This window comes from Sapajus apella, unplaced genomic scaffold (genome assembly GCF_009761245.1).
Source record: "Sapajus apella isolate SASKATOON/1434 unplaced genomic scaffold, GSC_monkey_1.0 scaffold15, whole genome shotgun sequence".
NCBI classification, from domain to species: domain Eukaryota; kingdom Metazoa; phylum Chordata; class Mammalia; order Primates; family Cebidae; genus Sapajus; species Sapajus apella.
Window position 1 is genome coordinate 15,810,887 of NW_022436955.1, and position 69,644 is coordinate 15,880,530.

The window sequence follows — 69,644 nt, forward strand, 5'->3', positions numbered from 1 at the left end:
ATGTCTGCCATTTGTCAAAAATAAGTGTAATTTTTTTTTCTTTAAATCGCTGGATGGAGAATTCAAGTAGGAAGAAGAAAATAGGTCTTTTGTGACCTCAAGTCATTTTCTTAGCTACTTGAGACCAAAGATGGTGGTTTTGATGTCTGTAAAGGGAGGAGGCAAATTAAGACCCCTTCTGATCATACCCAAGTCTAAGATCATCTGATCATACCCAAGTCCCTCACATCTCAGACCTGTCCCCCCACACCCCGACCCAGACCCATCTTGGAGAACAGGTAGAAAAGGCATCTCCCTTCTGTGTCTGGAAACCCTGTAAGAGCACCCCAGCTACCTACTCAGCCTGAGTCCATAGCCACCTTTCCTGCTACCCATAAACTCCATGTTATCCCAGAGGCAAGAAGTCACCCTGCAGCTGAGCTGTCTGGCCGTGCGGCCAGTCCTCAAGAAATCACCTCATTAATTTCTCCTCAAATCACAACTCTCATTTCCTCCCTGTTCCCTCAGGTTCCTCGTATTGCTAGAATCCACGTCGAGCCCTGAGTCACATTTCCATGCGTGTTTCTTCAGAGGATAGTGAGTTCCCAGCCCTCTCTCTTGACCTGGATCAGCTCTTACAGGAATATATCAAGGTCCCAGCCTATGTTGTAAGATGCTAACACTTTGTTGAGTTTAGCCTGCTTCCTGCAATGGAGTGAGCTTTAGAACCTTACTGCCATTTCCAGGCCCAAACTCTGAAATAAAGACATGAGCATGAGCACAGCAGTTGTGGTGAGCTTTTGGCATCTTGCAGACCTTTCTGCCCTGCAAGCCTCCAGCAACGTGTTCATCCTGTTTTCTCTGGATTCTAAGAGGTATTGGTCTCTTCCATATACAGGGAAGCCATAATCCCCAATGCAAACTTCTGGATTTGTTTTTAAACCAACAAAAGTGATAAGTAGCTCCTTTTCTTTGTTTATTTCCATCGCTATCTGAAACTTAAAAAGAGAAAGTCTAAAAAGTCCAAAAAGGAAGTAATCCTGAGACCCAAAAGAAAGGAAGAGCAGGCCAGGCACAGTGGCTCATGCCGGTAATCCTACTACTTTGGGAGGCCGAGGTGGGCAGATCACCTGAGGTTGGGAATTTGAAACCAGCCTGACCAACGTGGAGAAACGCCATCTCTACTGAAAGTACAAAAAAATTAGCCTGGTGTGGTGGTGCACACCTGTAATCCCAGCTACTCAGGAGGCTGAGGCGGCAGAATCACTTGAACCTGGGAGGCAGAGGTTGCGGTGAGCCAAGATCGTGCTATTGCACTCCAACCTGGGCAGCAAGAGCAAAATTCTGTCTCAAAAAAAAAAAAAAAGAAAAGAAAGGAAGAGCAATAACGGCTTGTATTTTCCAAATAGGGGAGCAAGAGCACACCACCTGCTCCGCCTGGTTTCCACATTCCCTTCCTCCTTCTAACAACTTTATTTGCGTCCCCAGCCACCTCAGTACAAGTGAAATTCCATTATGCCAAACTCCAAGGACAGCTAAACTATTTTATTCTGGTAGGATTTTGTTAAACTCGAGTACGTCTAGCATTTATATTTCTAGTCTGTAGGAAATGGAGAGAACTCACTACTAGGGTAATATTAATATAAGAGAAAGAAATGAAAGATCTTACACTTCTGAGGGGGCAGTAAAAGTGAAGGAAGAAACCCACTGGTTAGCAATCATTCTTAAATATTCTTCCTGGGCCTAATAAAGGCCTAGAAAATTCACTGCTAATAGCAACACTGACGTGTTACATAGAATGCCCCTGACAGAACTTGGGAAGGGCAGTTCTAGAAATACAGTGTGAGCTAGGAGTGACAGGCATCTCTGGTAGTTTCTGTTATGATCGTTGTTGTCTGTTTAAGCTCCTTGATCTATGTTCCCCCATGTGGTTTAGAATATGGGTTTATTTTCTAGAGAAAACAAAGACTAAAAATTCTAGTACAAATCTAGCCTGTGGCTTCTTTCATTCAAACAAAAGTTCAATGCCATTAAAATCTCCAGGCTAGTCTACTAAAAAGGCATCTTATCTCTATAATTTACAAAAATGTTTCATGTGTGTTGGCCAAAATGACAATCTCTGGTTTCTTTGAAGGTTGTACATTTTTCCAAAGTTATCTTTCACTTCCTGTGGAGGGATTATACCAGAGCAAAGCAGGTAGTCAGTTAAGGAGAGCTAATTGGTAGCAGAGCCAGAAAAACATCGACGTATTACCCAGCCATCTGACTTTGACAGCCCAGACAGACAAAAGACCTGGCTAACTACAGGAATGGACTTAGAGAAGGGCAGTTTCTCTAAAAACAGGAGGGAAGGCAGGAAAACTGATGTTGCTTGCCTATAATTTGTTAAGAAATAACCAAAGAATTGAGTTCCTAAAAAGTAGTTTGAACAGCTGATATTTTTTTAAAAAAATGGTTACAACAATACTTTTTATGAATTTTTTTAAAAAGCACTCAACAAATGAGGATTAGAAGGAAACTACCTCAACAAAATAAAACCACATATGAAAAACCCAGAACAAACATCATACTCAATGATGCAAGACTAAAAGCTTTTCCTCTGAGATCAGAAATAAGGCAAGAACATCTACTTTGCCGCTTCTATTCAGCATTGTACTGGAAGTTCTAGCCAGAGCAATTAGGCAAGAAAAAGAAATAAAAAGGATTCAAATTGGAAAGGAAGAGGTAAAATTATCTCTGTTCACAGATCTTATATGTAAAAAACCCTAAAGACTCCACAAGTCAAAACACAAAAATGAGTTGCAGTTTTATATTCCAACAATTAATAATCTGAAAGGAAATTATAAAAATAATTTCAGCCAGTCATAGTAGCTCATACCTGTAATCCCAGCAGTTTGGGAGACTGAGGTGGGTGGATCACGAGGTCAGGAGTTCAAGACCAGCCTGGGCAACATGGTGAAACCCCATCTCTACTAAAAATATAAACATTAGCCGGGCATGGTGGCATATGCCTGTAGTCCCAGCTACTGGGGAGACTGTGGCAGGAGAATCGCTTGAACCTGGGAGTTGGAGTTTGCAGTGAGTCAAGATCGTGCCACTGCACTCCAGCTTGGGCAACAGAGTAAGACTTTGTCTCAAAATAATAGTAATAATTTCATTTCATTTAAAATAGCATCAAAAATAATCAAATATCTGGGCATTAACCAAGGCAGTAAAAGGCTTGTACAATAAAAACTGTAAAACATTACTGAGAGAAATTAAAGGAGATATAAACAGAAACACATCCCATGTTCATGAATTGAAAGACTTAACATTAAGATGTCAGTACACACAAAGTGATCTACAGATTCAATGTAATCTCTGTCAAAATCCCAATTATGGTTTTTTTTTTTTTTTTTTTTTTTTTTTTTTTTGCAGAAATAAGAAAACGCAACCTAACCACATGGCATCTTAAGGCATCCCAATAACCAAAACAATCTGAAAAAAGAAGAACAAAGCTGAAGAACTTACTGATTTCAAAACTTGCTACAAACCTATAGTAATCAAAATAGTGTGGTGCTGCCATAGAAACCAAAAGACAGACATACAAACCAATGGAATAGAATAGAAAGAATTCCAGAAATAAACCCTCACATATATGGTCAAATAATTTTGACAAGGATGCCATCCTTGGGGAAAGAATAGTATTTGTTTTTCTTTTTGTTCTCCAACAAATGGTGTTGGGAAAACTTGGTATTTGCATGCAAAAGAATAAAGCTGTGCCCTTACCTAACACCATATATGAAATTTAACTCAAAATGGATCAAAGACCTAAATGTAACCACTAAAACTACAAAACTAATAGAAGAAGACCTAGAACAAACCCTTCATGACATTATATTTGGCAGTGATTTCCTGGGTATAACACCAAAGGCACAGGCACCAAAAGAAATAACAGACAAATTAGACCTCATGAAAATTTTAAAATTTTGTGCATCAAAAGCAGTATCATAAAAAGGCAACCCACAGGTGAAAATATTTCCATCATATCTGTGATGTTAATTATCCAGAATAGATACAGAACAACTCCTAAAACTCAAGAAAACAACTCGGTTCCAAAATTGGCAGAGCATATGCTGAAGAATGAAACTGGACCCCTATCTTTCACCATATACAAAAATTAACTCCAGATGGATTAAAGATTTAAATGCAAGACCTCATCCTATAGAAATCATTCTTGACACCAGCTCTGGCAAAGAATTTTTGGTTAAGTCATCAAAAACAATTGGAACAAAAACAAAAATTGTTAAGAGGGACTTAATAAACTAAAGAGATTCTATACAGCAAAAGTAACTGTCAGCGGAGTAAACATACAACCTACAGAATGGGAGGAAATAGTCACAAACTATGCAGCCGGCAAAGGCCTAATATCCAGAATCTATAAGGAACTTAAGCAAAAAACATACAAGCAGCCAACAAGCATATGAAAAAATGCTCATCATCGCTAACCATCAGAGAAATGCAAATCAAAACCGCAATAAAATACTATCTCGCACCAGTCAGAATGGCTATTACTAAAAAGTCAAAAAATAACAGATGCTGGCAAGGCTGGCGAGAAAAGGCAACAATTACTATTTGTGAGAATGTAAGTTAGTTCAGCCACTGTGAAAAAATGAAGTTTTCTCAATTAACTTAAAACACAGCTACCATTCAACCCAGCAGTCCCATGACTCGGTGTATACCCAAAGAAAAATAAATCATTCTACCAAAAAGATGCACGCACTCGCATGTTCACTGCTACACTGTTCACAATAGCAAAGACATGGAATCAACCTAGGTGCCTAGCAATGGTGGACTGGATAAAGGAAATGTGGTACATGCACACCATGGGATACTACGCAGCCATAGAAAACAATGAAATCATGTCCCTCGCAACAACATGGATGCAGCTGGAGGCCATAATCCTAAGCCAATTCGTGCAGGAACAGAAAATCAAATACCACCCCTTCTCACAAGTGGGAGCTAAACACTGAGTACACAGGAGCATAAATATAGGAACAGTAAATACTGTGGACTATTGGACAAGGGGAGTAGAGAAAAGGAAATGGGCTGAAAAAATACCTGTTGGGTATTGTGCTCCCCAGCTGGGTGATGGGCTCCATACCCTAAACCTCCAGATCACACAGTATAGCCATATAACCTGCAAATGTACCCTCTGTATCTAAAAGTTGAAACTTAAAATTAAAAAAAAGTTACCAATGCGCCATATATATATATATATATATATATGTATATATATGAAGAGGACTTGAGACATTTCTCCAAAGAAGATAAACAAATGGCCAATAATAAGCACATGAAAAGATACTCAACACCACTAATAATTAGGGAAATGCAAATCAAAACTGCATTGAGATACCAGCCATTAGGATGACCGCACTAAATAAAAAGTACAGGAAATAACAAGTGTCAGCCAGACTCAGGAGTCCACTACGGGGCCACGGGGCTAGAGACCATGGTGTTGTTATAGGTATGCTTTTGTACCTCTAGAAAAACCATCAGTTGCCATCTGAAGAAAAGACAGAATCAGAATATTAAAGCTGGAAGGAACTTTAAGGAAGATCCAAATGGAAAGGGTCTGTCATTTAAAAAAACACACTAGAAACACAGGAAGAGACAAAACCTTGAGCAGAAGCCACAGTACTGTGACAGATTCAGGAGAGCTGCTGCGGGTGGGGCTCTCCATTCCTCTTGCAGCACCCACATGCACCAAGTATCCTTCACCATGTGTTCCTTGGTTTTAAATTAGAAGGTTGGGTTGGACCCATTGTTTTAACAGCCTCTCTGACCTTATATTTTATCTAAGGGACTTAGTGAGTTTGTGACCAAGGTCACAGCTTATTAATAATAACTGTAGGCCAGACGCGGTGGCTCATGCCTATAATCCCAGCACTTTTGGACGTCGAGGTGGGCAGATCACAAGGTCAGGAGATCGAGATCATTCTGGCCAACATGGTGAAACCCTGTCTCTACTAAAAATACAAAAAATTAGCTGGGCATGGTGGCACGTGCCTGTAGTCCCAGCTACTTGGGAGGCTGAGGCAAGAGAATCACTTGAACCTGGAAGGCGGAGGTTGCAGTGAGCCAGATCTCACCACTGCACTCCAGCCTGGGTGACAGAGCAGAACTCCATCTTAAGAAAAAAAAGTAATAATAATAACTGTTAACCAGAACCTCAATCTGTTTCCTACTCTGTTGCCTGAGTGTAAATAGGTCACATATCAGCCATCTTCTCCTAGTTTTCCAACCTAGCACTAAGATTAGAATGCTTCCTAGGCAAAGTGCTGGCAGCCCTGTCTCCACTATGGAGCCCTGAACAGCCCATTTCAGCCTGCATTAAATTAGAAGTTTGGGTTGGACCCAAGGGGGCTAGAAGTAAGGAGAATGCAGGCAGAGGTGGTAGCTGGTGCTGGCTGGCAAAGCTAGGCCTCCAAGCCTACCCACAAGATTGACTTACATTTTAACATTTATTGAGTTATAACATGGAAATGCAAATCCCAGGAACAGAGGGAGAAAGGGATCAGAACTAACAGCCCATCAGGCACACACTACAGGGCTGACACTGGCACTGGCCTAGCACCAAGGTGCTTCTGAGCCCCAATCCTGCCTGTGACTCAACCCTAACACAGAATCTGCTAACCAGCACACCTGGCAGAAGCCCGGCCCAGAGGAATCGCAAGATACAGACAGATCATGGTTGGTGCAAAGGACCAAACACCCAAAAAGCCACCTCAGCAGACTTAAGAGACTGCTTAAAAAGAGAAAACACTGTGGATGCTGGTATAAGAGTCACCTTTTACATGAAAATCAATAAGCAACATTTTACAGTTTTTCAGTCAATGGACAGCTCTTACCCTCTGCCATCCTGAGCAATCACATGGACCTCTTTCAAGCAGCCAAACCCTCCCAGGGAAGGCTGGGGCGGACTCCTGCTTACCTCCCTCCCACAACCTGGCCATTGAGGCAGCTCTGCCATTGCCCCGCAACCTCAGGAGCAGCTGGGCACCCTCAGAGCTCAGCCTGCCCTGTACAGAAATAAGGGCAGAGTTCCAGGATGATTCGTGCAAGGAAGTCAGGGCAAGCTTCTGCGGCCCTCTTCTTTATTACGTGATTTAAGGGGGCGAAAAAAGAAGTCAGAAATGCAATCCTGTTTTACAAATAATAAATTTATTTCCAAATCCTGAATTATAACCAAATTACAATTCCCTTTACGTATTTTTTGCTGCTTTACACAAGGATTAAAAAAGACATAGCCACAGCCAAGTCACACATATGCCAAGTGTCCTGGGCTGGTTTATTTGGATGCGATGGGTCCAGCCACCTCCCGCTGCCCAGGCAGCATCTCATATGCTCTGCAGCCTGGCTCCCACCATGCCACGCTCCTGCACGGAAGAACCCCACCTCCTCTGCCACAGAGCCTGGTCCAACAGGAACTGCCTCAGGGCCATGAAGTGCACAGATAAAAGTCCTCAGATGAATGGCTTTGTCCGCAGCCTCAGGGCTTCTGCTAGAGGGCTCAGGGCCCAATACTTGCAGCCATCCTCTCCAGGGACAGCCTCAGCTCACAGACCAAAGCGGGCTGGCGTGCGGCGAGGGGTCATGGGCTCTCCTTGCTCTTTCCGGCCTGGAGTGTAGATCTTCGTAGACCTGGAGACACAACAGGAGGAATCAGGAAACACCGTGCCCTCTCCGCCGGGAGGGAGGGCAGGAGGATGCAGAGTCCCAGGCCTTACTGTCCTAACCTGTGGTGGGGAGCTCTGGGGCCAAGGGATCTCCTCCTTGGCACATTCCCACTCCCCTGCCATCCCCATGTTCGACTGATGATGTAATCAAGGAAGCTCACTCATTCCAATATGCTTCAGATTGGATTTTAACAACTCCTTCCAGAGTCTGTATGTGAACTACAAAGGCAGCTTTAGCACCACTCCAGCTGTGTCACAAAGAATTTCACCTGCCTTTGTCCCAGTGCCTGGGAGGCAACTCTAAACCCTTGGAATTTCCCAAGTGACTGAAGTGTCTGCTATTCATGGGGGCCCCTCAGCCCTCGTTTGAGAGATCACACTAATGAGGTGACTCTTGGTGAGCTCCTGAGTTTATCCAACAAGATGACTCAAGGCAGGCTGGCCTCTCAGCCACGGGGTTAGCGTTGGGGCTCTGAGCCACGTGCTGTCAGCCTCACCTCTGAAGAGGACGGGGGATGGAGATTGAGCTCTACCACGTGACAATGATTCAGTCATTCATGCCTAAGTAACAGAACCCTGATGATAAGAACTCTGGACATGGAAGTTCAAGTGAGCTTCCTGGCTGGCAATACCCTGTCATACTGTCATGCATCAATGTGCCACGGGGGCACATGGTCCTGAGGACAAACAAGGCTTTGCCTTTGAGACCCTCGCAGACCTGGCTCTATGCATCTCTCCCTTTGGCTGGTTCTACTTTGTACCTTTTTGCTATAATAAAGCTATAATGGTAAGTACAGCACTCTCTGGAGTTCTGGAAGTCATTCAAGCAAATATTGAAGCTGCAGGAGTCCATAGGGATCGCCAAATTTGTAGCGGGTTGGCTGGAAGTAAGGATGATGTCCACGCCTGCAGCTGGTATCTGAAGTGAGGGCAGTCTCACAGAGGACTGTGCCTGCAACCTTCAAGTGTGGCCTAACTCCAGGGACCAGCACAGACTCAGAAGCCCAAGGAGCTCTTCTCTCCACTGCACTGTGAGGAAAGATGTGAGACCCACCCTGCTACTCCAGTCAACCTCAGGCCCTGAATCTGAGCCGATAAGCAGAGGTTACAGGTGTACATTCACCCCTTTAAAGCTGTCTGGAACTCCTCCCACGCATCTATGTGACCACCCAACACACAAGCAACTTCTGTCACCAGTTCACCTTCACGCATGCACCTTCTCATAAATCCTGGCCCTGCATCAGGGCCTGGTCTCTGGCAGCCTCCTGGGATGGGTGCGCCCCCAGTCCTACGGCAGGAGCTCACCTGACACTGCCTAGGGGACTGCGCTTCTCCTGCTCCTGCCGCCGGGCTCGCAGCTGCTCCTCGGCCAGCGCCATCTCCTCCTCCATGGCAGTGGCTTCCTCCTTGGCCCGGCGACGGTTCTCCTAGAGAAGAAAGACAGGCTTGGCTCAGCCTACTGGGGACCACTGAGGAAGGCGGCCTTGTCGGCACTCATGTCCCTGCCACAAACCAGGTGCTGCGTCCACCAGGCCAGCACTCCACATGGCTACCTGCCCTGATACCAAGGCCGCCTTCTCTTCTGCAGCTGAGGCCTGCTTTTTTCATTGACTTGAGACACTGGACAAGTCAGTCCTAACCCAGTCACGCCTCAGTCCAGGGAGTACTTACATTTCTTTCTTATTTAAAAAATCAAGTTCACAGCTATGCCAGGAAGTACAGAAAAACACAGATGATGTTACCTGCTGGCTGGAATGAACAGGCAGAAGGTGCAGGCAGGCCCAGAGTAGAGAGAATTATGCTATGAAAGGGGAAAGCAAAAGCCCAGCACCATTTTGCAACCTTAAATAATGGATCTAGGTGATGGCCATCAACAGACACTAAAACCTCGAAGAGATGGAGAAGCAGTGGAAACCTATCAGGGAAGGGGCAGAATGCCACCACTGGGGCCTCTCATCCATCCTCCCATCAGCAAAGGTAGGGCCACCAGACCTCACATGCCTCCTGACAGCATCTAAGAGGAGGTTCACAGCGCCATATGCAGGTATTTCTGCCACACACAGCTGAGCTGGGATCTAATCAAGCAGTCAGACTCATCACCAGCTTACAACAAGTACATGAAACACAGGCATAGGTTAAACACCAAGCAATGAGGCAAATACATCATACGGACTATTCAACAGGACAAATGACCTGGCTGCTCCTATAAATCAATGTCATGAAAAAAAGCATGAGGCGGAGCCTGTTCTAGAATGAAACAGTTAACAGACATAAGCAGTTGCAATACCTGGATCCTTATTCATCATAAAGCATTATCTTTGAGATAAATGGGGAAATCCGAATGTAGACTAGAGACTTAGGTGACATTAAGTATTCATTTTTTTAAGAGTGATAATGGCACAGAGGTTATATTTAGAAATTTTTAAAGTCCTTTTACTCAGAGACACATACTCAAGTATTTATGGATGAATAATATGATATATGAGATAAGCTTTAAAATATTCCAGAAAAAAAAAAATGGATGTGTGTGGAGGGGGGGGTAGGAATAGTGAAACTGACCAAATGTTGACAATTACAGAGGCATGGCAATGAATTCGTGGTGGCCTGTTGTACTGTTTTTTTCCCACTGTTATGAATATTTGGACTTTTCAATAATGAGTTTTTTAGTTTTATTTCTAAAGGCTCAGCCTACCAAACAACTGGAATGGGTGGTGGGGAATCAGACAGACCAGCCTGCTGGATCACAGCCTTTATGTTTGGAGAGAGAAGTAAGTGGGCTGGATGATGATGAGCCTTCAATACAAGCTGAGGGAACATCAACCCCACAGGCAAACAGCACCTCTGGGTAGAGCACAGAAGCCTCACCTGCCGTGACTTGCCTGCCTGTTTCACGCTATAGAACATGGGGCCCAGCTCCGCCAGCCACTCCCCGTCCACGGCAGTCACACATTGCATATACTCCTGCGGGCAGAAGGACAAGGAGGCGAGGGTCACAGGAGGGCCAATGTCCCTCCCAGAGTGGTTCCACAATTAGAAGCCACGTGGGAAGGGCCCAATCCCTGGCCCTGCAAGGCTGAAAAAGGAAAGTAAAAACCCCAGATACTCCCATCCAAATTCCTCCACGCTTAAGAAAATATCCCCTAGTATCTAACAGAAAAGGCCTAACCCCTCCGAAAATCCTTCGAATGACACCAACAGGGGTTGCTCATCCCAAGCAGCAAGTGGGGAACGATCCTGCACGCATGGCTGAGGTCACTGCAGTCTACGACTCAACCCTGTGCAGAACTTCCCCGAGTACCCAAATGAAAACCAGCTTCATATGGCAACACACGTGGCCTCAAGGCTCCCAGGCTAAAAGCTCATGCCAGAAGGCAGTGAGGGGTTTCAAGGCCTGGCCCAGAGAGGCGGCCCTGCGTTATGCAAGCACCTTGGAAAAGACTCACCTTGGTGGTCATGACCAACTCATGATACACTATGTAATCTGGGGTGTAGCCCATTCCAAAAAGGGAGCTGGTGGGGTGCAAGTGGCAGGGCATCCCTGTGCGGATGTTCACGTACTCCCCAATTCCCTAGGAAGGAGACAGAACAGGCAGTCATGTCAGGAAAACACCACCCCTTTGGGCAGCCACCCCATTCCTTAATGCTGTATTGACACACCCTTTGGGGGAAGCCCAGATCTGCAGAACCACACCAGGAGAAAGGAAGAACTCTGCCCTCATACAGATAGGTATCAGGCCAGTAGGGGCCCAGGGGCTCCCGGGCTCACCTTGAGCTTGGCTGCTTGGTGGAAGTAGGCAGCACAGATGCACTTCCTGACGATGTCCCAGTCAGTGCCACATGAGGCCAGGCTCATCCGCTGCTGCACCATGATGTCCTTGAGTTGAGCTCGCACCTCCCGGACCTGGGGCAGGACATGGAGGCACCAGGAGGGATCCCTGTTTCCCTCCCCACCCTCCCCTCATCCGAATATCTTGCTCATCTGGGCCACCACCCCTACCTTCCGCATGGCCTTAGCATGGATGAAATGATCGTTACACCAAATGGTGGAGTAATTATTGTTCTTCCACTGCAGGTAGACATTCAGGTAGGTCAAATGATCGCTCTCAGGGACAGCAAACTTCTCCCGGATTTGATCGCTCTCCTCTTCTCTGCCCTAGGAAAGGAAAAAGAACACTCGCTCTAAGCACAGGGGAGTCCAGGTCCACTGAGCACATCCCAGAGGTTCTAACACTACCACCTACCCACACAGAGAACTTCAAACATGTCAACAGGTTACCCTGACAATTTAAGAAAAATAAAAATAATTTTTAAAAAGTCTATTCTAAAACATGAGGGCTCAAGAGCAATCATACTAGAAGATAAAAAATGCTCTTGCAAATTCCAAAGCATTCCCTGAGAACCACTGGCCCAACCCTTCCTTTCCCCTACCCCAAACCTGCTTAACCAAGAACAGCAAAATCATTCTTCAGAAACTTTGATTCTGCCTTCTGTTCCATTTCAGTGATACAGAGAGAAGCCATTCCCCTCTCCAACACTTCCTCAAGCCCTCTGGTGGGAGAGGAGAGCTGGCCGCTGCCCCACCTTGGGCCTGTAGAAGATGGCCGGGACCGAGAGCATGGAGACGATGAGCAGGATCTCAGAGCTACAGCCCATGTCACAGGACACGATGAGCATCTTGGACAGGGCAGGGTCCAGCGGGAACTCCACCATCAGCCGCCCGGTAGAGGTCAGACCACCTAGGAGAGATAAGCAAGCCCAGATATTTGACGGGACAGTGGAGGAAGGAGGCAAGTCAAGCACCAGCACCCGTAAGACTCCCAGGGCCACCTCACCTGTGTTGTCCAGGGCCCCGAGGATCCAGAGCTGATACATGGAGTTGAGCATGTTGTCCTCCGGGGGCGGGTCCATGAAGTGGAACTGCAGCAGGTCCTGCACCCCGAGGGACTTGAGCAGCAGCACCACATTGGCCAGGTTGGTCCTCTGGATCTCGGGCACCGTAGTGGTCAGGAGCTCGTTCTTATAGGCGCTCTGGGTGTAGAGCCTGGCAGGGAGAAGACACCATCTTCTCACAATAAGGAAACCCCACAGCAGCCAGTACAGATGAAATCCCACAGGCAGGGAGGAAATTTCTCATTTCTTCTCCCAACCCCCTACTTCAGTGAGTCACTGACTTCCACCTATTCAAAAGTCCAATGTGCCAGTTCAGCTCTTCTTCTGGAGCCTCTTACCTGTCTGTTTCATTTCTGGAACCAATGGGCCTGGGATTAGAATCATGGCTGGGTTTTATTTTCTTGATATATTTGTACATTCACTAACTCTCTAGAGTAAATACATTATTTTTAAAAATAGGAACAAAAAAAGGGGGAGGAAGACAGGCACAGTGGCTCACGCCTATAATGCCAACACTTTGGGAGGCCAAGACAGGAGGATTACTTGAGGCCAGAAGTTCACACTACCAGCCTGGGCAACATAGCAAGACCCCATCTCTACAAAATTTGAAAAAATTAGCCAGGTGTGGTGGGGTCTGCCTGCAATCTCAGCCACTTGGGAGGCTGAGGTGGGAGGCTCACTTGAATGCAGGAGGTCAAGGCTGCAGTGAGCTGTGATTGCATCATTGCACTCCAGCCCGGGTAACAGAGCAAAACTGTTTCTAATTGAAAAAAAAAAAAAGAAAACATGGAAAGAGAACAACAGAAGTGAAAAAGAATCAGTGGCATCCTTTGTCCAGACCTACCCTCTGAAGGGAGATAGGCTGTATTACCTGCATGTGGACCTACGTCCATGTAGGTCAACCTCAGACCTCAGAGCTCCTGGGAAAACCACTCCTTCCTTCCACTCAGTAGCACAGGATGAAAGGACTAATAAGTAGCAGCCCTACCAGCGGCCTCCAGCCTTAGGGACCAGCATCTTGCCCCCCCCAGCCTGGGTCCCACACTCAGCAACCCCAGCGCTACCCCGGAAAGCAGGCTAGCACAGGGCTCCTACCTGAAACACTGACCTGGGCCCGTCCTGCCGGCCCGCCCTGACCGCTGGTTGGCATTGGCCTGGCTAATGGGATAGATCTGCAGAGCGTCCATGCCGATCCTGGGGTTGAAGACCTAGGAGGGGACAGCGAAGTGCTGATGAAGGACAGAGGGAGGGGAAAACAGAGGCAGCCCTGAGACAAAGACAAGCCCTGGCTGCTGCACATGGCAGAGGAAGAGCCAGAAGCACCGGGAGCCGTCCTGTGGAGCCAAGAGCCTCGAGGAATGTTCTCATGAACACCTGAAGACGTCTTCCCCACAGACGCCAGCTCTGTGAGCTCCACTATGCTCCCACATCCTGGGGCCTGCAGCAAGGCCCTGACTTCCCACCCCGTAGCTCAGTTAGCTTCCGGTGAAGACCCAGGCCCTGCCTGCCATGTCTTCTCTTACCTTTAATTTGCAATAACCAGAATCGATAACAAACATGATGCCGTCAACTGTCAGGGACGTCTCGGCAATGTTGGTGGCAACAATGCACTTCCGAACGCCATCCGGAGCCTAGAGCCGGGCAAGACACACAGGGAGGGAAAGCTGAGTCCCTCGAGACAGGAAATGCTCCACGAGGGGAAAAAGCCCACCTGCCAGCTCACCCCCTGCCAGGACAGTCACATCCCTTCTCGCTTCCTTTAGAGAACTCCAGGAGCCATTCCTGGACATTTCTGCTGTCGCACCTTCTGAAAGATTTTGGCCTGGAGGTCAGAAGGCAGCTGGGAGTAGATAGGCAACACAGCCAGGGCAGGCGCATTCTCCAGTTCCTCCAGATGCTCCACAATCTGGTCTGAGGTCACCTGAGAGCCCAGGGAGCTGTGAGACACCGGAACCCTAACCTGTCACCCACTCACCACAGTGATCAAGGCACACACCTCAATGTCCTCTTGGCCAGGCATGAAGATAAGGATGTCCCCAGGGGCCCCTGACAGGTGCACCTGCAACGATTGTTTCACCGCAGCCTCCACGTAATCCTCCTGCGGGGTCTGCAACAGCAGCAGGGACATGGTCAGGTGGAGGTACTGGAAGCCTGTGGCCCAGGCCCTGCTCTGGGCTAGAGCCATAGACTTTGAGCGCCACCACACCTCTAGATAGGCCTGACTGCAAGGCCTCTAAAAGAAGCCACAGTGCCTCCCTAGGACCTATAGTTCAGCCCCAAAAAACCAATGAAACAAAATTTTGCCCAGAGCACAGTCCTCTGTCCCCCTGAGCCCCACAGCTGCAGGCTGCTCCATTTGCACCATGGTCCCCATGAAATCTTCTCCAACCCAGTCCCCTACCCACCCTCCACCGTCCAGCTGGCTTCTCATCAGAGAAAGGCATGGCATGGAAGGGTCAGTTCATAACATGGAGGCCTCAATACCTTGCTGAAGAGGATGTCAACAGGGAAGGTACGGCCAGGGATGTGGAAGATGGGGACATTCCCAAAAAAGGCAGCAAACTTCTCCGCATCCATCGTGGCTGATGTGACGATGAGCTTCAGGTCTGAGCGCCGAGCCACTACCTGAGAGAAGAGGCCGCTCAGAGGCCCCGTGGTGGGGACCCTTGGCTCCTGCCCTGCAATCCCATCAGCACAACTCCCAAGGAAACAGAAGCCAAAGCTGAGGGCCTATTCAATTCTTAACCAATCCTGAAGCAACGAAGCCACTGCGCAGAAAACCCCAAGTCACTCTCAGTGAAACAAGAACAGCCTAAACTACAACCTACATCTGAACTCTGCAACTGGAGGCCTCAGGGAAACTCTAGCCTGCCAGAGACCCCCTCAGCCCACCTGGAGCACCCCACTAGCTACTGGTGCTGCTCTGGTTAACACCCCATGTGCAGAGGCACCAAACCACATAACCCTCACCTCCCGGAGCAGCCCAAAGAGCACATCGGTGTTGAGGGAGCGCTCGTGGGCCTCATCCATGATGATGGCGCTGTAGTGATCCAGGTCAGCTTCCCGGAGGGACTCTCGGAGCAGGATCCCATCAGTCATGTATTTGATCAAGGTGTTTTCTGAAGTGCAGTCTTCGAAGCGGATGGCGTAGCCCACCTGGAGGTCAGAGATGGCTCGGATGTCCTGGCCACCAGCTCACCACCAGCACACCCCATGTTGGGGTCCAGGCCTTAGCAGATCACACCCTTTAGCAAAAATGGGTGGAAGCTACTGGGGAATAACGACATGGCTCGGCCCCTACGCCCACTCACCTCCTCGCCAAGGTTTCCCCCCATCTCTTCACTGACTCTCTTGGCCACTGACATGGCAGCTACACGCCGTGGCTGGGTGCACCCAATCATCCCATAGTCCGTGTAACCATCTTCATGCAGATACTGCGTCAGCTGAGTGGTCTTACCACTTCCCGTCTCCCCAACCACAATCACGATGCTGTTGTCTCTACGAGGACAAGCAGGCAAAGGGCTTATCAGCTCAAGTAGGAGGCCAACACCCAGCCTCCAAGAAGCCTCCACTACCTCCTATCTCCATGGAGCATGCCAGCTTAGAAGGGAGAATTCACTGGGAAAACAGCCTCTTACTGAGATACCACCTGAAACACCTGGAATACGGTGGGGTTTAAACAGGTGAGCTAAAACAAAATGGTGCCCTCTGTTACTTTGTGCGGTGTACCCCAGGCATGAGGTCAGAGAAAAAAATTATTTCCCTTCTCCACTGGGTGCAATGCACAAAAGGGAAAAGAGCTCCTGGGTAAACATGGGAGACCTGGGTCTGCTCCTGACTCCCTGATTTGACACTGGATTCTTGGACCCTGGGTGAAGTTACCTAATAATAGTGAGCAGTTCCTGCTGCACTGCGAAGATGGGCAAGTACTGCCTTTGCTCCAGGATGGACTTCTTCTTTGCAAATTCACTGCTGGCTTCGCTCTTTTTCTTCATGTGATCTGCAAACTTCTGCTCTGTCCTAGGAACACACAGCAGCCTAAACACCCTGCATGGTGCCCTATGCTGCCCTTGCAGATTGGGTTACTGCCCTTCCTCCTACACTCAGGAATGAGGACTTCCACAAGAATCTGAGACACCAAAGCAGCCAGGGAATCTGAGATGGTTCTCATCGACCTAAGGACTGAAATTGCCACGTTAAGAATCCATCATCCACAAAACATTCAACACTCCAGGGTCCAACAGAGCTGAACATGGATTGGAGGAGTTACAGATAACCAGGCTGGCAAACCCTCTAACCTAAACAAAGCAAGCAGAAAAGGAGCAGAAATCAATTCCCAGGCCACTAACTTGTAGAAAATACCCTCAGGCAATTTCAGCACAACACCTAAAGTGCTAAAATAGCCACACAGGCCTTGCAAGGAAGTAAGGGTGCAGAGCACGTGACATGGGTCAAACTTCCTCCCTCTTCTTCGCAGGACAGCAGGACAGCATAGTCTGTAGGGCTTTGTTTTCAAAGAATTGTGAGAACAGCCCCACTAAACCTGCAACCTCTACGGAAAGCTCTCAATGTCTGATACATATACACACCCAAGACTCAGAGCACTGTCACTTTCCCAAGGCTGCAGGGCAAAAAGACACCAGCTCAGTGCTCCACACTGTCCACACTCCCCTCCCCAACCCCTTCCCCAGGAGAGTTTTCCTGGCAGACTTGCCACCCTATGCTCTGTTATGCTTCCTATTTCTAATTTCACCCAGTTGCTCCTGGTCACCCAATAACTAATACCTAAGGAATTAAGTTAACTAGAGACAAGTAAGGACTGATCAATAGTACCAACTTGTCATTTGGACATTTCACATAGGAGTAGAGAGAATTATTAACTCGAATGACTGTTCAGTAGGATGTGATGGCATTCGATGGATGAGGATCTTGAGGGACAGGTGAGTCCAGCCACTGGCCCAACATAGGAATCCTAGCTCAGCATCTGCTTAGATGCCTCTATGAGCAGAGAAGTCACTGCCCAATAAGATAACCCTTTCTATTTCAGAACCCCTTTTAAAAATAGTTCTTCTTGCCAGACGCAGTGGCTCATGCCTGTAATCCCAGCATTTTGGGAGGCCAAGGAGGGCGGATCACCTGAGGTCAGAAGTTTGAGACCAGCCTGGCCAACCTGGTGAAACCCCATCTGTAATAAAAATACAAAATTTAGCCGGGTGTGGTAGAGGGTGCCTGTAATCTCTCAGCTATATGGGAGACTGAGGCAGGAGAATCACTTCAACCTGGGAGGCAGAGGTTGCAGTGAGCCAAGATCACACCACTGCACTCCAGCCTGGGAGACAAAGCAGGACTCTGTCTCAAAAAATTAAAATTAAAAAAAAATTTTTTTAAAGTTCCTATAGTGAACTGAAAACTAAGAGAGTAAAACCCAGCCGCCCACGCTGAACACCTGGGAGACACTTCAGCAGAGTGGCTGAGGGCGTGGGCTGTGACGTGAGACTGCCTGGGTCTGATCCTAACTCTCTCATTGGCGAGCTGGGTGACCTCAGACAAGTACTTAACCTCCCTGGGCCTCTTTCCTCTCACAACACCAGCACCAGAGGAAACAGTGGGGACAGCAGGAATCACATCTGGAAAAAGTAGAAGACAGTGAAGAGACCAGGAGGAAGGGACTGGAAGAGAGCAGAAGATGCCGAGAGGCATCTTAAGCATCTCCCACTCAGAAGCCACAAAGTCGATGGGTTCTGCCGCGACTGCCCGGAAGGGCCCCCCATCTTTGGAGCAAGGCCGCTCCACTGCTGGCAGAGGCTGCCCACCTGTAGTCTACCTTCCCGTCCTCCGTCACAGGTTTATCTGGCTCTTCCTCCTTCTTGACGCCCATTATATCTCCCAGTTTGGTCCCAGCCAGTTCCCAGTGTTTGTGCTGGGCCTGAAAAGGAAAAAGGTCAGTCTGCTCCCTCCTGCCACGTGACTGTGGGCAACGGAAAATCAATCCCAGTGGACAGCAGGCTTCACCCCACAGGTCGTAAACTCCCCCAGGGCGCTGGTGGCTCCGAGCCATGCATTCTAAGCCCCAAGTCTCCAGCTCTCCCAACACCAGGCTTCGTGGCTATCAAGACTAAGGACTTGATGGAGGGGAGTCCTACCTCCTATCTGTAGCCTAATAAGACTTTTGAAAAGAAGAAAAAAAAAAATGCATAGACTGCAACCCCGGTGACAAGAAACCAACCTTCTTGCGCTCCTTCTGCTCCCTGTGCTTCCGCACTGTTTGGCTGCCTTTCCGAGCAATGATGGCCAGGTCAGAAGTGGCATCCTTCACTGGAATCACTGGCTCCGGCTGCAGCAGGTGGAGGAAGAGGGCCAATTTCATAAGAGTCCTACCCGTGAAAGTGAGTGCTACCCTCACGCGCTCTCATGGTACAGGCTATTGGCTATTTTCTTCTTTCTCTTTTGTCTTTCTGTCTCCACATCAGGGCTCTTTTTTTTTTTTTTTTTTTTTTTTGAGACAGAGTCTCTGTCACCCAGGCTGGAGCACAGTGGTGGGATGCCTGCTCACCGCAGCTTCCGCCTCCCAGGTTCAAGCAATTCTCCTGCCTCAGCCTCCCAAATAGCTGGGACCACAGGTGCCCACCACCACGCCCAGCTAATTTCTGTACTTTTGAGATGGAGTTTCACTGTATTGCCCAGGCTGGTCTTGAATCCTGTACTCCAATGATCCACCCACCTCAGCCTCCCAAAGGCATGAACCACTGCAGCTGGCCCACTTCAGGTCTCTCTGAACGGTCTTGTTCCTGGCCACAGAGTAGGCTTACCTGCTTGGTGAAGACAATGCGCCCATCCAGAAAGGGAGGCACCAGATTGTGCACCATTAGGTGCACCTTGGCCGCATTGTCCTCTTCAAAGTCCTCGTCCACCTCCAGCCGATGGACCACCCCGCTGGTGAGCATGCGGTTCGTCTCCCAGCGCTCGTTATCCTGTGAGGACACATTGGAAGCCACATTCAAATTTCCACCCCAAAAGTCGTCCTGAAAGGTTACCAGGTATCAAGTCCCATATCAAGTTCACATATCAAGTCCCAACAGAAGGCCACTAGTAGCTGTAAAGATATCACTAGCCTCTACCCACAGCTCCACAGACAAAATCACCTGCAGGACTTTGTTCCAAGAAGCAGTACCTTTTAACTAAATCAGAACCTCTAGATGGACACACGAATGGTGAGCATCCCTAACCCACATCAGAAACACAAAGAACACAGCCCACAGAGGCAGCTCCCACCGCACCTGTTCCCATCAACGGTACTTCGCCGCAGGGAAGTACCGCAGAAGAGAGAAGTACGAGCGGGGGCTATCCTTAAGCTCCTAAAAGGCTCATCACCCACTCCTCCTCCACCGCCAGAGGACCTGGTCTTCTCAGCAATGGGGGACAAGCTGTGCTGACCTCACTTGGGTGTAACCTGCTGCTTCCCCACATGCTCCACCTCCAGCTCTGAATCCGCTCCAACTTCTGCAGGCAGCCTCACCTCGTTGATCTGTCTCCGCTGAGCCGAAATGCGCTTCTGCTTCTGTTTATGCAGGTGCTGCTCCCGTCTCCTCACGTAGTCCTCGGAGGAATAGGCCAACGGGTTGTGGAACTCATCATACCCCTCGTCCATCATGTACCAATCCCGATCGGCTTGCTGCAGGGCAGGAGGCGAAGCAAGGGAATAAGGAACAGATCAAGTTTATGCACGAGACATGGCCAACAGAGGAGGAGATGCTTGGTAAGAAGTCACTACTGCAATGGAGCTACCCTTGTGAAGGGTGTAAGAAAGGCCACCCTGCACCCACGTGCCATCTGGAGGAGAACCACAGTGGGAGACTACACACAGGACTGGAGGGCAGCCCATCACGACAGCACTTCTTAGATTTACCACATGGTGGCACCAACACATAACAGAAGAGTAAAGTCAGCCTACTGCAGTGAGTGACAGGGTTCACTGTGCCACCTATGCCTCTGCAGAGACTCCAGGGCTTTGGGGCTGAACAGGGATCAGTTGTACCCTCATCAAAGCCCAGTCCCACTGGAGGGTCTCCCATCTGAGGACGGACACCAGCCTCAATCAGCCCCTCAGAGGTATAAATCTTTACCCTCTGGTCATCCTCCCACTGCTGCCGCTCCTCCTCCGTGTCAAACGAAATGCCTTCTTCGCCCTCCTCACGTCTTCCTGGGGGAGCACAGGGAGCAGGTCAGTCCACGCCCTGGCCTATCCCCAGTGGCCCTGGACAGATCTGCAGGGCTGCACGGCTCAAGAAGCGCAGCCCCTGCTCATACTTGCTAGGGTGAGCAAGACTGCTCTTCTGCCTCCTGCCCCCAGGCCTCACCTCGGCCCCTGGACAGACGCGGGGTGGACCCCAAGTGTCTTCTGTCATCAGCCCACTCGTTGTATTTGTAGGAAGGAGTTGGCAGAGGTGTGTCATCCGAGTACTTGCCCCTCACAGACCTGGGAACAGCAGCACCAGTATCAGAAAACCGTCACTGAGCTAAGCCATGTCCCTCTGGCCGCCATCTGCTCTCTCTGCCAAGGCGCCTTACTGCCCACCTATCGAAACTAGGCTGCTCTGCCCAGAACATCACCTGTCTCGATCCCGAGTGGACGGCCGATGGCTCCGCTCAGAATCCCGATAGGAAGGTGTTGGCGAGGGCGATTCCCACTGCGAGCGCCTTGAGGAGCCATAGCCACTGTCCTCTTCCTCCCAGGTAGACCTTGAAGGGGTGGCTGCATCTGGGGCCACAAAAGACATATCCACAGGCAACATCTCACTTAACCACAACATGGCTCTAGAACCAGTTGCCAAAAGTCAATTACCCAAATTTACTCCTTTTACTATTTCTAAACCTTGCACGGATCTATAATGGATAAGATTGGTTTTGACAGTTTTTAAAGATACCTCAATTTTTAATGGTCCAGGGTTTTTCTTTTTTTTTTTTTTTTTTGAGAGGTCTTATTCTATCACCCAGGCTAGAGTACAGTAGTATGATCTTGGCTTACTGCAACCTCCACCTCTAGGGTTCAAGTGACTCTCCTGCCTCAGCCTCCCAAGTAGCTGAAATTATAGGTGCCCACCACCACACCAGGCTAATTTTTGTATTTTAGTAGAGACAGGGTTGCACCATGTTGGCCAGGCTGGTCTTGAACTCCTGACCTCAAGTGATCTGCCCACTTCAACCTCCCAAAGTGCTGGGATTACAGGTATGAGCCACTGCACCTGGCCAATGGTCCAGTTTTCATTCTGTGTTTATGACAACATTTTAAGGGATATTTACTTTATCTCTACAAATACACCCCTCTTGGATATAAATAGTTCTTTTTAATAAACCCTTCTTCTACCTCTAGCTCCCTATTCTTCCAGGCCATTTGGAAAACTGGCCATTCAGCAAACCAGCCTCACAGTAAGCATATTCCCCAATGGAGAAGTGCAGAGCTGTGCCCACCTGACTCAGAACCAACCATGCCAAGATGTTCATGGTAGAATCGGAATTCTGACTCAGTGCCTCGGCCATCTCACTAAAGACGAGAGTCACTCATTCTGCCTTTTATACACCTGAACCCTCACAAACCAACAAAACAGTCTACCTTTAGGTCGATGTCGTGGGCTCTCAGGTTCATTTCTTCTGCTGCTACGCTCTGACCCTCCATCTCGCTCCGATCTGCTACTGTGCCTACTTCTATCCCGCTCATCTATGAAGAGTCACACAAAGCTTAGAAACGTGTGTCCCACCCTAAGGTACACCCATCTTCACCCTAAAGAAAGGACAGGCTGCCCACTAACTCACAGGTACAAGGTGCACTGCTCAAATGTGAGCTGCAGGCTCCTGAAACTCACCTATGCCCATTCTCCCAAGGGGAAAAAAGTTACTGGCTAGAAAGTTTCAAACGCACAGTAACAGTTATTTTTCAGCAAGAATTCAAAAATAATAGTAAAAGTTTACAGTGAATCACTTTTTTAATAGTTACAATTCTATCAGCTATAAAACTTAATACTGAGCATGGACAGCACTGGATTTTATGTCTAGCTTTGTTCCATAGCACTGTCCTTTCTCTATAACCCATACTGTTATAAACTCCAGTCTCTTATATATATTCCTTTTTATCTCCTTTATCATCAATTTTCATAATAAAACAAAGGCCACACACTCAAGGAGAGCAGCTATGTTACAGGCAACAGCTCTTTTCTGAAACTAGTATTCCCAATCCCAACAGGGTCAAAACCACTCAGGCGTACATCATGCAAATAGGGCTCCCTAACTTAGGGGTGTTGTAAAAACTCCTGCAACAGGAAAAAGGGTGCCATGTTTATTCAAATGCTACTGGACAATAGGAACTCTGCTTAACAGTTTACCTCTGTCCCTCTTGCGGTCATAGTCTCGATCCCGCGATTTCTCCTTCTTCCAATCCTTTTCCTCTTTGGACGAGGCATAGACACCATGTTCCCGCCGCTCCCGCTCTCTCTGCCGACTGCGTTCCCAAAACTCTTCGCTCACACCACCAGGATGGGATGGAGTCTCTACCCGAGCAGATCGATAATGTCTGAAACAAGGAGGGCAAGAGATAGAGCCCCTCCATAGGAGAAAAACTCTGCCCGAAAAACAAGTGATCTGTCCTTTTCCACTTTCTCTCCCTGGTACAGCAGGCTCACATATGACAATAATCCAAGGCATCTCTAACCTCTACCGTCTACTCTTTAGCCACATTTGTTTTGCCCCACAAATTCCTACCTACCCTCAATATTACATAATCATCATAAAATCATAAAGCTCTAAATGTCCAACAGGAAAACTGAGAGATAATGAGATGTTATTTTCCGGCCTCCATTCGCTTCCCTCTGTGGACTAAACCATTGTAAGGCCTTTACCTGTCTTTCCGGATATTTCGGCCAGCCTGGGCACCACCCTCTTCCTCAGCATCCTTCTGGTCATCCTTGCTCTCTTCCCAGTCCTTGTAGGAAGAGATTTTGGACTTCTTCTTGTCCTCCCCATCGTCCTTCTCCTCTCGCTCCCTCCGTTTCAGGGAAGCCAGCAAGTCCAGTCCCAGTAATGAAGGGCGAGGAGCAGGGGCCTTGAAGACATGCTGCTCGCTGGCCGCACTTTTGGTCTTGCAAATTAGACCGCCAACCTGAGAGTCCAGATCAGTGCCTTCCAATCGATGGATAGAGGCATCCTCACTGGTGTCCCCCATCACAGGATATGGGATTTCTCTGGAAAGAAGGCAAACCATTTGCTACTGGAGAAGGCTCAGCTCTACTATATCCCAGAATAAATACAGTTACAGTTAAATTTAGGTGATTAACCGTCCTCATCTCCCCCTAAGACCAGGACTACTTTTGCTGCCTCTCTCCAAGACCTTTCCGTCAAGTCACTGACAATCTCCAAAGATCCTATTTCCACCCCCAACAGACACCCAAACAGATACACACACACCATATATTCCTCCCCACCCCCCACAAGGATCCAAGAGGCAATAAAAGGCCTCACTAAGGGATACTTTCTAGAGCCTGATGTCATTTGTCACAGGGGTGTAGGGGAAATACCACTAAGTTTGAGTCAGAAACCTCAATTAGAAACCAAGCTCTTGACACTTTCCACCTGTATGATAAGCAAATAACTTAATCTTTGGTTGGCCATAATTTCATATCTATTAAATAGAAATAATTTTTACTTTACCTAATCCATGAAGCTATTGTGAGAATCAAACAAAAACTGTATGTGAAACCATAAAGAGTAGTTCTTTATGTAACCATAAGAGTTACATAAATGTAACTGCTACATTACATTATTTGCTATCCTCCTATATAGTATTGGTCCCTCACCAATTTTTTACATGAGTTCTACCTCTCCCTCTCTTTAAACATCACGTACAGCAGCATAGAGATGGGCATAAGGCTACCATCCATGTTCTCCATACATTAGTGGCTTTTCTTGGCTTAGCTGCGTTTTACAGAAAACAATTTACTCACAGCAGCCAAAATCAGTTTAATAACGAACCATGTTCACCAAAAATATTTATGAGAAACACTAGATTAGGAAAAAGTGTTACTGAGAAGTATTTAAGTGGCTACAAGCCTTCTGGCACTCTGCTTGAAACAAATTCCTCTTTACCTCTCACTACACATCTCCCACACATCAACATATTCTAGTTCTGGGTGCTTGGATAATTCCTCTCATTCCAACAAGTTATCAAAGCAAAGGAGAAGGATGAATGGCAAAGAAACTACAAGGGATACGAGGAAGCCAGGGAAGAAGGAACCTGGATTCATTTATTCGACAATTATTCACTAAGGGCCTCCCTAAGCCAAACGTAGTTCTCGGCAGTAGCAACAGAGAACAGAACAACACAAAAATCCCCGCCCACCTGGAGCTGATATTCTAGTAGAACAGATCGCCCCCCAGATTGCCAGGTATAAACAGCACTGTGAGAGAGCATAGGAAGACACAAAGTGACAGTCTGGGGTGGGCTAAGGCGGAGGCCTGAGAGAGGGAGCAGGGCCGCTCCAGGCAGCATCTCTGGATCTCAGCGAGGCCGCTCCAGGCAGCAGGATCTGACCAGAACAAGGAGAAAGGACAAGGCGGGGAGGATGGAGGCAGCATCCCTGAGGTGAGTAAGGCAAGGTGGGTAACAGGGACGACAGAGGAACTCCCCAAACCGGGGCCCCGACGTGAGCAGGGAACCAATATCTGCCGCCCGGAGCCGCCATGATTGGCGAAGGGAATATCAATAACGAAGAAGGGACTCTCAACTCACCAAGCGTGACTCTTGGGACCCTTCAGTCCCAGAATCTGGGGCGCCGGCGCTGCCACACCTCGCTTAGACAGCCTCAAGGAGCCAAAATCCACACCTTGAATGCGGCCATTATTGTCCCTTAATACCTTGCGCGGCCCCCTCTATCCGCCCAAAGGTACCATAGAGAGCAGCCTATCACATGCCGATTCCTGGATCCAAGTGTGGAACGGAACGCGACCGAACTCTCCTGGCTTCCTCTGGGGCTCTGATCAGAGACACTTCCGAGTCTCCTTGTGACCAATCACTCTTAGTCTAAGAGACGACATCCCGCCTCTGGTCTGGCGGCAGGAAAAGGAGGGAAAAGTCGACCATTTTCGATACTGGCAGAAATGACGTAAGACTTCTGGTCAGAGCCGCGCAAAGTAGAGGCTCTTCTGGTTTTTGGACTATTGAGCGGGGCCGACCGAAGAACGAGTTTTCTTTCTGCGCTTGCGCGTTTTCCTATTAGGCTTCCTTCCCGCCAGCGAGGCCACGGAGGTTGCTAGGCAACAGCCCGAGGGTGGTTTGGCCTTAGGGTCCGGTTCCGCTTGGGGCAGTTGAAAGGAGTAACCCGCGTCCTGGCTCTTTCGAGAAGGAGTTGTTGACAGCCGCGAAGGGGAAGGGAGGGAGGCGGCGTGGACGAGTAAGGTAAGTGCCACGGTTCGTAGCGCTGTGGGCCAGGAGCAGCGCAATACAGGTGACTTTAAATGTATATATGGGATATTTTGGAAAATAAAGACGCGCGCCGCGCTGTATGTAAGAATCACCCATACGTTCACACGCAGAGATGACCACTGATGGTGTTTGGGGATGTTTATTTCCAGTTGTTTTTCTGGAATACATTGCAGTTAGGTTCTGTACAAAAGTGGGTTCAAAGTTTATGTTTCTTCCTCTTTTTTTGGTGTTTCTGCAGTAGTGGCGCTGCCTGAGGTTACAGCTACTCGGGAGGCTAAGGCGGGAGGATTGCTTGAGCCCAGGAGGTTGAGACCAGCCTGGGCAACATAGGGAGACCCCTTCTCAAAAAAAGAGAGGGAGAGAGGAAAGAAGTGGAATTATTGGTCAAAGAGTATGTCAGCTTTCTATCCATAAAGGTTTTTGTGTCTACATTCCAGCAAGGACTCCCTGTACCTGCCTCTACAGTCATACTCTTGCCGTTATTGTGTACCACTATCTTGTTTAATTTTTGCCAATTCAGTGAATTTTTAAACGTATCTTTTAATTTGCTTTTCTTTGCTTATTAGTAAAGCTTAACTATTCAAATTTATTTACTGTCCATTTGTACCTCTTCTTTTGGGAATTCTCTGTGGATATCGTTTGCTATGGACATTTTCTTAGATGTGATCTTAGTTTTCCTCTCCTCCTTCCAACATTTGTCCAGTTCCACCCATGGCCTCGCCACTGACAACTTTGTTCTCCCCTTACCTTCTCCTTTTGATCAGTAACGCAGAGGAGTTGCTGTTTGTTTGAATTCTAGTGGGATAGATCCATCTTCTCTTTGACCTTCCCTTTCATTGGTAATTTGTTCTACTGCTCACATTTGATGATGTCCCTTTGGGCCATTAGTGTCCATATTTAGAGTATGATATATAGCTGGAACAACATTATTTCCTGTGTGAATTTTTATTAATTATTTGTGTGTGTGTGTGGAGACGGAGTTTTGCTCTTATTGCCCAGGCTGGAGTACAATGGAGTGATCCCAACTTCCGACTCCAGGGTTCAAGGAGTTCTCCTGCCTCAGCCTCCTGACTAGCTTGGATTACAGGCGCCTGCCACCACGCTGGCTAATTTTTGGTATTTTTAGTAGAGATGGGGTTTCACCACATTGGCCAGATTGGTCTTGAACTCCTGGCCTCAGGTGATCCACCTGTTGTATTTGACCGGAGCGTAGAAAGTTACCACAAGACAAAAGTATGCCAGATTGCTGGGTCATTTATTATGCCGGCGACCACAGAGGACTCACGTCTCTCCAACCTGTGGTGGCAACAGGAGGGTGCCACCATTTTTTATACCCGAAAAACCACCGTGGGAGTGGGGGTGAGGGGCGGGGATGGGGATGAAAAGGCTTCAGACATTCCGAGGGCTAGTGGATTCTGTAAATTACCTCCTGGGCAGAGATGAGGGTGGGGGTCTCCGGACATTCCAAGGGCCAGGGGACTTTTGTCATTCCGTTTGTCACTTAAGTGGTTTACAGAAGTCAAGATAAACATTTGTTTACACATTATCTGGTTAAGGTGGAAATCACAGACCTTAGTTACTTATTATAAGTCACAGGAGCCAGGATGGAACTAGCTTGGGCTGCTTAGTCTGGCAATTGCCGGTAAGCAAAGGCTAGCAATTCTGGCAGTTACTGTTAAGAAAAGGTAAGCAACTTTACATAGTTTTGAAGAACAAACTAGAGGCCAAGGACAGTAGTTATTGTGAGGAGAATGGGGCAGCCATTTCAACTTATCTAAAAACAGTTTTGCATTTTATAAAATAGTTTTGCTCTGGTTCTGGCTCTAGGCCAGCACAATATCACACACCCACCTTGGCCTCCCAAAGTGCCGGAATTACAGACATGAGTCACCATGCCTGGCTTAATTCATATCTTAAAATGTGACTTGTGACAAAAAAATATAGAAAAATCCTCCCTTTCCGTATTTGGAACTGAATTCAAAATACCGAGTATCTCAACGGAGTCTCTTATTGATGTCCACAAAATTAAGCTTCGTGGTCAAAGAGTTTCTCAAAAATGAAATTTCTTCCAATCTTTTGAAAATAGCTCATTGTAGTAGAAGGACCCCTGGACTAGAATTTTGGTGGCCTGTACTCTGGTCCTTGATGTTGTAGCAGGAAGTGCAACTGTAAGCAAGCCAGTTTGTAAAATGACAGGGCTGGATTAGGCCCCTTCCACCTCAGTATTTTATGATTTGTTTATGGAATTGTGGTTTTCACATACACTCTTAATCGATCTATTTGTCATGTAATGAGGTGCACCTAGTAAGTTGTGTATCAAGAATCTTTAAGCCAGGACTTGTAATAATATAATGTCCACAATAAAGGACTGTTTAAAAAGTGTAACACATGAAAGAAATAATATGCTGCCATGGCAAAGAATATGGCTGCTCTCTATATAGAGTTATGGAGTAATCTTCATCGGTTAGATTCGAAATAATGAAAAGTGCAGAAGAGTAGACTAAGTTTGTGAGCCAGGAACACTGCCATTTGTCCTTCCACAGCCATTCTTCATCCTCCTCTAGAATGCTCTTGGACTGGGAAGCTTGCCTGCCTTAGCAGGCCCCTGCCTTCTGGTTCCAGTTGGAGTCAGCCTGTGGTAGCACGAGCAGGGGTAGGAGGGAGGGAGGAGAGTGGCTGTAACCCTTAACCGCAGGCCGCCCTCCTATACACCGTCCTCTCCACTCACCTCTCTTTACCACACAATGCTTATAACTGCTTCATTCCATGGCCCCTTCCTCCCATGGCCCCTTCCTCCCATGGCCTAGGGGTGGGTACAGCATCCCGCTGTTACTAGCCCCAAAGTACTGCACTTTACCTTGTGGCTTTTCTACACTTGCCTTAGTTAAACTGCCTTCAAATTACCAAATCTGTGAGTGTCATCACTTTCCTGCCGGAACACTAACTGATACAATAGGCTCTATCTTCGGGGGAGAGAGAGAAAAAAATATATAGAGAAACACATAATTGCATTTTTTTTGCGAATGCATAACAAAACTCTGAAAGATACATGAGAAACTAATGAGAGCAGTTATCTGGGCTGGGGGAGGGATCAATGAAAACTGGGCCCAGGGAGCAGGGACAAGGAGGGGGAAACTCCACAGTATTACCTTTCTATGATGTTTCTTTTTATGCCGTGTGAATACATTACCTACTCTGTGAATTAATTTTTTTTTTTTTTTTAACAAGGGCTCGTATACTTACTCTAAACTGTCTTTAAACATTGCGCCTTTATTTCAGGAGTGAGAGTGAGGAGTCACATTTGGGTTATTTCAAGATGAGCTTTCTACTGCCCAAGCTGACTAGCAAAAAGGAAGTAGACCAGGCGATAAAAAGTACTGCTGAGAAGGTGTTGGTTCTCAGGTTCGGGAGAGATGAAGATCCTGTCTGTCTGCAGCTAGATGATATTGTAAGTGAATGTCTAGCGTAAGTGGTTTCTATTAATAATCTGCATATTCTCACTTCAGCATCTGCATAGGGTATGAAAGGGAGTAGTCAGCTGTTCATTTGTTAGTTCACCAACAGCTGATTGTGTGCCTGCCCTGAGCCGAACCCCCACACCTGTGTGTGCTGTATCTGCCTTGGATGTCCTTACCCACTAGAAGCTGTCAGTGCTGTTTCACCAGCAAGGCGATGGAAGAGCAGAAAACTATTAACAAGCATCTGTGAACATTAGCTTTTCAGTGCTCGCAGCAGTAGGATACTAGTAGCCCCATTTCCCAGTGGGAGAAAAAAATGCCAGAACTGTCAAGTAGCTTTTCACAGGCACTGATCCATTAAATTTCAGAGCCAGGATTTGAACTCAGTTTTCTGTAGCTGCAAATACTCTTTTCTAGTGTGCTGCCTCCAGTATGTACCTGATGATAATCTCTGGTTCACAGCACGTCTTCACATTCTGAGTAGAAAGGAGGAGGAAGATGGGACAGCATGGGAGTGTTCTTGTCTGTTCATTGCGTAGAGACTAACCCAGAACTAAGACCTCTTCCTGCCGTTTCCACTGCTCCCCTCCCATGTAATAGCTGAGCATATGAATCCTCTTTTCTGTGGTTACAATGAGGGTCTGATGTGTTACCCTGGGGAGAAAAGGACCAGAGGATTCCATCGTCAGCTGTAGGGAGGAGGAAATACCACAGAGGTCAGTAGTGTAGACTCTGAAGCCAGGCTACTGAAGTTCAAATCCCAGCCCTACTGCTCAGGAGCTGTGTGACCTGAGCCAAGTTATTTTCCCTCCCTGTGCAGCCGTTTCCTTATTTATAAAATGAGGACTCTAGTAGCACATACTTCATAAGAATGTGGTAAGGATTAAATGAGTTAACAAATGTTAAGCACTTAGAACAGTTACCACATAGTAATGTCATCCAATTGTCTGCTACTAATGATCATGATTATCATTTCTGGGAGGATTGGGAGGAAGGAGAATATAGGGAGCTTCAGTATCCATATTACATATTTCTAAGTTGAATGAGCATGGGTTACTTTTATAAAACATTCAAATAAAACAAAGGAAGAAATAGATTCACACAGTTTTCCCCAAGGTCCCCTCCTAACCCAGTCTGCAATGACTGAGACTCTGGAGGATGAGGTTACGTGTCTAATAGGGGAGCAACGTGAGCTGCTTTGTTGGCCCGGGAGTTTTTTCTAATAGAATACTCGGTTGTAGTCACGAGTTTCACAGAAGAAACATTAGCTGCCTCTCATATTGTAACCTTTGTCTCTCTCATTATTTGCAGCTTTCTAAGACCTCTTCTGACTTAAGTAAAATGGCTACTATATACCTGGTAGATGTGGACCAAACTCCAGTTTATACACAGTATTTTGACATCAGTTATATTCCATCTACTGTCTTTTTCTTCAATGGGCAGCATATGAAAGTGGATTATGGGTAAGTGTCATTGATATGAAGGTATTGCAGCTTTGAAAGTTTCCTTTGGTAAGCAGTTTCAGTAGTTGCCTATTTGCATGTGATGTTGGCTCTGTGAGCCTTATATCAGTACTATTGCTTCAGTGGATGCATGCTCTAATTTTTTATGCAAAACCTTGCTACAAACTGTTTCAAGTATGATTGTCAAATTTTATGTTTTAATTTAAAAAATAATGCATACACACGGCTTGTCAAATTTTAATTTCCAACCTAAGTGTGAAGAAATAGTAGTTTGCAAAGCACTAACCATCCTTCAGTCTATTAAATATAAAATAGCTATATTAGCTAAAGAAAGAACTCTTAACATTTTCCTAGGAATTTCATTTGAAAAAAGTATGTAGTTGTTCTTAAGCTTTTGACTGGTAAGTGGCATTTACAAAAGACGCATTCCTTCCAGCAGACTAAAATGTGCTTCTCTCGTACAAAGTTTCCTGCTTTTCACCACTCAGAGAATTTTAAATCATTCTTCAGCAAAGCCTGTCAAGAATAAGTAACATGAAGTCTTCTTTAATGCCTTCCACTCTATCCAGTTACCGTCTAATACTTCATATTTGTGGTTGGATACATCCATGATTCTGACCATTTCTTACTGTAGTTGAGGAATTCACTTGTCTAGATCTGTGTACCCTATTTGTCTTTATGTGAAAGTGTGTGGAATATTATCTGTTTTAAAGTGTCTTATGCTGGGCACAGTGGATCACGTCTGTAATCCTAGCACTTTCGGAGGCTGAGGCAGGTGGATCATTTGAGGTCAGGAACTCAAAACCAACCTGGCCAACATGGTGAAACTTCATCTCTACTAAAAATACAAAAATTAGCCGGGTATGATGGTGGGAGCCTGTAATCCTAGCTACTCAAGAAGCTGAGGCAGGAGAATCACTTGAGCCTGGAAGGCAAAGGTTGAAGTAAGCAGAGATCACATCACTACACTCCAGCCTGGGTGATGGAGCAAGACTCCGTCTCAAAAATAAAAAAAACAAACAGTGTTTTAAAGCTGTTTATTCTACCAGAACACATTTGCTGTAAGTATTAATTTGGCACAACCTTTTAACAGGGCCAGTTCAACATTATGTATCAAACACTTAAAAATGTTTAAATTTTTTAAACCTGTAATTACACTTCCAGGATTTTAATATGATGTTGTAGATGCATATTTAATGACTGAAAGAAATATATGTTAGCTGGAAAAAAGCACATTACCAAATAATTTGTATGACGTAATTCCCAGTGTTGAGGAAAAAAGAAATGTATATAAGCGTGCGCGCGCGCGCGCACACACACACACACAAAAGATAGGATGGATATACACTGAAAAATGTCCTCTGGCCTCATTGGTGATTTTATTTCTTTCTTCAAAATTTTTACAGTAACATACCTGGTGTTTGAGATACTTTTCTAAAAAAACAATGTTTTTAATACCTACAACTCAAAAGTGTAAGTGACTAGATCTTAAAGACCGTGACTAGTGAATGGGCTTTGCACAGTGCCCAGGCAAAAACAACAACAGCGAACCAAGAAACAGTGCGCACTCCAGCACTTGGTGAATTCTGCTTATGATTTGAGAAGTAATAAAAGCAGATTTTGGGATTAAAATAGATTTGAAGCTGAATCTTTTCGCATGACAGAGCTTTCATTCAAGTGGCCCACTGCACTGGGTTTAGTCATTTACCAAATGGAAAAAAAAGATTAAAAAATTAATGTTGGGCTTTCTGTCTGAAGTCTCATTGACAAGAAGAAAATAAAGCTATGGTTCATTTTGTTTATCCTGAAAGTCTTCAACAAGTGATTTTTCAGAGTTCTTAGAGCAGTTGTTTCTCTTCTGTGCTGTCTAGCTCTCCAGATCACACTAAGTTTGTGGGAAGTTTCAAAACCAAACAAGACTTCATAGATTTGGTTGAAGTAATCTATCGAGGAGCAATGAGGGGGAAGCTTATTGTCCAAAGTCCTATTGATCCCAAGAATATTCCCAAATATGACCTTCTCTATCAAGACATTTAGCACAGTAACTGCTGTCGGAGATGAAGAAAAAGGCCCATCTTGACATGATACCTGAATCCAGCCATGCTGTTTTTCTGGAGTCCTTTGGAAAAATGCCCAGTGTCCCAGAGGAGAAGAGGTTTGACTTGCCTATAGAAAACTCGGCCCCTGAGCAAAGACCCCGCTGGTTCTCTGATGACCTGGGATGCCCGTCTACACCCTGCGAGCCTCAGAGCAGCCAAGTCAGTGGTGTTCATTTTCTCCCACGGTGATTTTTTCACTTCTCTTTATAATGTTTTTCTTTATCCCTTTAATACAGAATCCTTCCAGACATTGGCTAGTACAATTTGATTGAACCATCTTCATTTGATACACAGTGAACTGGAAAGTCAATTTCCGTAGAAGCAAAAATACTTATTTTCTACCCTAGATAGGTGCATGCGTACACACTACACACACGCGCGTGTGTGCGCTCACACACACTCACACAGACACACACCCCTTCACCCGTTCCTCCGCTCGTACACCTCTCATGCTTTCCCATCTCCAGTTCCTATTACCGTAGTTTCTCTTCAGATAATTAACGGAGCAGACAAGTTTGTTTTATTTTGGAGCCTTTTTGGCTCTGGCTTTTAAATATTGTCCTGGTTGGCTCCTTTAATTATGTTTTTGTTATAAAATTGAATATGAAAACAGAATTGGAACCTTCACCCTCCTCCACTCTCCTGAGGTAAAACAATGAATTAGCCACCCTTAGCAGGAGCAGATTTTACCCAAAAACTGCTGCCTCTTCCTGAGGCAGAAAATTTTATTACTAGGGCTCTAAACTAAAAGAGATGTCAGAAGTGTTAGAATGAAATGTCACCTGTGTGGTATTTGCCTGTTTAAATAACTTTGTGGAGAATTCTTGCTCTTCCAGGGGCACCTGGCACAACCATGGGCAAGTTACCACTCCTCTCAAAACCTCATGGTACTTATTGAAACTGACTCATTAGAAGGAGTGGGTGGGCGCAGAGCTGGAGGGCCGCAGGTGAGGCAGCTTGTGATCTGCTTAGCAGCTGCTGACCTCCTCACCAACAGAAGCCCAGTCCCGTTCAGGGAAGCACTGTCACTGCAAGTCCAGCCACGTTTACCAGGGGCTCCATTCCACGCCTTTCTGCAGGGAGGAGTGCCATGAGCTTGTTTCTAGCTCCTGAGGCAGAGGGGGAAGGCTGCTGGGCACTGCTTGTGACCCTGCTGATGAAAGGAGGGAGTCCCTCCAGGAATAAGACACAACAAAAAGAGAGAAGGAGCCCACCACCTCTGTCCTCTCCCATCCTACACTTCCTGCCACTGGTTTAATCCTGATGCATGGAGCTGCAACAGCCATCCTAGGCCCACAAGGTGCCCAGCGTCAGGTAAACATCGATATGCTAAGAACAAAAAGAGCCCCGATCCCTTATATTATTGAGCTACTGCGTGAACTCTGGACCTGCCTCCCTCCAGACTTCTGTGAAAGAATAAAATTTCTTTTTGCCTAAGCCACTATTAGTCGGGTTTTCTGTTCTTCAGCCCAGATCACACAGTATTTGAGGTACAGTAAGTGCTCAGCCTGCCAGCCAAAACTCAGAACCGGCATGGGCAAAATTCGGGGGTCTTCTCCCGAGGGCTTTCAGTCATCTTTCTCTCAAGTCCTGATTTGTATTTTTGATCCTATCTTAGTTGCTTTCCATTCCACAAGTAATAAGTGCCTGTTGTATGCCCCATCCTATGCTGAAAGCTACGTTAAGTACAGATGGCTCCTGGAGGGCAGAAAAGGTCCTGAGAGGAGACAGTGCCTGCATCTATCTGGAAGGAGAGTAGGAGGTGCTCATACAGGAAGGGGAAGGGAATTTCAGCAGAGGGCCCCCGAGGAAATAAAGCCCGGGGGCTGGAGATGGCCTGGCCTCAGAGAGCAACAAGGAGCTTGGTGTGGCTGAAGCCCATAGGCTGAGGACACGTGGTGCTGGGGAGGGAGGCAGAGAAGAACACCCGAGCTTTTCTCTTACTGTTGTTCTACCAGAAGCCACTTAATACAATCAGACAGTTCTTTAGCAAGGGAGTGCTTCTTGTTACAGGGAACTTGGTGCTGAAGAAAACTACCAGAGGAAAAGGTGTCAGTTACCGTATTCTGAGAGGCATTGTTTTCTAAGAGTTTGACTGTTATTTTCCAGTTTCTGGCTACTATCTCTCACAGGTTCTAGAATATAGGTGTGTGTCATGTTGGCCTACTAGTGCTAACCTGTTGAAGTTTACTGATGAATCTGCAGGGTGCCTGTGAGGAGAGCTTTACAGAGATGGCCAGACCCTGCTGAAAGAGAGTGACATCAGTGTCTTTTTATACCCTGAAAAGAAGGGCCCATATTTTGGCATGAAAAGAAGGTGCATTGGTGATTGGTCAGGTTGTTGAAAGCTTGTAGCAAGAGAAAGTTCTCTTAGAACAGTTTCTGTTTATCAGAGTTCAGAACCTTTTTTCTGGGAGACCCTTCATAGCATGACCTGCTATCGGGAGAGGAGGCTCAGACAGCTTGCATTTGATTCCTGGTGAAGGGTGGGTTTGTTCCAAGTAGGAAAAGCAGCTTTTACTGAGGCAGGGACTCTACGTCCCCACTCTTTACCGAGTCCCCAAAGGTTATTGCTGATAGGGACAATAGCCATCGCCTGGCTCAAGTCCTTCATGGAAGAGACCAGGAACTCATGGCCTGGAAGCCTAAATTACTTAGCAAATTTGTGGGCCAAGCTGTGATTTGGACCAGCAAGTCCAGAAATCCTGCCTTTCCATTCATCATCTTTTGTTTTCTGGAGTGCTGGTAGATTAGATCACAAACTCTGAAGTACTGTCTGTGTCAAAGCTCTTTCCCATCCTATTTCCCATCCTATTTTGAGCTAGCCTCTTCCTCACCAGGCCCACGCCCTTTCTCCTTATTACCTTTGAAGAGGCAACAGGATGCAGTGAAAAGAGCTCTGAGTTTGTAGCAAACAGACATGGGTTCAAAGTTCAGCTTCACTGTTTCATAGCTATGTAACCTTGAGCAAATCACTTACCTTCTCTGAGTCTTTGTTTCCTTGTCTGTAAAACAAGGACAACAATTGTCTTTCTGGGACTTGGCATCCAACAGGCACTGAATTAGTGAGCATGATTCCCTAAGATGGAACACTTTGTATCACCTCAGGGATTCGCAGTGGGTTTGGGGTATTTTCTGCCATACTCCCTGTAGACTCTATACCTTTTTGCTACCCTGGACCATCAAAGAATAAAAAATTCTCAAGACTGAACACAACACAGAAATGAGTCAAAAGAAAGCTCTTTATTGACTGACTCAGCAGCGCAGAGCTGGCACCCATCAGCTTCAAACCACGTCTTATCCCGTCCACTCCCATCCACTTTGCCCTCCTCCAGGCTGAAATCATGCTTTCAGGCAAAGGCATCCAGCCAGGCTTGCGTTAGTTTTCAGCTGTGGTTTTCTGAACCCAGTCCTGGATGGAAGTCGCCTTTACATACACACTGTACTCAGCCACGCCACAGCTCTTATCAAAGCTTAGGATCCCAGCCGCGTACCATGTGTCCTCCTCCAGGTCGTGAACAACAAAGGCACTGCCTGCATCACCATAGCAGGTGTCTTCCTGGTACTTGGACATGCCAGCACAGAAGGTGTGTTCGTTCAGTATGGGCTGCACCCCGACGGGGCTCTTTGGTGTCTTCTTTTCGGGGACTGTGCTGCCTTCATAGTGCTTTATGCATTGGTCTTGGTTAGCCACAGGCAGCATGACATACTTCAGATGATCAGTAAATTTAAAGTTGGCATTTCGCCCCCAGCCAGACACGTAACCCACACGCCCTACTTCTGCATAATCCTTTGAAGGTAGGCAGATGGGCATCACCCTCTCATTAACAGGCACCTTCTGTTTGAGTTTGATGAGCCCAATGTCTACCTGGGAGTAGTTAGGGTGTAGAACCACCTTCTCAATCTCTACAAGCTGATTTTTCCCCACATAGAGTGTTAAAGTGGGGGCAATGTCTTTTGCTGTTGCATTTTCTGAATGGTTCAGGAAGAGATTTTTAGCTGTGGTCAGCAGCCATTGCTCACTGATCAGCGTGGCCCCTGTGGTGAGATTATGGCGGGAGACCATCTTAGCCTGCCAGGGAAAGCTGCCTTTGGCATCCAGGTGTCCACCCAGGATCCGCTGCACCGGGTTTGCTGGATTCTTGGGCTTCCCACATACTGTCAAGAAGAGCAAGACACTCTTGAGTGGAATGTGCAAGAGCTTCCCCATATGAGAAAGAGGGGTGAAACCATTGGTGGCTGTCACTGCTGCATAAACTAGAAAGTTTAAATGTTTTGCCCTTACCACCTGCTCATCTCATTTCCAATAGTTGTAGTTTTAAAATAATTCTATTGTTTTTTTTTAATTGTTTGCATTACACAAAGCTCTATTTCCAGCCTTTCTAAGAAAGGAAATGAGAAATACAGAGATTTTTGAGCCCTGGTTGATGAACTGTATTATATTTAAACAATTATCCCAACAAAGGAATTTCTCCCATTCCCTGAAGTTCATTGAAAGGGCTAGGAGCTACAATAATTCGTTCTCTCTGAAGAAAGAGGAATCCGGAGCAGCGCTGCCTGAAGTTCAGATTTTGTAGATGGAGCAGTTCTGCACCACTAAGAGCAGGAGAGGCTGGGCCGATGCCTCCAGTTCTGAGAGGGAAAGGAGAGAGCAACAGCTCTTCCTAATAACCAGAAGCAGGAGTCCCAGCCCACGTCCAGCCTCCTGCTAGGCTTCCAGGGATTAAGATTTAATGTCATCCCTTGACTTGTTCTCTCTGGAGCTTGCTTCTCCTTAGACCCAGGGCTCTCTAGCAGGCTCTCTGTATGCACAGGCTCACCTGATCTGTGGGCAATGTAGATAGTGGATTCAGCCAATGCCCTTCAGGCCCTGATGAACAAGACCCTTAGACCCTTGGTGATCCTTAGGGAGTCATCACCTAACTGCCTGAGTCTCTCTCCCTGGCCAGTTACGGTTCTCCCACATCCCTCCTCTGGGCTCTTGTGTACTCAAGGGAAGCCGCATCAGAAGCCTGTGCCTCTAGGACATGCCCGCCTGGGCTCTTAAGTGCTCAGCACCCACCTGCTTCACATTCAGGAAGTTTATCTCCAACAGCCTTATTTGTCCACTGCTTCTCACTGTTTAAGGTGTACACTCCTGAAACAAAAGGCAAGAAATGAGCCAAAAGAGAAGTCAAGCCTGGACCCAGTGCAGAGTGAGAAGGCATTTAAGCAGAAGAATTAAAAAGAAGAGTTGGGGAGGGGAGGAGTTAGAAAGGGGAAAAGGAGGGAGAATATGAGGAGGAGGAAGGGAGGGAGTGCTGTGCTGGAAGCCAAGTGCCTCGACGCCAGTTATGCCCAGAAGAACAGACTGTGGTCATTGTGGACACAGCCGGGCAGTACAGGCAGGGCTCAGGGTTCATATCCTGACTCTGTCTCTTACAGACTGCCTGAATTTGGGCAAGACACTCAACCTGTCTGTGCCTCAGTTTCCTTATTGGCAAAGTTGGGATAATAATCTCCATTCAGAGGGATATTATGAGGACTAAGTGAGCAAATAAGTGTAAAGCACTTAGAGCATTGCCAGGAATGCAAGACTCACTAGGTGAGGGTGACTTGTCACCATCAGTGTTCCTTCTTTTCCCACATCTCCTGCTGGAGATGTGAATCTGACTCTGAGATAGGTAGGCTGCATGGTATTGCCTCCCCTTAACAAAAGAGAAAACTTGAGGCTGACAAAGGTTAGTCTGCCCAAAGGGCCACAGCTGCTGGCGACAAAATGCTTCTTAGAATCTAAATCTCCTGGCTCCAAGGAGAGTACATCAACTCTCTGGCCACTCACCCCAGCACCACCCCTCATGGAAATGTCGGAGCAGGGGTTGTGTATAGGGTACTGAGGCAGTTGTCCAGGTCTTACCATCTCCCTCTGTGCGCAGTCTATAGTATTTCTTACAGTGGTAGTGAACCAAGTGCTCCACATAGCCATTTGCAATCTCAGGGGGCTTTGGACAGCCGTCATCTGCAAAGAAAGACAAGCTAGAGAGTTTACTCTTTGGAAATTATTCCCAGAGACCCGTGAAAAGGCAGATGAGAGGACGCTGCTCTGCACATCAGTCTCCTTCTACCCCAAATAGAAGCCAGTGGAAGGGAAAGCTCCCTTATTTCTGGCAGGATCCCCAATGTTCTTCAAGGTCCTGAAAGCCCAGAGGTTGAGATAAGAAGGGGGAACTGGGTGTTCTCGGAAAGCAAGAGTGCAGACCCAAGAGGGGTCAGAGTGGGATGCCGCACCAGGGATGACGCTCCTACCCAGCTCAAAGACTGACCTGCAATATCCGTGACATCGTTGCCTGAGTCCACTGCGAAAAGCTGTCCCCACAGCAGGAGGGCAATGACAGCTCCCAGGGCACTGCAGAGAGAAGACAAGAAGGAGTGGAAAGCTGGTCTCCCTGCTTCACAGCACCTGTGTGCATCCACACACATACACACGCACACATGCATGCACACACATTCCTCCCACTAAGCAGCCAGAAAAGAAAATCGATATATGGAAGTGCTAGGACCAAGAAGTTGCCCTCCCCTGCACATACACAATGTAGCAGCTTCTGAGCTACTAAGCTTCCAGCAAGCTTAGAAGTCCTGCTGGAAGTTCTGCGTAGAGAAATAGGAAGAAGCGTAGGTTGGGGTGGGGTGGCCCAGTTTCTGGCCACATTCAGGGAAGTACATTGGCAGTAATACAGGAGCCCTCCAGGAAAGAGAAATCTCCCTCAGCACCTGAAAGATACTGCTAATAAAATGTAGATAACTCAAAGACGGGAACACAGGGCTTATTGTGCCATTCCCTATACTTCCTGAAATTTTCCGTAATAAAAGGCTGCTTAAATATATAATTTAAAATACTTATGTGGTTATTTCTAGTATTTTATGACAATTCACCTTTAGGAAATGTATCTCGAGCCCCAAAATGTCAGCAGGTCACCTGGAAGAGAACTGGTATCTGAAAGCAGGACTGTGGCCATGAGCATTGACGCACGACTGTGGCCATGAGCATTGACGCACAGGCGCCACCTGCCAGTTCACCGTCCACTAACAGACACTGGCCATTCAGGCACTACTTGCTACTATTAAAATAGTTTCTAGGCCAGGCGCGGTGGCTCACGCCTGTAATCCCAGCACTTTGGGAGGCCGAATCGGGCAGATTACAAGGTCCAGAGACCAAAACTATCCTGGTCAACATGGTGAAACCCCGTTTCTACTAAAAACACAAAAATTATCTGGGCATGGTGGCACACACCTGTAGTCCTGGCTACTTGGGAGGCTGAGACAGGAGAATCACTTGAACCCAGGAGGCAGAGGTTGCAGTGACTGAGATCACACCACTGCACTGCAGCCTGGCCACAAAGTGAGACTTTGTCTCAAAACAAAAAGTTTCTAATGTTTTTATTTCAACATTGTCTTTTTGTTTTTATAAGATCTGAGTGCCTTAATGAGATGTATCCCAGGTACTCATGTGTATCCCAGGTACTAGTCAGTTAATTGTGTCATTCAAATATGTTGCTATTAGTCTTCTTATACATTTTTAAAGAGGAAAATATCTGCTAGTAAATATATTCAAAATGCCAGAAAGCCTACTACGGGAGCTGATGACATCTCTTACAAAGACAAAAATGCAACCTCAAGGAAAAAGACACTCCTGAGAGTAAATCACATCTCCTGGGAAAGACAGCACTGTCTATGGAAACAGAAAAGGAGAAGATTGAACCCACGAAGCCCTTTAGTTCACTATAATTTGGCCCATTTGCCCTGCTTTTTATTCTATTTCTGCATCTCCACCAATGTATGCAAAGAATGAAATGAAGAACCAGAGGAAAGGCAGGAGAGAAAGCTGTGACCCACCTCATCTTGGTTGATCTTGCCTCTGGAAGAGCAGTGCTGTGGGGCATCTGCTGGTCTTTTTATGCCGCCACTAGCTCACCTCTCCCCCTCTCTATTTCGTAATTCCTGTGTCTACATGACATTGGCCTTGGTAAGGTCACTCTCTATTCCAGTAACCACAAACAATACCCATGTGAAGAGTTGAGCTCCTGCTTCACCCTTGATTTTCCTGTGGTGTTCTCTTACAAACTCCAGAGAAACCTGGCAACTTCATGACCCACGAACCTGCCAAAGTATTTCCCGAAATCAGCGACTGGGCAGGACAGGGCATGGCAGGAACCGTCAATCTGTCTCTATCTGGGAGGATTTTCACACTGCAGAAGGCCTCACTTGGAGTTGTTTCAAACCCATTGTAGACGATTCTGCAGGCTAGCTTAGATGGGGCTCTAAAGAAAGCACTTCCTTGTCACAGTAATTTTCTTCACCTTGTGTGTGGACATCTCCATGTTGCTTAAAAGCTCTCCAGCCTGAAATCAGTAAATGTGTTTATTGTGTCTTCTCTGATTGCTCTTTGCAAGAAATCACACAGCCAATAAAAGCTATAGTGTAGACTGATACAGACCATGCTCAATGGCAGTGGTTCTCATGTTTTTATAGTCTGGTGATTAGCCTAAATAGGCAGATGAGAAAAAGCCATATGTCTCAGCCAAATGTCTTCACCTGTGTGCATCCCAGGTACTAGTCAATTGAAATTTAGTAGCAACTCAATACAAGATTGATTTATTAATTAAAAAGGGTTAGGCCAGGCGCAGTGGCTCACACCTGTAATCCTAGCACTTTGGAAGGCCGAGGTGGGTGGATCACGAGGTCGGGAGATTGAGACCATGCTGGCTAACATGTGAAACCCCATCTCTACTAAAAATACAAAAAATTAGCTGGGTGTGGTGGCATGCACCTCTAATCCCAGCTACTCAGGAGGCTGTGAGAGGAGAATCACTTGAACCTAGGAGGCAGAGGTTGCAGCGAGCCAAGATCGTGTCACTGCATGCCAGGCTGGGCGACAGAGTGAGACTCTGTCTCAAAAAAATAATAAATTTTTTAAAAGGGGTTAGTGGTTCTTAGAGTGTACAAAAGAATTACTTTCGGATAATCATGGTGACACTGATATAATAGGAAAGTAGCTAGAGATGAGACAAATGCCCATAAACAGGAGGATGGGTCAACCATGCGTGGTATGTTGATATGATGGAATATTACACAGCCTGAAAATGAATAAACTCTGCAAGAACATGGATAGTCTTACAAACATAATTTTTGAAAGAAAACGGCAAGTTTCAGAAGATTACCTTCAGTATGATAGTAGTCTTCTAGAGATCAAAATGAAGTAAAACTTGGCCATGGATTTTTAGATATGACCCCAGAATCACCAGGAATCAAATCAAAATTAGATATATTGAGCATTATCAGACTGAATGTTTGTGCATCAAAGGCAGTATTAAAAAAGTAAAGACAATTGCAGAACGGGAGAAAATCTTTGCAAATTATGTATCTGATAAAGGGTTAATATGAGAACATATCAAGGACTCCTACAACAACAAAAGGACAGACAACCCAATTGAAGCATGAGCAGAGGATCTGAATAGACATTTTCTCCAGAAAATATGCATAAAATGCCAAAAAGCACATAAAAAGATACTCAAGGCCTGACAGTGGCTCACACCTGTAATTCCAGCACTTTGGGTCCAGGAGTTCAAGACCAGCCTAATAAAAATACAAAAATTAGCTGGGCATGGTGGCATGCACCTGTGGTATCAGCTACTACTCAGGAGGCTGAGACAGGACAATTGCTTGAACCTGGGAGGCGGAGGTTGCCGTGAGCTGAGATCGCATCACTGCACTCCAGCCTGGGTAGCAGAGCCAGACTCTGTCTCAAAAAAAAAAAAAAAAAAAGACACTGAACAGTAATTGGAAAATGTCAATAGGGAAATGCAAATCAAAACCACAGTGAAACAGCACACCTACTAGGATGGCCATAAGTAGAGTGTGTGTGTGTGTGTGTGTGTGTGTGTGTGTGTGTGTGTAACAAATGTTGGCAAGAATGTGGAAAAGTTAGAACCCTGGTACATTACTTTGCTAGTAAGAATGTAAAATGGTGCAGCTGCTATAGAAAACAGTTTTATGGCTCCTCAAAAAGCTGAGCATTGAATTGCCATGTGACCCAGCAATTCCACTTCAAGGTATACACCCAAAAGAATTAAAATCAGAGACTCAGAGACATGTACACCAATGTTCATAGCAGCATTTTCACAATGACCAACAGGTGGAAGCAATCCAAGCTTCCATCCACAGATGAATGGACAAATGCATACAATGGAATACTATTCACTATAAAAAGGAATAAAATTGGTACATGCTACAACATGAATAAACCTTGAAAACATACTAAGTGAAAGAAGCCAGACACAAAAGGGACAAAATATTATATGATTCCACTTATAATAAAGTATCTAGAATAGGCAAATACATAGAAACAAAAAGTAGATTGGACTTTACCAGGGGCTGCGAGAAGCAAGAAATGGGAAGTGCTTGCTTAATAGGTACAGAGTTCCTGTTTGGGGCGATGATAAAATTTTGGAAACTCGCAATGGTGATGGTTGCACAACACTGCTGATGTAATAAATGCTGCCGAATTGTATACTTCAGAATGATTACCATCAGAAATTTTATGTTATCAATATTTTAGCACAATAAAAAATTCAAGAAGTAAGTAAAGAAACTTCTTTTTATTGGGGCAAAAAAAAAAAAAAAGAGGAAAGAAACAAGCAAGACTCAGCAGTATGTTGCTCAGGCATAGATACCAAAGAGACAAAACTGTATTTTTAAGTCTTTTAATGGAATGGAAATCCCAAAATGTGAAATGTTACATCCCGTGGGGAGGTAGGAGGAAGGCATAAGAGAAGGACACTTAGGGAAATAAAAATAAGTTGTTAATGACCCAGGTTTTGGGCTGGGTAGTAAGTTCATTAATGTACATTATATTATTGTGTTTTATTTAAATATATATATATGTCCACATATATATGTCACATATAATGTTTTATAAGTATCAAATATTTAAAAATATGAAGGAGGAGGGAATCACCCAGAGGACATAGTGGCCCCTTTTCCATGAATTTGATCCAATAGGTCTGCTTGGGGATGTGAGAATCTACATTTCAAATGTCCATAACTTCCCCTCACCCCTGCAGGTACAAGACGGTAGACTGCAGCTCTTCACTCATAAGCAGTAGCCGATTTCTCTACCCCTGGAATCTGGGTTTGGCTCTGTGGCTATGTTGAAATAGTAGCAAATATAAAAAGGATAGCCTTGAAATGTGCTTGTGAATTGGGGTTTGCCTGTTTTTCCAGCACCTGGAATCTGGGGGCTGCCCTATGAATGAGCCCAAGTTATTCCTCCATTGCTGGAGAATGAAAGATCCCCATAGAGTAGAACCCAGAAATCCCAGCTGACAGGCAGCCCCGAATTCCCAGAAGCCCTCCACAGAGGCATGAGCAAGCCCCTGCCAACATCAGCTGAAACCGGTCCTGACCAAAACCACCTCCAGCTAAGGCCAGCCTGCATTGCTGACCCACAGAATCATAAGCTCAATAAAAGATGGATGTTCTAAGCCACTAAGCTTGAGAAAGACTCGTTAGGTAGCAAATGTTAAACCGTAGAACTGGCATATGGAATGATGGAAACGGAGCTGCTCTGGCTGAATCTGAGGTGAAGGTGTTAGAATTCTGCTCCTCAGGTCCCTGGGTTCCTGCCATGCTCTGTCACAGCTTGTCTTTATCTGCGCTTTGCCACCCAGTTTCCTTCAGTGGCCAGAAGGAGGGAGCTACACCCTACATTTTCCAAAGAGAACATGTGCTGTAGACTGTGAAGGATTCCACTACACCTGGAACCCTTCCCTCCTTTTGACATCCTCATGCCCTCCTCCCCCGCCACCTCATCCAGTCCGTCACCCCTCCCCACAGAAACTGTCAAGCCTTAGCCTCTCATAGCCCTCTGTCTAGAGTCTTGGAAATGTCACAGCCCCAGGCTTCTTGTTTATTCTCTGTCCAGTTGCTGCTACTTTTCCAGAGGAAAAAGATGGCTTCTATTTCTGCAGCTCTGTGGATCCTCAGGGAAGCGGGGATAGCACTGGTCCTGTGAAAGGGAGGGAGAGACTTCCTCCTCAGACTGCAGCTGGTGCCCTCCTAGGGTGTCTAAAAGTGAAACATTCCTCACCACCGCTGTAGAACAATTGTTTATTCACCAGGTGCATGAAAATTCATTCTTCCTCTGAACATACCCTTAACTCTATTACTCTGACCCCTTGTCTTGGTCAAAAGGGGAGCATTCACACACAGCCTTCCTGCCCTGGGCGTCTTTCATTAACTTGAGTAGAAACAGGATCCAGCCCAAAAGGCTTCTCTCTTTCAATGGAAAAGTCAAGGTGTGAGACAGCAAGTCAGGAGACTCCGCCAAGGGAAATAGGAATATATTTTGTTGGGAGAATAGAAAGCAGGAAAGCCTAAAACATTAACAGGCAGGACAGCAGTTGACAGAGGAACTTGAAGGGGAGAGTTTTGATTTTAGAAGCAAAAAATGATTTTTAAAATTCACTCTGCCAGTCAGGCATAGTGGCTCACGCCTGTAATCCCAGTGCTTTGGGAGGCCAAGGCAGGCCAATTGCTTGAGCCCAGGAGTTGGAGACCATATGGAATAAAATGGGCAACACGATGAAATTCAGTCTCTACAGAAAAATACAAGAAGTTATCCAAACATGGTGGCACATGCCTGTAGTCCTAGCTACTCTGGAGGCTGAGGTGGGAGGATCGCTTGCAGCTGGGAGTTGAGGCTGTAGGGAGCTAAGACCATGCCACTGCACTTCAGCCTGGGTGACAGAGTGAGACCCTGTCTCACAAAAACAAAAAGCTCACTCTGCCATTACAAAAGTCTTGAAATTTTGTAAGCTACCAAGAAATAAAAATAAGAAACAAGTCCTCCGATAATTTCACCACCTCAAGACAACTAGTAACCACTATTAACACTTTAGTGTTACTTCCTTCCATCTCTCTGTACATACTTTTACACAGTTTTGATCACTCTTTGTATAGAATTGTTTGGTCTACTCTTTTCACCCAATTTTGTAGGCATTTTCTATGTTGCAGCAAACTCTTTAAAACATTTTAAATGCCATATTATATTAATTTAAGGAGGAGGCATCACATGTACTTTAATTTTGGTGTTATGAATAGCCTCCATACACAGGGAAGTGAGGCAGGGAGACCACTCTCATTTTACTCCATATGGATGTACAAATGATCCAGCATCATTTACTAAAAATGCCTAATCTTAAGTGTTGATCTCTATGAATCTTTATAGTATGAAATATTTCTAGCACCCCAGAAAACTTTTTTGGGTTCCTTTCAGTCCACACCCCACCCCTACCAAAGTAACCACTGCCCTGACTTCTGTCATGATCGAATAGTTTTGCCTGGTCCTGAACTTCATATAAATAGAATCAAATAATAGGCATCCTTTGTTTCTGGCTTGTTTTTTACAACATAATGTCTGTGAGAATCATCCATGTTGTCACATTAGTTTCTTTTTTATTGCTGAGAAGTATTCCATTGTGTGACTAAAACACAATTGATTTATCCAGTCTCCTGATGGAGATTTAAATTGATTACATTTGGGGGCTATTGTAAATCAAGCTGCTGTGAACATTCTTCCATATATCTTTTGGTGGTTACCTGCACTCAATTCTTTTGGATACGTACCTGGTTGTATCATAGGATAGCGTATGTCTAGCTGTAATAGATGGCCAGTTTTCCAGTAAACACTCCTATCAGCAGTATGTCAAAGTTCCGGTTGCTCTGCATCCTTGCCAATACTTTCAAGTTTTGTCATTCTGCATATATGTAGTAAAATATAATAATGGAGGCCAGGTGCGGCGGCTCATGCCTGTCATCCTGGCACTTTGGGAGGCCAAGGCGGGTGGATCACCTGAGGTCAGAAATTGGAGACCAGCCTGGCCAACATAGTGAAACCCTGTTTCTACTAAAAATACAAAAATTAGCCAGGTGTGGTGGCACGGGCCTGTAGTCCTAGCTACTCTGGATGCTGAGGCAGGAGAATTGCTTGAATTCAGCGGATGGAGGTTGCAGTGAGCCAAGATCACATAACTGCACTCCAGCCCGGGCAAAAGAGCAAGACTCTGTCTCAAAAACTAATAATAATAATGGCTTTAATTTTGCATTTCCCCAATATCAAATGATGTAGAGCACTTTTTAGATTTGTGTTGGACCATTTAGATATCCTCTTTACAGAATGTCTTCTCCTTGTAGATTTGTTGTCTTTTTCTGAAGTATTCTGCATACTAGTCTTTCTTGGGGTAAATGTATTGTAAACATGTCTCCATTTTGTGGCTTGTCTTTTAATTCTCTTAATCTGTTGATGAACAAAAGTACAGAAGTTCTTAATCTTAAATAAGTCCTAATTTAACAGTTTTTTAAATTTCATAGTTAGTGGTTTCTATCTTCTGATTACGAAATCTCTGCCTACAGGGTTGTGACAATATTCTCCAATTTTTTTTCTAAAAATGTATTGTTTTACCTTTCAAATCTAGGTCTGTGATCCATTTGGAATTAATGTTGGTATATGATATGAGAAAAAAGTTCATTTTTTTTCATATAGACATGCAATCAATCCAGTATTATTTGCTAAAATGACCATCCTTTGCCCCTGAATTGCAGTGCTATCTTTATTATAAATCAGGTAACTGTATAGGTGTTGGCCTCCTCCTGTATCCTCTGTTCTCTTCCATTAGTGTATTTGTCTAATCTGGAGTCATTGTCCTATTGTCTTAATAATATGTGAAAGGAAACTGTCTTAAACCCCCAGAATTACTCAACTAAAGCAAAAGTGAAGCAGGGAATTGCCTAGGACAAACCTGCCCCCCATTCTATTCAAAGTCACCCCTCTGCTCACTGAGATAAATTCATATCCGATTGCCTCCTCTAGAGCCTAATCAGAACCTCAAAAGAATGCAGCCATTTGTCTCTTATCTACCTATGATTGGAAGCCCCTCCCTGCTTCAAGTTCTACCGCCTTTCCAGACAAAACCAGTGTTCATCTGACATATGTTGATTTCTCATATCTCCCTAAAATGTATAAAACCAAACTGTGCTCTGACTGCCTTGGTCAGACCTCATGAGGTTGGGCACATGTCAGGACCCCCTGAGGTTTTGTTGGGCATGCATCCTCAACCTTGGCAAAATAAGCTTTCTACATTAGCTGAGACCTGTCTCAAATTTGGGGGGTTCACAAATGGGAATTTTTTTTGAGACAGGGTCTCACTGTGCCCCAGTCTGGAGTGCAAGGGCAAGATCTGCAGCTGCAACCTCCTGGGCTCCAACAGTCCTCCCACCTCAGCCTGACAGGTAACTGAGACTACAGATATGTGCCAACACACACAGCCAATATGTTGTCGATTTGTGGTTTTGCCATGTTGCCCAGGCTGGACTTAAACTCTTGGGCTCAAGTGATCCATCCACCTCAGCTTCCTAACCTGCTGGCATTACAGGCATGAGCCTCCACACCTGGCCAGTAATGGGAACTTTGCAGTAAATCTTGCTATCTTGTATTATAAGTGTTCCAACTTTATTCATTTTCTTTCACAGTTTGTCTTGACTATTCTGGGTCTTTTCCATTTCATGTAAATTTTAAAATCAGCTTTCCAATTCTCATAAAATGTCCTGCTGGGATTTTTATTGGGATTACATTGAATCTCCAGATCACTCTGAGGAGAGTTGACATCTTAACTGAGTTGAGTCTTTCAAGCAATCAGCATAGCATCTCTCTTCATTTATTTAGGCTGCCTTTAATTTTAATCCTTGTTCATATTGATACAGACCCCTGGCACCTCTTTCATTAGATTTATTCTTAAGCACTTGATTTTTACATTACTGTAAATGATATTTAATGTATTTAAGTAGTGTGGGAACAAATACCTGCATAGCCATGAAGTGAGAACCCTGAGGTTTCCCGGGAGTATACATGACCTTTGAACAGAATGGAAAGTGGAGTGTTGAATTCAGAACAGCACATGTTGTTCAAAATCACAGTTTATCTTGATAAGAAAGTTAAACAAAGACATTGACATGATTACACCTATTTCTAGACTGTCTCCCTTTTTCACAGTCACCAGGACCAGGGGCTACAAGGTCCTACTGTGCCTGGAACATAGGCATGGCTTCCTAGTTGTATTTCCTTACTGTCAGCAAATCTCTTCTCCAAAACTGAGCCACTGGCACATAAAAATATGGATATTTTGTACCGTACACATTGATATTTTAAGCTTTTTTAAAGTTTTTCAAAAGTAGCATCAACACTGATAGTTTGTAAATGAGGAACGTCCAAGATCCAGGTGCCTAAATCAAATACTATCCTCAGACTGGTTTCCTGTCAGAAAGACAGCCAACCAAGGTGGGCAACCCACACAACCTGTCAAAACTTCCAAAGAAATACTGCCTTTCCCAGCGTGAAACTGGGCAGGTATCAAAGGCATGAGGACATTAGTATGAGTGTAAAAACTGACTCTCTATTCAAAAGAATTCAGATCAACCTTCCTCAGTTTCTTCAACCTACATTTGTGGGACAGATTTGGGGAACCAGGTAGGACGATGTCGGTGTTTTTCATTCACCTTTATCTCTATATCCAGCAATGCCTGGCATACAGCAGAGGCCTAGTCCAGTTGATTCAATCAATGGATGATAAACATAGCCTCTGCCTTCAAAGAGTTCAGAGTGGGGGCAGAAATCAAAACTGTAACATAAGTAAGTGCTACCTGTCTCGTTAGCTTCTGTCTGCAGAAGATCCAGCTCTCAGAAGCATAAAAGCTGTCTACAGAACCAGCCCTGCAGGAACTTTAGGAGAAAATTCAGTCAACTCCTAGGAACAACAGGTAACACTGGGAGAGTCCTATGTCCCAGGCACTGTACTGTGTGCTTTCTGTGTATTCACTCATTTAATTCTAAAACAGCTCATAAGCAGTAGGTCTTTCTATTATCTAACAACCCCATTTTTACAGTTGGGGCATAGAGAGAATATAGAACTTGCTCAAGGTAAAACAGCTAGTAAAGAGAGCAGGCAGGATTCAAACCCAGGCCAAGTCCTTAACCACCCTGGGTGCTACTTCTCCCACGTGATGAACTACACAGAGTTTTCAAGACTCCCTCACACGGGTTGGGCACAGTGGCTCATGCTTATAATCCCAGCACTTGGGAGTCCAAACTGGAGGATTACTTGAGGCCAGGAGTTCAAGACGAGCCTGGGCAATATGGGGAGACCCATCTCTACAAATAAAAAATAAAAAAAGAGCCAGGCACGGTGACTCACACCTGCAATCCCAGCACTTTGGGAGGCTGAGGTGGGCAGATCACCTGAGGTTGGGCGGTCGAGACCAGTCTAACCAACATGGAGAAACCCCGTCTCTACTAAACACACAAAAAATTAGCCAGGCATGGTGGTACATGTCTGTAATCGCAGCTACTTGGGAGGCTGAGGCAGGAGAATCGCTTGAACCTGGAAAGTGGAGTTTGCGGTGAGGCAACATCACGCCATTGCATGCCAGCCTGGGCAACAAGAGTGAAACTCCATCTCAAAAATAAAAAAATAAATAAGAAATTAGCCAGGCATGGTGGTATGCACCTGTAGCTCCAGCTGCTCAGGGGACTGAGTGGAGAGGATCACTTGAGCCGGGGAGGTCAAGGCTGCAGTGAGCTCTGATTGTGCCACTACACTCCAGCCTGGGCAACAGAGCAAGACCCTGTCTCAAAAAGCAACATAAAAAAGATCCCCTCACATAATCAGCATTAAGGGCTCACCATTAGAGCCACTTTTAAGGGTCATTTGGGCACAGATCTTTCACTGGGTTAAGGCATTTCAGACTTGGAAGGGATAATAAACTTGCTAGCTTAACCACATTAGCCAGGCTAAGAGTGTCAATTGTGCGTGGCTGTGGAAGCCCATTAAGAACCCTGTGTATCAGATTTCAATCGTGACTGAGGCAGTGATACCCAGCAAAGAGGATAAGGAGAACCCGAAAGCACTGGCACCCAAGTCTGGAGAAGCTGCAAAGAGTTGGAGGCTTTCTCCAAGCATGACCCCTGTGTTGGCCTTGGTGGCACTGGAGCAGGCAGAAACCACGTGGGCCATGGCTAGGAAGCACATTAGGAAATAGATCAAGGAAACTACCTGCTATCTTCAAAGCATTTGGGCAGCAGAGTGCCCTGGGTGCCAGCCAGATGCAGGGAGGAGTGAACCATTCACCCTGGTCTCAGGACAGATCTCTCCAGAAGGAATGGAATTTAAATGGAGCTCTGCTTTTGAGCAGTCAGTGCAAGAAATCAGGGATTCCCGTAAACTTGCCAAGCCCAGAGTGAATCCCCTCTCCACTACGGAAGCACTGGGCTTGTTGTAGCCCACAGCTTTGTTCCTGAACCAACCAACTTGAGTGATTAATGGGGTGACAGGTGGTACAGCAGCCAGGTGACCTCCACACGCTGTAACTTTTTTGTTTCCTATGGGACACTTTCTGGATGGAGATTTCGGCATGCAGGAAACCTTTGTGGCTGGCAGGAATGCAAGGAGTGCAATGTTCATCTGTTTCCTCTCCTGAAACACTGCCCTTTGGAGCCTTGTCCTTGTATTGCTGCCCAGGTATTTCACAAATTCCAGATCGTTCCTACACTGCTCCTGCACACACACCACTATGCCCTGTCCACTGCTGTCCTCTTACATGTGGCAAGCCACAGTGACTTTATTTCTTACGTGTCTAACCACAAGGTTGTTAGAGAAATTTTCCCTGGCTGCCAAGACTCATTCAACATCACAGGTGGCCAGACTAGAGGGTAGATAACATCGTCTGAGAGCTTTCCCGTTGTGTGCTGGGACCAGAGGTCTGCACCTGCAGGAAAGAGAAATCCTAAAACATGTTTTAGCCAAGTAGGAAGCACATAACATCTCTTCTAAGCAAATATAAAACTATAATAGGCCTCAGTCTGGCTTGTCTATTAGCTAGGATTAAATTTGACTAAGTGACTTAACAGGGATTTAAGCACACAAGGTCCCACCCTGGGTAACATAGTGGAACCCCATCTCTACAAAAACTACAAAAATTAGCCAAGTGTGGTGGCACACACCTGTAGTCCCAGCTACCCTGGAGGATGAGGTAGATCTAAAAAAAATTTTTAATTAATTTTAAAAAATGCACACACATACACAAACAAGGTTCTGTTTTCTTAAGTAAAGAGGTGGGGAAGTAGGCAGACAGAGCTGGTATTGGTGGCTACATTAAGCTCTTTCCAGCTTTTGCTTCCATCATCCTGCAGGGTGACCCTGATCCTCAGGTCTAAAATGAATACCAGAGCTCCAGCCATCATACCCATATTCCAGGCAGCAGCAGACTTCCCAGAAACGTCACACAATACTTTGACATATATGTCATCGAATAGAATTTGGTCACAGGGGGCCGGGCGCGGTGGCTCAAGCCTATAATCCCAGCACTGTGGGAGGCCGATGTGGGTGGATCACGAGGTCAAGAGATCAAGACCATCCTGGTCAACATGGTGAAACCCCGTCTCTACTAAAAATACAAAAAATTAGCTGGGCATGGTGGCGCGTGCCTGTAATCCCAGCGACTCAGGAGGCTGAGGCAGGAGAATTGCCTGAACCCAGGAGGCGGAGGTTGCGGTGAGCCGAGATCACGCCATTGCACTCCAGCCTGGGTAACAAGAGCGAAACTCCGTCTCAAAAAAAAAAAAGAATTTGGTCACAGGACCACATCCAACTATACTGGAAATCAGGAAATGTGTTTATACTGGGCATCCAGAACATGGAACCATTGATATGGTTTGGTTGTGTCCCCACTCAAATCTCATCTTGAATTGTAGTTCTCATAATCCCCACATGTCATGGAAGGGACCCTGTGGAAGGTAATTGAATCAGGGGGAAGTTGCTCTCATGCTGCGCTCATGATAGTGAGTTCTCATGAGGTCTGATGGTTTTATAAGGAGTTTTCCCCAAACCTTCATTCTGCATTTCTCCTTCTGCCACCATGTGAAGAAGAACGTGTTTGCTTTCTCTTCCACCATGACAGTAAGTTTCCTGAGACCTCCCCAGCCATGCTGAACTTGAGTCAGTTAAACCTCTTTGATTTATAAATTACCCAGTCTCAGGTATGTCTTTATTAGCAGCATGAGAACAAACTAAAACAGCCATCTACAAGATAACTGGCCTGATCTCATGAGAGGTTACTGTTCTAGATTAAAAGAAACTAAAGGGCATATGGATGAGCCTTGATTGGATAAGGAAGATATTTTGGGTACAATAGGAGAAATTTGAATATGACTCAGTGTTAAATGATACTAGCAAATCGTGGTTAATTCTCTTATGTGTGATTATAGACTAATGGTTACATAGGAGCACGTACTTAGATAATGCAGGTTACAAAGTAGTTAGGAGTGAACCAAAACACACAATAAAAATAGGTTAAAAGATTGACAGAGCCGACAGGGAAAATGTAGTAAGGATTACTGAGCGTACATGGAAGGAGTATGGATATCTATTATACGATTATTTCAGATTTTCTGTATATCTAAATTTTCTTTTCTTTCTTTTCTTCTTTTTCTTCTTTTTTTTTTCTTTTTTTTTCCCTCAGAGACAGAGTCTTCCTCTGTCGCCCAGACTGGAGTACAGTGGTGTGATCTTGGCTCACTGTAGACTCTGCTTCCCAGATTCAAGCGATTCTCCTGCCTCAGCCTCCTAAGTAGCTGGGACTACAGGTGTGCACCCCCACACCTGGCTAATATTAATAATAGTAGACATAGGGTTTTGCCATGTTACCTAGACTGGTCTAGAACTCCTGGCCTCAAGTGATCTGCCCACCTTGGCCTCCCAAAATGCTGGGATTACAGGCATGAGCCACCATGGCCAGCCTAAAATGTATTATAATACAAATTACAGGAGAGTAATTCTCTGCTTGGGCTGACTGTTCCTCAGCTTTCTCATGTGAGGCTGATGGCCTCCTGGTGCAAATGAATGAGGTTCCTGTCAGCACTGTGGAACCAGTCAACACAAAGGGTCTGTGAGGAGTGGGTTGAAGCCCACGGTCTCAGCCAGGATGGGTCTCAGAGCTTGTGGATGTGGAGATAGAAGGCTGCCCTCAAGCCTCAGCTTCTCTAATAGTCTTCTGATGTCACCCAGGACTGCTGCAAGGAGCCACAAATCCCATCACCTATTTGAGATAACAACATGGCAGAAGATAGGAAATGAATCTAAGACATATAGTGGAGACATCAGTACTATGTCAGAATGTGACTGGGTGGAGCAAAACAAATGCCAGACTTGAGATTAGGAGGATTCGTTGCTGCCTCCACCATTTCTGCCCATACCACCTTGGAGCAGGTGCTTAATCTGTTTCCTCACCTGTCAAGTGGGGATTGTAATTGCCACTCTCAACTACTCCACAGAGCTGTCTGAGGCTCAGATAAGATAATGTGTGTGATTTCTGTTAAATGTGCAAGACCGTTTGGAAGAACACCTTGCTTGGCCCTCAACTACAGCTTCATCCTGTTAGACTCACATGCAAGTATCCACAGACCCCAGAACCAGATGAACTTTTTCAAAATCCTGCTTGTGGTGGTTGAAAACTATCTCCACAAATTATTGGACATTCCTCCCTTCAACAGTGGACGCCACCACATTTTTCTTCACCAGCTTGCTTGGAAAAAAAAAAAAGAGAAAAAAAGTGGGCTGGACTAAATGACTTGCTTCTAACATAGGACTGCCAGATAAAATATATGATGCCCAATTAAATTTGAGTTCAAATAAACAACAAATAAATTGTAGAATAAGTGTGTCCCAAATACTGCAAGCAATAGACTTACATTAAAAGTGTATTCATTGTTTAGCTGAAATTCGAATTTAACTGGGCATCCTTTTGTTTTAGTTTTGCTTAAACTAGCAACTCTATTCCAATGAGTAGAATGAGGCTGGGCACAATAGCTTATGCTTGTAATCCTAGCACTTTGGGAGGCCAAGGCTGGAGGATCTCTTGAGCTCAGGAGTTCAAGACCAGCCTGGGCAACACAATGAGACCCAATCTCTACAAAAAATACAAAAATTAGTGAGGCCTAGTGGCACATGCCTGTAGTCCCAGCTACTCAGGAGGCTGAGGTGGGAGGATTGCTTGAGCCTGGGAGGTTGTAGTGAGCTGTGATCGTGCCACTGCACTCCAGCCTGGGTGACAGGGAAAGACCCTATCTCTAAAAATGAAATAAGAATAGAATGAATGTGGCATAAGTAATGATGTGTGACTTCCAAGTCTAGGTTATAAAAGCACTGTAGCTTCCACCTTGCTCCCTCTTAGATCACTCTGATTCCATGTTGTGAGGACACTCAAGCAGCCCTATGGAGAGGTTCACCTGCACTTCCTGCCAACAGCTTGCATCAGGAGGAGATGCTCATACCCTGGGAGGGGCTCCAGTTCTATGGAATCCTAGCCTCATGGTTTAGGGAAGTTATTTAATCTCTCAAAGCCCTTGGTTTATCTGTAACCGTGGGTATACTAATACCTGTTTTCAGGACCTGTTTGTGATAATCAGAAACAGCAAAAATAATAGCTAACATTTATTTGAAATTTAAAATATGCTAAGCACTATTCTAAGCACTTCACATTTAATCCTCATAGTAACCTCTGAGATCAGTGCTGTCCTTATTCCCATTTTATACATTAGGAAACTGAGGCACACGAAATTTACATGATCACCCATAACTGATAAGTACATAATGTGCCCAGCACATAATACGCATCCTTTTTTTTTTTTTTTGAGACAAAGTCTCATTCTGTCACCCAGGCTGGAGTGCAGTGGCCTGATCTCAGCTCACTGACTGCAATCTCTGCCTCCTGGATTCAGTGATTCTCCTGTCTCAGCCTCCTAAGTAGCTGGAATTACAAGCACGTGCCACCATGTGCAGCTAATTTTTGTGTATTTTGTAGAGATGGTGTTTCACCGTGTTGCACAGCCTGGTCTTGAACTCCTGAGCTCAAGCAATCCTCCCATCTTGGCCTCCCAAAGTGCTGAGATTACAGGCGTGCATCACTGCACCCAGCCTGCATCTTTTTATTTTATTTTATTTTATTTTATTTTATTTTATTTATTTTTGAGACAGAGTCTCGCTCTGTCACCCAGGCTGGAGTGCAGTGGCGCCATCTTGGCTCACTGCAACCTCCGCTTCCCCAGTTCAAATGATTCTCCTGCCTCTGCCTCCCAAGTAGCTGGGACTACATGTAGGTATGCACCACCATGCCCAGCTAATTTTTGTGTTATTAGTAGAGATGGGTTTCTCCATGTTGCCCAGGCTAGTCTCGAAATCCTGGCCTCAAGTGCTCTGCCCACCTCAGCCTCTCAAAATCCTGGGATTACAGGTGTGAGCCACCACACCTGGCCAATATTCATCTTAGAAGTTGCTGTTAGCATATCATCAAACCACTGTGTTTACAGTTGAGAAAATAGGGCCTCAGGGAGGTTAGGTAATGTACCTTACAAGACTGACTCCATGTCTGCACTTGCACCCTACACCTAGTGAGTCTGGGGTCAACAGCACATCCCCAGGTGCCCTCCTGCCCCACCCCTGGCTGGAATGGGCCATTTTCCTGAAACACCCAAGTCCTCTGCTGGTGCTCCTGGTTCATGGACTTAATGAATCACTACCAAGGATTGCTCTTGTCAACTTATGCTAAATTAAACGATGCACACAATTAGAACAAAGAGGAATCTGGAGTCTCAAAGATTTAGTATCAGCATTTCTGAAAGTTCCAAACACAACTGGCAGTCTCTCTAAATTTTTAAAGGAGACCAACCAGAACAATTAACAAATTTCTCTGAAAACTTGAAAGGCTCTCAGACCCTAAAACAGGGAGCCCTGTATCTCCCTGCTCCCCCACTTGCATTCCACCTCCATCTTTTCCATCTTGCCACCACATTCTTTGTGCCTGGAACATTGCAAGGACCCTGAGGGTAACACCAAAAGCCCTTTGAGCCCCTCCACTTCCTCCAAGGTTGCAGACAACCGGGTGCCTTTCTCCTGAGCCTCAGACTTCCCACACAGTTCCGGTCCTGAGTTCTGTTCTGCTAGATATTCTCACTCCTCAATGAGGTGGTGGGTTTTTCCCTGAGACCTTTTGTTTCTCAGGAAGGCGGTAATCACTCTGGGGCACATGGATAACTGTATGCCATTTCTTCTGCTCATCTCCTTTGTGAGGTGATTTTTCAGTGAACTTTCAGAAAGGCAAAGGGGAAGCTTTCCCTTGGATCCTGCAGTTTTGGTACTGTTAGCAGGCTCACCAAAGCCACTCTGCTCTTCTAGAAGGCACAGTGAAGGGAACCCAGGGCCTGATAAGCAGGAGAAAGGGTAAGAATTCCTCAGCAGTCAGGCTCCCAGCTTGTCTTGCTGTGAAACCTGGTTGCGCAGACAGGAAAAAATAACTGTTTATCTCCTCTACGTAATCTTAATTAATGGGAGTGATATGGTTTGGCTGTGTCCCCACCAAAATCTCACCTTGAATTGTAATAATCCCCATGTGTTACGGGAGGGACCCGGTGGGAGGTAACTGAGTCATGGGGGCAGGTTTTTCCTGTGCTGTTCTCCTGACAGCAAGTCTCACAAGATCTGATGGTTTTATAAAGGGGAGTTCCTCTGCACATGCTTACTTGCCTGCTGCCATATAAGACGTCCCTTTGCGCTTCCTTCATCTTCCACCATGATTGTGAGGCCTCCCCATCCATGTGGAACTGTGAGTCCATTAAACCTCTTTCCTTTATAAATTACCCAGTCTTGGGTATGTCTGTATTAGCAGCATGAGAACTGAGTAATACAGGGAGAAAAGGATTTGTGTGACTGGTTTTGGGTGTAGAGTGCTGGTGTGCTTTTTGGTAGTTTTTGATATGACTACTCTTATTGTTTGATCCCTTTTTTCACTGAAATAGTCTTTTCTTTGTCATCATCTTTCTGTGTCATTCTGTCACAAAAAGAGATAGAACATGAGCGTAAGCCCCTAGAAGACTTCTTGTTCAAGCCAGCTCTGCAGACTGCTCAGTTTGTAGTTCTGATCAACATTACTTTGAGACAGGGTCTTGCTCTGCTGCCCAGGCTGGAGGGCAGAGGCACAATCATGGCTCACTAGCCTCAACCTCCAGGACTCAAGCAATCCTCCCACCTCAGCCTCTTGAGTAATTGGGTCTACAGGTAGTTGCCACCACTCCTGGCCAATTTTGAAATTTTTTAGAGAGACAGGGTCTCTTTTCTGTCCCAATAAAAGTACACACTTTAAAAAAGGTGACAGGGTCTCAGTGTGTTGCCCAGGTTGGTCTCGAACTCCCAATGTTACCAGTGGCAGGTGTCCAGGTTCTTGGAGTCTTCAACAAAGAACTGGACAAAATGCACAAAGAAAGCAAGGAAAGAAGGAAGCAACAAAAGCAGAGATTTGTTGGAAATAAAAGTACGCTCCCTAGGATAGGAGTGGGCCTGAACACAGGGGCTCCATTACAGAATTTTCTGGGGTTTCAATACCCTCTAGAGGTTTCCATTTGTTACTTGGTGTATGCCCTATGTAAATGAAGAGGATGAAGTAGAGTTACAAAGTCATTTACTCAGTGTATGCCCTATGTAAATGGAGGGGATATTTCCTGTCATAGCTGAAGTATTTCCATTTGATTTAGTTCTAGGAAGTCAGCATGAATTGGCCTTATGTTCCCAGCCTCCAGACCCTATTATCCTGTCTCACAGGGCTCAAGCAGTCCTCCTGCCTTGGCCTCTCAAAGTGCTGGGATTACAGGTATGAACCACAGTGCCCGGATTCAACATGCTTTTTGTTCTGAACATGTCAAGCTCTTGGAGGAGTTAGTCTTAAGAAGTTGCTGTGGGGGCTGGGAGTGGTGGCTCACACCTGTAATCCCAGCACTTTGGGAGGCCAAGGCAAGTGGATCATGAGGTCAGGAATTTGAGACCAGCCTGGCCAACATAGTGAAACCCTATCTCTACTAAAAGTACAAAAAATTAGCTGGGCATAGTGGCATGTGCCTGTAAGTCCCAGCTACCTGAGAGGCTGAGGCAGAAGAACTACTGGAACCCGGGAGGCAGAGGTTGTAGTGAGCTGAGATTGTGCCACTGCACTCCAGCCTGGTTGACAGAGTGAGACTCTGTCTCAAAAAAAAAAAAAAAAAAAAAAAAAAAAGTTGCTATGGGGCTTTTGTTCTCTCAGCCCTTGTTGCCAGGTTACTCCTGGGAATGTCCAATTCCAGGAGAGTCTTCCTGGTGTCATAGATTCACAGGTCTATGACTAGTGACCCCCCACAAACTTGTAGGTTTCTGGAGGCAGCATATGCACAAACACTATCATCCTTAACATCTGTGGCAACTAGAGTCTTTTGTCAACTTAGCCTATTCCTAGGAGTGAACTTTTTTGCATGGAGAGATATTTGGCATTGCTTCTTCTACACCCTTTCCAGGAAACACCTGTTTCTTAACTCGAAAAAAAAAAACTTACTCTATATCTGGAAAATTACATCCTGAACTTTCCATAAAGAGGCAATTGGATTGTGCCATTATTGAAATGAGTACACCACTGAAAATTCTAAATGTCAATGGCCAACTGACAGATCCTTTAAATTAGCCTCCTAAATTTAAAAAAAGTCTTAAGAGATCTCTCATTCAAAACAAATGCCTTCATTCTATTTATGAAAAGATTAAGTTAAAGTACAAAGACACTTAATAGTTTAATGGCTAGCCTTAGAAATTGTCTTGACAAAATTAAAGAGTAAAAACATGACCTGAAACAAAGTTAATGCTATATGTAAATTTTCAGTGCTGTAAAAGCAATAGCACTCAAATATAAATTTTCTCAGCAAGGCAATTTACTTCTATAGAAGCGTGTGTCTCATGGATGGAGCAATGACGAGCATACACACACATGAACAAGGGAGGGGAAGGGGTTCTTATCCCTGATACAGGAAGCCCCTACTGCTGCGTCATTCCCCTGTTGGCTAGGGTTGGACTGCACCATCTAAGCTAATTCCAACTGGCTATTTAAAGGGAGTAGGGGTATGAACCAGAGTGGTGGGGTAAGCAGTTTGGTGGGAAAGACGGTTACAGAACAGGTAACTAAAGGTGACTCAGGTCAGAGCAGGTGACCAGGGGAATAGATGTGAACTACTGATTAGAACTGGCAGAAAGTTGTTTACTGAAACTAGAGGCAAGGGGGTGAAGAGAGCTGGGAATTTAAACTTTAAAATGGAGAACAAAGAATAAGAGAGCTGAACATATGGACATACTGATTCTTCAGAGAGAATCTTGGAGCTCACTTCATTTAACAATTAAAATAATTTTTATACTCAAACTGCCTGCTTTTGATCCCCTATAGATTTTACAAAAAGCACTCCACCCTATGGTCTAGTGGCTGAGATTCTGTGCTTTTGTGGCTGTAGCCCAGGTTCAATTCCAAGTCAGGGAAACAGTCCCATTTGTTTTAAATTATTTGTTTGACTCTTGACCTTTTTTGGGTACCCATTTGTTACTGATCCTTTTTCCTTCCATGGACACTGATAGTGACATGGCTAGCTTTAGAAATTCTCTTGACAAAATTAAGGGAAAAACATGATTTGATTTCCCATCTTTTTCCTTCTATGGGGCATATGGGGCCTTTGGGCCTTTATGCATAGGTGCATAGCTTCTCAGCTGAGATCCTAGAAAATATGGCTAGTTAGAAGTGTAGGTTGTGTTCCATTTGTGGCTAAAAAGATTTTTTATCTTTGAGCTGACTTTGCAGTAGTTCTAGATCTTGTGAGGACTGTTTTGCACCTCTTGGAGATGCCTGGTTCATCTTTGACTAGCCAAGTCATAACCTTGGTTAAGGGTTATTGTTTTTGGTGAGCTACTTGAAGAGGTACCTTTGGTTCAAAAGAAAAACGAGCTAGCTAAGGTGTTTATAAAAGATAGGCCCTCAGGTAAAAATAGACTTGCTAAGTCCAAGCATGGAAAAGGCTGCCTTTATTCTGTTAAAGGGCTCTGCCCTAAAGTCAATAACCAGATCAAGAAACAACCTAATTTAAAAAGACCAATCTAACTGGATTGGTTTCCAAAATACTTTCTGGTATTTAGCTGGCTATTTTGAAATTATTTGTAAAAGAAATTTACATCTATGAAAGAAATATCCATTTGTAAGGACCCTCTGCATCCCCACAGTTAAACCACTAGAAACTTTTCAACAAGAAAGATGTCTTAGTTTACATAACAAACCTTACATTTGTTTAAGATACTTTTCCTGGAAAGCTTGTCTTGACTGGGCCTTTACCTACCCCTTTTTTATTTTGGCAGATAATGGTGTTTAGATCTAAGTTCTGTGTCTTTGAAACGTAAATTTTTACCAAATTAGTCATGTCTTTCAAAGTACAGATTTCAGGTTGCCTAGCTAACAATTGCTTACATCTTGATAGTCAGTCTGCAGGGAGGAGAAAAACTATTTGAAAACTGGCAAATGAATAATCTTGTAAAGCTTTAAAATTTTCTTCTGGCTGAATGTTTATATGTGTCATGTGTATGTGATAGTTCACTACCAAAATATATGAAAGAGCTCTAATTAGTCGGCTTAATAAAAAAGTAAGCACTTAAATCAAAATATTGTATCAGAAAAACAGAAACTAACTCAAATGCCTTTTAGCTTCTGTGACTCTAGTAAGCTTTGGTAAATAAAACTAGTTTAAATTGTTGGCAAAATAAAATTAAATGTCTTCAGAATTATCAGTATGAAATTTGACTCAGACTTCTTGCCTGAATGTATTGGTTAGACAGGTTTAGGTGGTTTCTGTAGATGTTTTAAGGTCAGAAAACTGTTGCTTACTTACAGCTGTGAAGGCTGGCTGTTGGGCTCCCCAAAGCCTTGCACACATCTTAGTGTCAGCCTCTTTTCAGTTTTGAGCATCTGAATTCTAGAGTCTGGACAGGTTGGCCATGGTGGGATCTGGGGACATGTCCTCAGTTTCTTGACCACCAGCTGTAAGTCAAAACCAAGCCCAATATGGCCCCATCCTCCCTGGCCCAGCTTTGCCTCCTTGCTGTTGGAAACAAATGCTTGGTGCCACAAAGAACTCGCACTTAGGCAAAAAGTTTTCTTAGCAAGGTAATTTACTTCTGCAGAAGGGTGCTGCCTACATCAGTCACGATCACAAGAGCACAACAAACAAAGAGAAGGGGTTTTTATCCCTAACGCAGCTCCTGTCTCTGTGTCCTTCCCCTCTTGGCTAGGGTTGGACCACACAAACTAAGCCAGTCTCAGTTGGCTAAGACTTAAACTTTTCTAAATATGGTTAGCACGCAATTTGTAAGAGAAGGAGGGGGTGGGAGTGGTGTATCTGGTACAGTACAAGACATGTCTGGACATGTCTGGGCGTGTCAGGGCATAACTAGAGCAGGAGGGTGGTTTGCAGGCTGGAAATAAGAGAGTACAAGGAGGTTAGGCTTTTGAACAAAGGATAAGAACATTACACAATTAAACCTTTTGAAGAGGAACTTTTTATTCCTAACATTTCTATGCTGGGATGGGTTGGATTCTCCAGGCATTATCTTCACAACTCTGTCCTGTCCTGAGCTCTATATCTGGTATGTAAATTTGAGACCCCAATAGGGTCTGCCCTTCATAGCTATCCTTGGGTACCACGTGGGCACTTGAGACCCAAGACAACTGAAAAAAACATTAGGAAGAGTACCTGTGTCATCATTTCAAATTATTAATTTAAAATCTTAAAATCATACTATGTTAAATAATAGGTAATCATAGAATGTCTAAATCATGTGTTTAGAAAACAATAGATCTGTTAATAAATTAAGGAAACATATCTTTCTAAAAAAATTACAAAATGGTTTTCATCTACAAATATTGATATAAAATAATTCAAAAGCACTTACTTCCCAAGTTTTCCACTAGGAATTAGGGCTACTAAGAATTAAAATTATAGTTAGTATATATAATTAAAACTACTAGAGGTGCCTGTAATCCCAGGACTTTGGGAGGCCAAGGCGGGTGGATCAAGACATCAAGAGTTCAATTCTAGCCTGGCCAACATGGTTAAATGCCGTCTCTACTATAAATGAGCCAGGCATGGTGGCACATGCCTGTAGTCCTAGCTACTCAGGGGTCTGAGGCAGGAGAATTGCTTGACCCTGGGAGGCAGAGGTTGCAGTGAGCCAAGATGGCGCCACTGCACTCCAGCCTGGATGACAGAGCGAGCCTCTACCTCAAAAAATAAAATAAAATAAAATAAAACTAGATATAAGAGAAACAATTCTATATAGAGAGTGTATAAAGAAAGTTAAATGTGTTTTTTATTTTTTAAAAAGTTAAAAAGTGTAAAAGAACTAATGACGAGAGAAAGAAAAGTAAATTTTTTTTTTTTTTTGAGATGGAGTTTCGCTCTTGTTGCCCAGGCTGGAGTGCAATGACACGATCTTGGCTCATCACAACTTCCACCTCCTGGGTTCAGTCAGTTCTCCTGCCTCAGCCTCCCAAGTAGCTGGGATTACAGGCATGCACCACCACACCCAGATTTTTTAGTAGAGACAGGGTTTCTCCATGTTGGTCAGATTGGTCTTGAACTCCCGACCTCAGGTCATCTGCCCGCCTCAGACTTCCCAAGTGCTGGGATTACAAGCGTGAGTCACCACACCCAGCAGAAAAGTGAATTTTTGACCTAAGGTCAAATGCCAAAAAAAAAAAAAAAAAGGAAAAGAATAGAACAAAACTGAAGGTTTAAACAAGTTGTAGATGGTTTGTAGAAGATTAAGCTGTGAAAGAAACTTCATGTATGATCAAGTTGGCTAAAATTAAATTTATATATTTTTCCAAAAATTGAACACTAATATCAAAAGAACACTGATGCAAGGCCAGAGTCTGGGCCCCTGTTTTGGACCAGTGTTTTTCTCAGAGCACTAATTTGCTCTTTAATGAAAAGAAAATGATAAAAGAATTTTCTCTACCTTTTAGGGAATTGGCCTAGGAAACAGAGTCCATTCCATGTTTCCTCAGGAAAATTTCTTATGCTTTGTGACTCTGAAATCTTTTGTCATTTTCATTTTATTTCATAGTGACCTGTGATCCTATTTTGATCAAGTGTTTTAAACCTTCACTATTTGACAGACTTCTCAAAATTAAATTTCAAATTATAAAATCAAGTCTTTCTTGACCTGAACTAAGTTAGACATAAGAGGAACTCCTGTAGGCCAGGCACAGTGGTTCACGCCTTTAAACCCAGGGCTTTGGGAGGCTGAGGCGGGTAGATCACAAGGTCAGGTGCTCAAGACCAGCCTGGTCAACATGGTGAAACCCTGTCTCTACTAAAATACAAAAACTTAGCTGGTTGTAGGCCGGACATGGTGGCTCACGCCTGTAATCTCAGCACTTTGGGAGGCTGAGGCAGGTGAATCACAAGGTCAGGAGATCAAGACCATCCTGGCTAACAAGGTGAAACCATGTTTCTACTAAAAATAAAAAAATTTTAAAAATTAGCCGGGTGTGGTGGCACGTGCCTGTAGTCCCAGCTACTCAGGAGGCTGAGGCAGGAGAATTGCTTGAACCCAGGAGGCGGAGGTTGCGGTGAGCTGAGATTGTGCCATTGCACTCCAGTCTGGGCAACAACAGCGAAACTCCGTCTCAATAAAAAAAAAAAAAAAAACCATATAGGAAGCATTGTCAAATAGAAAAAAAAATGATGTTTGACTTTCTTTGAGTTCTATTTGTAAAAATTATGAACATGTTCCAAAATAGTATGATATTCCTTAATTTTGGTACATCTTAGTATATGTTATCAGTCATCATTATAGTTATGTTAAATTGTTGTATGCCACGGAAATAACCAAATTTCCTTGTCAATTGCATCTTTAACCATGACTATGTTTTTTTTGTCATCTGGAGGTACTATCCTATGTCTTTCTCATAATAGGCCTAAACACCTAGCTCCTCTTGAAAATTGTTCTTGTCTGCTTTAACATGTCTTACCAGTTTTCCAACCCAGATTTTGATCATATCCCACTTCTGGGTCTTATCCATAGCCTTAACCAATATAACTGAACATCAGTAAGAGGCACTGATAAAGATTTAACAGGTGGCTAGGCGTGGTGGCTCACGCCTATACTCCCAACACTTTGCGAGGCTAAGGCGAGTGGATCACCTAAGGTCAGGAGTTGGAGACCAGCCTGGCCAACATGTTGAAACCCTATCTCTACTAAAAATACAATAATTAGCCTGGCATGGTGGCAGACATCTGTAGTCCCAGCTACTCTGGAGGCTGAGGCAGGAGAATAGCTTGAACCTGGGAGGCAGAGGTTGCAGTGAACCGAGATCACGCCATTGTGCCCCAGCCTGTGCAAGAAGAGCGACACTCAGTCTCAAAAAAAAATAAATAAATAAAGGTCTAACAGGGGTCTGCCCACCCACTTTAGACTCTGCATGGCCAAAGTTGTGCAGTTATCATAAGCTTCTTAGCCACATGAGTCCCACCACCATGGGACTAGATGGACCCAGGGCAGGTAGCCACACCATGCGGGCAGCAATATGTGATAGAGCATACACTGGTCATCAGTGCTGCCGACAGCAAGTTTCTACCAAAGGGAAATGACGAATTATACCCCCAGTTGACAGACAAGATGGACTCCCTGAGGCCCAAGAGTTAAAAGCAGAACCAAGAGGTCATGGCAGGGTGAGGGTAGTGGTAACACTGTGTCCTTGGAAAGTGTTGCAAAGTCTGTTTTTCTGTGACCAAGTCAAAGAACAGTGCCTGAAAACAACTGTACCTGGAAATTCCCCACCTGACCACCAGGTACCAACTGACCGACAACCTGGAACCAGCCAACTAAGAGACTGGTGATTTGGGGCTTAAAAGGCATCCAGTCAAGACTGTTCCTGGCCAGGCGCGATGGCTCACTCCTGTAATCACAGCACTTTTGGAGGCTGAAGCAGGAGGATCACTTGAGCTCAGGAGTTTGAGACCGGTCTGGACAACATAGTGAGAATCCATGTCTACAAAAATTTTTTTAAATAACCAAGTATGTGCACACTTGAGAGGCTGAGGAGGGAGGACTCTGAGCTCAAGAGGTCAAGGCTGCAGTGAGCTGTGATTATGCCATTGCACTCTAGAGTGGGTGACAAAGTAAGACACTGTAAGACTGTTCCTTACTCCTTTTCTGTGGGTTTTTGCCTTTATAATGTCCTACTCTCAGACACGTTCTCAGAGCACACTTTCATTTTACACCAAAGGCTGTATCTCCCCGATCTGCAGATTGCCTTCAGAAAATAAAGTTCTCCCTTTTGCCTCCATAAATCTCATGGTCTTTTGTTAACAGTATGGACCTAAATTAGAAGCGCTAATTCACATATGGCACACAAACCAGTTTTAATGGACTGGCACGATATCAGCTCATGTCTTAAAAACTGGAGATGATTCACAAAACATGCAAATTTCTGCCTTCTCTTATTTTTATTATTTATTTGGTTTTTTGTTTGTTTGTTTGTTTGTTTTGAGACTGAGTCCCAGTCTGTTGCCAGGCTGGAGTGCAGTGGCGCAATCTCGGCTCACTGCAACCTTTGCCTCCCAGGTTCAAGCAATTCTCCTGCCTTAGTCTCCCAAATAGGTGGGACTATAGGCATGCACCACCACACCCAGCTAATTTTTGTATTTTTAGTAGAAATGGGCTTTCATTATGTTGGCCAGGATGGTCTTGATCCCTTGACTTTGTGACCTGCCCGCCACAGCCTCCCAAAGTGCTGAGATTACAGGCATAAGCCACCATGCCCGGCTGGCTTTCTCTTATTAAAGGCTGGCCAACGTTGCGGGCAGCAAACTAGCTGGAGTGCAAGAGCAGGGTCCTCTTCCAGATGGAGTCTGTGACTCCCATCTGCTGCTGAGAGCAGAGCCGAGTCAACCCTCCGTGTCCTGCAAACCTGATTTTCCTACCTAAGTAGGAAAATCTGAGTAAGCACCACCAAGAAGCTACTGAGCTAGCCAAGCTACACCCTCGGCCTCCAAGATGGAAGCGAGCAAATCGTCTCCATGCCGCATCACCGTTCCCCACTTGTCCTGGAGACTGCCATTCTGACTGGATATTTTCCAAGTGGGGTCTTCATGGATAACCAGATTAAAAAGTATTGGCTGCAGAACTTGACACAGAAGCAGCCTATCAGAAAGTCAGTGGGGAAATGAATTCTTTCAAAACACAGAGTGTATATGACCTGACGCACCTGCCCCTTTGAAGGAAGCTGCTGCATGTAGGAACCTCAGCCGTTTCTGATACAGAGCTGAGCCCATTGTAGGAGACAGAGGAGAGAAAAAGAGAGAGATGCACGTGGCAGTCACTGGCTGCAGCCCAAAGTAACTTGCTAAACCCTCCATTTCTTTTTTTTCTCTCTTTTTTTTTTTTTTTTAAACCAAGGGAGAGCCATAATGCAAGCTATTCCTGGTGGAAAAGTTGAGAAGAACGAACAGCTTATTCCAGACCAGTGAAATTGAAATTCCTGTGTGGAACAACGTAAGAGGAAAGGGGCCTCCCTTACAAAGTTGGACAGCCCTCTTTCATGGCAATTTGGCAATAACTGTCAACATGTTCAGTATGTATAAACTTTGCCCAAGCAATACCAATTCTGGGAATCTATTCTACCACAAAGATATGTAAGACTACAAAGATAACATAAACCCTGAGCACTGAAGCACTGTCTGATGTGAAAAACTGAAAATATCCTTTGTGTTTACCCATAAGCAAATGCTGAAGCATTTATGCTGTGGAAAGGGCTGTTAAAGCAGGGCCAATCTGAGGGATGAATATTGAAGTATATCCATGATGACATGTGAAAAGAGTAAGTCACAGAATAGGATTAACCTAGGGCTTTTATTTAACTGATATGAAATTGGCAACCAAAGACAATTATGCACTCCACAGAAAACACAAAAGTGAGTAATGTAAATAGCATTTGGAATTCTGCGCACCTTTCCACCATCCTCGGTCCCAAAGGAAGACACAGGCATCACCAATCTCCCAGGTCTCCCAGCACTGACAGCCGCTCTGGGGTCGTAATGTGGCTTCCAGCATTAAGAAAAATAGGAATCCTCGGGCCAGGCGTGTTGGCTAACACCTGTAATCCCATCTCTTTGGGAGGCCAAGGCGGGCAGATTGCCTGAAGTCAGGAGTTCGAGATCAACCTGGCCAACATGATGAAACCCCGTCTCTACTTAAAATACAAAAATTAGCCGGGCGTGGTGGCGGGCACCAGTAATCCCAGCTACTCAGGAGGCTGAGGCAGAATTGTTTGAACCCAGGACATGGAGGCCACAGTGAGCGGAGATTGCACCACTATACTCCAGCCTGGGTGACAGAGTGAGACTCCGTCAAAGGAAGAAAGGAGGGGAGGGGAGGGGACGGGAAGGGATGGGAGAGAAGGGGAGGAAGTGGAGGGGAGGGGAGGGAAGAAAAATAGATATCCTCACACTATATGGTCCCTGAATGCAAGACAGCTCCTTACTCTGGTGGTCAAGCAGCCTGTTCCAGCTGTGCTGAGACAGAATGTCAGTCTCCCATGGAGAACCTTCCAAGGGCCTACTCCTCCCCCTTCTCCTCCACCCCTTCCCTTCCCTTTCCGGAATCGTTCAGTCCTAAAGCTATTAAGTAGGACAGAGCAGGTAGATGCCTGTAACATGGGGAAGGGAGGGCAGGTGGCTCAGAGAGCATCGAAGCTGAGACAGAACAAGGCAGGTGTCCAGAGTATGTGGACAAGTACCTGATGTGGCATGTGGGAGCCCAAGCTGGTGAGGAAAGCGACCCACAGGGGACTGGCCAGCACATGGCTCCTTTTCCTTCTCCTTCTGCCCATTCCTGTCTCTCCTTCAGGGCACTGCTCTTCCTGGAGTAAGGAACAAATAGGGAGAAGCAGAAGGCAATGAGCCAGCTTTGACAGCAGCCAAGGCTTGGACCATTCGGCACAACATGCTCTGCAACCACCCCGCCAGGCTTGAGCCCAGCCAAGCAGCCTCCATACACAGGGACTGGACCATCACCCGCCTTTCTGCCCCCATCTCCTCATCTGTAAAGCGGGCATATCAAGCCCTTGGGGCAGCATCCGGCCCACAGTCAGTGTTCACTGGACGGGAGACGCCTTCCTGGCAGCTCCTTTCTTCAGGCCTCACAGGTTAGCTTTGAACAGGCAAAGCCAGAGGAGCTAGGGATGTCCCCTCTGTTGCTGTCTCCATGATGGGAAAGGGGCAGCTTGAAAACCTGATGGGGGCAGCTTGGCTCTATCTATCAGAATGTGAAACACACCAACCCCTCAGCCCCGCTGTGACACCTCTTGGAATCTGCTCTGCACTGTTGCCCAAACGAAGGCACATTCACACGGTGTTCACTGAGGCACCAACAGTGATAGGAAAATGCCAGAAGTCAGCAACATGATCACCAACCGGGAAATGAGGCCCAGCATGAACCGGCCCACATGTGAAGATGAAGAAAGTCGACGCAGAATCGTATTTGTGTGATGATGCCATTTGGGTGAAAACGTAAAATAACTATACAGAAAACAGTGTGCATTCC

At 45.4% G+C, this 69,644-nt stretch overlaps 4 protein-coding genes across 9 annotated transcripts in view; 2 read left to right on the top strand and 2 right to left on the bottom strand.

Annotated features, from left to right (window-relative positions):
* The window catches only part of PMFBP1 (polyamine modulated factor 1 binding protein 1), a 54,130-nt gene extending 53,373 nt beyond the window's left edge, over positions 1–757 (top strand). The window contains 1 exon segment of the mRNA XM_032284338.1: positions 1–757. This exon segment is cut by the window's left edge and continues 264 nt beyond it. Within this exon segment, the coding sequence (XP_032140229.1) occupies positions 1–24 (24 nt within the window). The 3' untranslated portion in view covers positions 25–757.
* Positions 758–7,166: 6,409 nt separating this feature from the next.
* DHX38 (DEAH-box helicase 38) lies at positions 7,167–25,639 on the bottom strand. 4 transcript variants are annotated; one of them, XM_032284343.1, is made up of 27 exons: positions 25,524–25,639; positions 23,480–23,821; positions 22,967–23,154; positions 22,201–22,305; positions 21,201–21,348; positions 20,948–21,066; positions 20,714–20,790; positions 20,107–20,262; positions 19,400–19,561; positions 18,817–18,924; positions 18,404–18,516; positions 16,473–16,610; positions 15,902–16,088; positions 15,561–15,746; positions 15,075–15,215; positions 14,587–14,697; positions 14,395–14,511; positions 14,114–14,221; positions 13,686–13,798; positions 12,533–12,741; positions 12,282–12,436; positions 11,698–11,853; positions 11,467–11,601; positions 11,144–11,269; positions 10,566–10,661; positions 9,006–9,127; positions 7,167–7,665 (listed from the first exon to the last, which is right to left on the bottom strand). In XM_032284343.1, the coding sequence occupies exons 2-27, from the start codon at positions 23,800–23,802 to the stop codon at positions 7,581–7,583; spliced, it is 3,684 nt and encodes a 1,227-aa protein (XP_032140234.1). In that variant the 5' UTR covers positions 23,803–23,821; positions 25,524–25,639; the 3' UTR covers positions 7,167–7,580. The 4 variants fall into 4 exon arrangements, with proteins under 4 accessions (XP_032140234.1, XP_032140232.1, XP_032140231.1 ...); XM_032284341.1 differs by having other exon boundaries at positions 25,366–25,614; XM_032284340.1 differs by having other exon boundaries at positions 25,361–25,614.
* Positions 25,640–25,772: 133 nt separating this feature from the next.
* TXNL4B (thioredoxin like 4B) lies at positions 25,773–34,515 on the top strand. Of its 3 annotated transcripts, XM_032284345.1 has the most exons (4): positions 25,773–26,031; positions 29,338–29,506; positions 30,828–30,979; positions 32,851–34,515. In XM_032284345.1, exons 2-4 carry the CDS (start codon positions 29,375–29,377, stop codon positions 33,014–33,016), a joined length of 450 nt encoding a protein of 149 aa, XP_032140236.1. In that variant the 5' UTR covers positions 25,773–26,031; positions 29,338–29,374; the 3' UTR covers positions 33,017–34,515. The 3 variants fall into 3 exon arrangements, with proteins under 3 accessions (XP_032140236.1, XP_032140237.1, XP_032140238.1); XM_032284346.1 differs by lacking the exon at positions 25,773–26,031 and having other exon boundaries at positions 29,338–29,523; XM_032284347.1 differs by lacking the exons at positions 25,773–26,031; positions 29,338–29,506 and adding an exon at positions 29,979–30,109.
* Positions 34,516–36,302: 1,787 nt separating this feature from the next.
* On the bottom strand, positions 36,303–41,098 carry LOC116555597 (haptoglobin). Its single transcript, XM_032284344.1, has 5 exons — positions 40,951–41,098; positions 39,381–39,463; positions 38,975–39,076; positions 38,141–38,215; positions 36,303–37,236 (listed from the first exon to the last, which is right to left on the bottom strand). The coding sequence occupies exons 1-5, from the start codon at positions 40,995–40,997 to the stop codon at positions 36,458–36,460; spliced, it is 1,086 nt and encodes a 361-aa protein (XP_032140235.1). The 5' UTR covers positions 40,998–41,098; the 3' UTR covers positions 36,303–36,457.
* Positions 41,099–69,644: the final 28,546 nt, after the last annotated feature.

What these genes read in the sequence shown, in the direction of transcription:
- TXNL4B (XM_032284345.1), top strand. Translation starts at nt 29,375, where the DNA reads ATGAGCTTTCTACTGCCCAAGCTGACTAGCAAAAAGGAAGTAGACCAG. An exon ending in GTCTGCAGCTAGATGATATT is followed by an intron (nt 29,507 to 30,827) that starts GTAAGTGAATGT and finishes CATTATTTGCAG; the next exon opens with CTTTCTAAGACCTCTTCTGA. An exon ending in CATATGAAAGTGGATTATGG is followed by an intron (nt 30,980 to 32,850) that starts GTAAGTGTCATT and finishes TGTGCTGTCTAG; the next exon opens with CTCTCCAGATCACACTAAGT.
- LOC116555597 (XM_032284344.1), bottom strand. Translation starts at nt 40,997, where the DNA reads ATGCCCCACAGCACTGCTCTTCCAGAGGCAAGATCAACCAAGATGAG. An exon ending in CGATGTCACGGATATTGCAG is followed by an intron (nt 39,077 to 39,380) that starts GTCAGTCTTTGA and finishes CTTTCTTTGCAG; the next exon opens with ATGACGGCTGTCCAAAGCCC. An exon ending in ACTGCGCACAGAGGGAGATG is followed by an intron (nt 38,216 to 38,974) that starts GTAAGACCTGGA and finishes CTTTTGTTTCAG; the next exon opens with GAGTGTACACCTTAAACAGT.
- DHX38 (XM_032284343.1), bottom strand. Translation starts at nt 23,802, where the DNA reads ATGGGGGACACCAGTGAGGATGCCTCTATCCATCGATTGGAAGGCACT. An exon ending in AGCGGAGACAGATCAACGAG is followed by an intron (nt 19,562 to 20,106) that starts GTGAGGCTGCCT and finishes GTGTCCTCACAG; the next exon opens with GATAACGAGCGCTGGGAGAC. An exon ending in CTGGCCAAGAGGACATTGAG is followed by an intron (nt 14,512 to 14,586) that starts GTGTGTGCCTTG and finishes CTGGGCTCTCAG; the next exon opens with GTGACCTCAGACCAGATTGT.